The sequence below is a fragment of the Battus philenor genome, unplaced genomic scaffold (genome assembly GCF_028537555.1).
Source record: "Battus philenor isolate CCGP_79_NKW_IND1 unplaced genomic scaffold, ilBatPhil1.0.hap1 SCAF_28, whole genome shotgun sequence".
NCBI lineage: Eukaryota > Metazoa > Arthropoda > Insecta > Lepidoptera > Papilionidae > Battus > Battus philenor.
In genome coordinates, this window is record NW_027181691.1 from 2,082,898 (window position 1) to 2,154,986 (window position 72,089).

General features: G+C 34.7%; 1 protein-coding gene across 1 annotated transcript; it reads right to left on the reverse strand.

The window, feature by feature from the left end:
* Positions 1-6,436: 6,436 nt before the first annotated feature.
* Positions 6,437-53,639, reverse strand: LOC137925997 (homeotic protein empty spiracles-like). The gene is made up of 3 exons (XM_068769510.1): positions 53,090-53,639; positions 31,080-31,252; positions 6,437-7,506 (listed from the first exon to the last, which is right to left on the reverse strand). Exons 1-3 carry the CDS (start codon positions 53,538-53,540, stop codon positions 7,309-7,311), a joined length of 822 nt encoding a protein of 273 aa, XP_068625611.1. The 5' UTR covers positions 53,541-53,639; the 3' UTR covers positions 6,437-7,308.
* Positions 53,640-72,089: the final 18,450 nt, after the last annotated feature.

A 72,089-nucleotide genomic window follows, 5' to 3' on the forward strand; every position in this document is an offset into this window, starting at 1 on the left:
CTACTATCATAAGACACACTCTTAGAATCTTGTCTCCGTGTTTCGTGCCACACGATGATGTGATAGTAATGGTCTCTTTATCGATATTTTGAGTCCATTTCATAGGCTTTTACCTATAGATACCACCGTAAAAAAGTCCATGGAGGTAAGATCTGGTTACTGGGGTGGCCAGGGATCAAATAACGGAGAAGCGCCATGGTTTCTACCACGTAAGAGTATATTTAAAGATAAATAAATATTGTTATAAGAAAACTTCTCTAGAATCTTCTTTTTGAACATATAATATATGCTGACTGTAATATCTTGGAAGTTTATTTTCGAAACACACTACGAGAGATATATACGTTACTGATTTCACTCAAAATTTTATATTTAACTTTAATTAATTTACTTATCGACTGAGAATGTATCGATTGTCATATATACTGTTTGATATTTTTGGTTAGTATGTTATACCAGGTTCCTTATGATGGCGTTTCATCCCTTTACAACAACGCAAAAACATTTTTTTTTCTCTATGAATTTCCCCTAAAATGATGTCACTGAATTCCAGTATGCATATAAAACCATACGTGAATGTCGTACCAAATTCGCGGCATCACAACAACAGATAAGTCAAAGACAGCGAAACGGTACAGCCAACATAAAAATAATAATGAATTAATTCTGCACGCGTCTAAAGCCGCTCTGTATGCAGCCGCGGTGTGTGTGGTGGCTGCATTGGGTGACGTCACATTGCTACGTGTGGTCCGCGAATTGTAATCTATTAAAATACATTTATAGATTTAACTGAGCCATTAGCCTTACGAGTTTTATTATCGGCGTCGGCGTGACTGCGTTTTAAAGTCACTTTATCATAGGCCTGATAAGCGGAATAGATAAAAACTCATTCATAGCCCTCTGCAAAACAATTGCAAAATGTGCCATTGAAAGGAACAAAACGCAAACACAATAAATAAATAGAAAATAGATAAAAAAAAGGATAAAATAGAACCAAAGTGATACATAAAACTGTGATAGAGAATAATTATAGGATAAGTATGTGATATATGATAGATATTTAATGTAAAATAAAAATGTACAATAAAAAAAATGTAAAAAGAAAAATGTAATAACAAAAGAGGAAAAAATGAAAGATTAAACAGAGCGAAAGAGAAAGATAGAAGAACTGTAGCATGAAAGATAGATAATAGACCGAAAGAGACAATAAAGTACGAAAGAAGAGAAAGAAAATAAAAAACTATGTGAAAAAATAAATTGCAAATAAAGTCCCTGTCCCACCATAAATAGGGGTACGAGAGGCCCCCAATAGCGGGGGTCATAAAAAAAATACATAGGCCTCACTGAAAGATGATGACTGTTCAAAAGTCATCGATCCCCCTAGAGGGAGGGCCTATCCTCGCTGCGTCTTGTGGTCGCTTCTCGACAGCCTCCCTATTGGCAAACGGTTATAAAAGCGATGTGACAAACACTGCCACTTCAGAGATTGCTCGTCTCTTCTATGATGTACATCGGTGGCCTTAATTCTTGGTCGTGTATTTTAATTGCTGAATGTCGCGGTCTTCCTGGAAAACCTTGATCGCGGATTCGACAGATTTCTTTGACCTGCACCGAATCCGCACATCAGGTTGATGACCGCTCTCTTTGTCTTTTTCCCTCTACTTTTCTTTCGACAACCAGCTTATCTAGACTCTTTGGATTCCTTCAAGCTAGCTTCGAAGTTGTTACCATATTTAGTTAATCGTATCCGACCTATTATCTCTACTGGCTGTCAAAATTACCTACTGGACAAAGACTGCTTCCATAGATTTCACGGGAACCAGTCCGAGGCGGCCTGTATCCAGTGCTTCCTGACGACCAAGTCGCCTTGATGGGTTTCTATACCAGAACTTTAAGGCCACATTGCCTATTTTTTTATTAAAGTTTAATTTATCATTACCATAGATTTGTACACGACAAAAACTGGTAGAGTCGTATCTACTACTACTACTCCGCTGGCTCAGTGACCCAAAGTGGGTCTTGGCCTCCGAAGCGAGAGACTTCCACTTTCCTTTATCTTGCGCCATCGTCTGCCTCAACGCGATCGATCCAGCGATACCTGGGTCTACCCGATGGTCTTCGACCCTTCGGTTTTTTTAAGTATCTAGAGTCGTATCTACGATTTTTATTTTTTGTTATTAGCCGTGAACGTTCATCTTGTTTTCACTTTTTACACTATGTATATTACACAATAACTATATATAAAACAGTTGAAGGACTGGTATTGATAGGCTGTCCACGCAGCCTTTTTTTAAATAAATGGGGGAGGACTATGTCCAGCAGTGGAAGTGTTACGACTGAAATTATAAGCATAGTGAACCAAATTTGAATAAGTTAGGTTTAAGTTAGGTTACGATAACTTAGTTTTGAACTAACCCCTGGGTTAAAATATCTCCTGCCTGTCGTAAAATGTCACTAAAAGGACTTCAAGTATGCAGACGTTAAGACCGATGGAGTCTTAGTGAGTGGAATTTTATATAAAGTTGTCCTTCTTTCAACAAAGTATTTCGTGTCAATTCAGAAGATTGAAAAAATTGTTGATGTCATTTGCTCCTGGTAAACGGAAATGTAGCATATTTTATTTTGTCTATAATTGTACTCTTGTGAGGCGTAATAGGCCTCGCAAAAAAAATATTTACCACCAAACCACCACTGCTGGGTAAGATACAGATTCGATAGTAAAACAAACGACACGATTTAAATGAGTAAAAACATATATTTTCATATCACTCGTTCATTTTAAATAACTTCGCACTTGTAAGGGAAAATGTCACTGGGTACAGTCGCGGAAGAAATTGCTAGCTGAAATATACACACATACATGTTACATCTAACACACATATATTTACAAATGGCTACTATTAAATAGGTTGAATTTACAATTTATACTTAGATCCATAGACAAATTAAATTATTCATAATCTATATTTATATTTACAAAAGTTCGTTTTTATTTATGGCATACGGGATTAATGCGTAAGTATATTTTGTTATAATAAATATAATTTAACAGTTTAACATTACTGGCAACATATAGTCAAATCGAAAAAACAGATTTCTTTTCATACGAATTTAAAAAAGTAAATCGAAATTACCACATTACATATATTAATTTAAATATTAACGAATAAGGTACATCTAGTAAACAGGTTATATCTACAGAGATAGTGGTCACGTAGTGAATTGAAATATAGTGTCAACATATATATAATCAAAAGATAAATTCCATATACTGAATTACACAAAAAAAATTAAAAATCTGAAATACATTGAATTCTCTATTGTGAAAAACTAGATATTAAACAATTTTTAAATTAAGAAATTCCAATCAAATAACACCGGTCTAATTACATTTCCCACAACTGGGCATGAATTAGTCACAGATATAGTACATTTCATAATCAGAGATCGTATATAGACGCAGACGTACCTAAACTATCGTGTGTGCTAAGAAATTATGGAGAAAGCTTAAAAATTACCAATACATAAATGAACAATATTAATTAGAGAAAGGTTTAGCTTGTCGTGTCACTTGAACTAATTTATTTACAGCATTTGATTTGGCACATGAATGAAGCGCCAGATTTTTGGGTAGGTACATTTTTGTAAATGACAGAGCATAATGAAGATTATCTCTAAGTCACTATTATGTGCCAAATCATATGCCGGACACTTGTTACTCGCCCAACACGCTTATTCGGAATTTTATGTTACAAAAGTGCCTTCCATGCTGAGCGGACACATGAACTTTGGCTAAATATATTCCATATCCGATCTCCGCTCATGATGTCCATATAAAAATTATATTAATAATAAATACAGTTCAAAATATGATTTTGTAATATTCTAACATTTTCGCATCCATTATATTTATCCTAAAGGAACTGACTTAATACAACTACATTAATTTGAGCGACATCATTTATGTTAATTACATATAGCAGCGCTCCGACAAACATAGTTTAATATATAAAAGACATTATCGAAATTAGAAATTGACATATACCTTATACTTTAGGCTCAACTAGTGCGACCATTGTCTTCGAAATTGTTTATATTTAAAAAAAAAAAACAGTCAAAATCACAAATGATTTATAAAATTAGCGCTGGAGACGGCTATGCTCAAATCTTCGATGGGATCCGAAATGAAAAGATCCGCAGAAGAAGATAAAAGTACCTCGGAGAAGTCTTATGTAGTGGCAGTGGGCAGCCTAAAGGTTCTCAAGTGGCTACCACGAACCGCGTGTCTACACGACGTGTGATGCCCACTCGGTGGACAGGCAATATAGTCAATTACGTGAAGTCGCTGAATGTAGATTTAAACCGATCATAGTGGCGATATTTGGGAACGCATTTGGCATGTATCATATGCGTTCCAGATATTTATATAATTAAGAAATTCGTATATATATATATATATATATATATATATATATATATATATATATATATATATATATATATATATATATATAAATGCATGTTATCGTTGTCAAACCAACATACGCTATTTACTAAAAGCTATTTAATAAAAACATTCCAAAAAGAAAACACATTTAAATATATGTATGTCCATAAAAACAGCGTTTTTGTCAGAAAGTTTAATACACAATATAAATAATAGAAGCAATAACAAATTTTTGTACACCTAAAATTCGGTATCCGGTTTTAAAATAGGATCCCGTGTAATGTTTAGAAAGTTTCCAATGCTGGATTTATATTTGTATTACTGCACTGTAAATGACTTCATAACATAGGTAATTATACACCTTGGTAATTATATGTCCTCCGATATATACAAATGTATATTAAAAATATGTCATATTTTTTAAAACAAACTTTTTTACTCACTAGTACAGTTCACTACACAATGCTTGGAGTATCATATGTACTTTTATGCATTTAATTATTATATTAAAATTGATTTATAAAATTCTCATAAATTCCAATTCAAAAATGCTTTATTCGACATATGACGGGCCCACTGCCTTTGCTGATGAAAAATATTTCGGGACTGAGGAATATACTTTTTAAAATTAATTCAACATTGAAATTGTCTGGAACAACACATCATTGCCAAGATGTGCTTTTGATGTGCCAAGATATTCTTTAAAGATTTTAGTGCCTAGAAGTAAGTCATTCCAAACAAGCTTATCTACATTGGTCACCGATTTTAAATTTCGAAATAGAAGCTTTCTAAATATTATATGAAATCGAATTTTAAAATCGTATACATATACAAACTCCATGGTGTAAATAATAAAAATAAAAAAACGTAGTAAATTAAAGTTGGTTTGACAAAGATAACCTAAAAATAATGACATTTGACGGGATATTACACTTTCGTAATTTGAAAATGACATCGATAGTCTCTAACAATCAAGGGGATATTAAAATCGATATCTGAGCGAACGAATGACTCCAACAAACCGAATAATGTCACATAATCAGCGAGCTAATGCCAATCAAGGCGTATGTAATTAAAAAGAGAGGGCCCGACGCAGGGGGCGCCGGGGGAGCGGGAGGGGGAGTATCGTAAAACCGGCGACACGGCCGCTAATCGGAAACAGTTAATGAAGTAAATCTATAATCGTAATCAGCTCGCAGTTAATTGAGCTGAAAATGGAATCTAGGTTTCATTAGCCCGTGGATAGCGTCGCGAATGACTTCTGTACACGACTGTACTGGCTCGCCCGACTGATAGACGCTGTTTAAAAACATATATGGTCTCAATTTTTCTCGCATATAACTAGAGGCATTTAATATTCGTTTTAGACAACGTTTAGCTTTCAAATGGTTCAACCTAATTTTTATATAACACATAAATAAATAAAGTCGCTGGAAACGGACAGTGGAAGGCTTGGTCATTGTAGTGATGTTCAAAGGAGTCCTATTTCATATAGTGGGGGTCTATCGACTGATATAATGATGACATATAGATTTTTATCCATGTCTCTTTTTATAACGCACCTTAAGAGAAAGCGGCGAGGTTGGGGTGGAACTAAATGAATAGAGCGACCGATACTACCCCCGTCTCGCCGCGCGCATACCCAAGGCGCGGTACAGCGGTATGGGTAACACGACAGTTATTTACGTGCGATAATATATACAGGATGCTTCATAAATCAACATAAAGCCGATTTAATATTACCTTATATTATTAAAAAATTTAAGTAAATGATTCGATCTATTTTTCACAGGATATACACAAATACATAATATTGTTACTGTAATTAAAAAAAATTCTTGTACAATTTATACAAAAACGACATTAAAAAATACGAAATTTAAATTTTGGCTTGACGTTGATTTATGAAACACGTATATATATGTATTCTTACATTGTCATTGGACATGTAATCTATATAAAACATACAAAAACTCAAGAGTCGTTCCATGTCAAAAAAATGTTCTTTCAAGTGGAAAAAAAAAGTTAACGAAATAGCAAATAACGTTATTTATAATCGTTCAAAGATAACGCTATTAGCCGTTATTGTGTTATGACAGTGCTATATTATGATGCGCATACACTAACGAGGTTGGGCGATCGTAATCGACAGCGACGCCCGGACAAATAGCCGTCGAGAACAATCGTCAACAGTTCAAAAACAATTTGATTTCGTCGCTAGTTACGAGACCCGATTCCAGCTAGCGATACGGTTTTCGAACGCACCTCTTAATAACAGGCCCACAGACGACGTATCGCCTCCATCAAACTATTCATTCCCGCCTTTTTTTTTCCTATCCCCACTCGTTCGGAAACCACAGCCCGTGCCTATCGACGTCAGGAATCAAACCGTTTAATTATACCCACATCACCGCAGCGACGCATCAAAGGAGGCAGGTTTAATTAATTTAATCCACGAACTATTACAATGGGACCAATTTATGTTATCTAATAATTCGTGAAGCGCCAACGAGAGCTCGCCCCGGGGCCATTTTGAATATGTCCCGTTAATTCGACGACACGGCTGCCAGTTACAAATAAATGGCCGCTCTATGAATTGAGATAAATTGGGTCCGTTGAATGGTTTTTTATAAAGTCACCCGTCTACGACCAATTAGTGGCTCGTTCGTTTTATTACAATCTGTGCTAATAAATAATTAAGTACGCGTTAATTAGGAATGACTTAATTTCGAACGTGTAACACGATAATTAAAGAGTCGTTAGCCGTTAGAACATTCTAGAATGTTGTAGAAATAAATATTATAATCTGACTATTATAGTAATTAAATTACAAATTTATTTACAGCGCCGCGTCCGTCGCACTACGTCTCATTCTCACTTTCACTTAAATCGTCCATATCCATGTCGATGAGCTCCTCGTCTTCCTCGTAGGAGTTGTTGAACTGGTTGCCGTCGTCGGGCTTGCTGCCGGAGGTCCCGGACTTGGTGCCAGTCTTCGCCTCCTCCTCTTGCTGCATTCTTTTATGTTTCGTTCTTCTGTTCTGGAACCAGACCTTCACCTGGGAACAAACACATCTTTTATTTAAAATTGATTCTTATGTTTATAACTATATGGGTTAAGATCGTTGAATGACGCAGATCTATATCCAGCGGTGGGCTTCCTACTGCTAAAATTATGACTATGATAAACTAGTGTTCTAAATAGCTATCATAAATTAAGAGATTGGCAAGTATAAGTGACAGAGGATTAATCACATGTCGGTCAACGATGGCTGTTGGGGCCGTTTGATTTTGGAGTCCACAAATCGGCAAACCCGTCGTAGCACCTCCACCCACGAAATGGACAGATAACCTTATTAAAAAGGCGCGGAACAGGTCTTATTGGAAACCTATGAGGGTGGCCTATGTCCAGCTGTGGACGTACTATGGCTGACGTGATAATGGCTATAGTTTAATCTTCTTTAAACAGTAAGTTATAACTATACACGCGCCGTAATCAATAAAATTATCCCTAATTAGAAAGTCATGTGTACAGTGACCAGTTAAACACATACAGACATAATTTGGAAACAACGGTTGGTTATGCCGACGGAATATGATTGCATGAGAAACATTGGCTTGTTACACACCGGCAGTGGAGTAAAAAAAATCAATATTTATTATCTGTGCGTATTAAAAATTAAGACTTAAATTTTAATGGCGAGATATTTATGACGTAATAATATATGAATGTAAGCTTTACGTCTAATATTCCAGATTACATATGAGAACTTTTTACTTTTTTCTGTGTTTTGTGCACGAACTATTTTATTTTTTAATTTCAATATGTCGCGGGTTCAATTTCCGCCTTCTTATATAATTCACGTTTTGTACATTGCCGCTGCTCACAAGTTTCCAGAAGATAGGCAGCAGCGTCCTCCGAGTACTATAATACTACACTGCGATCGCCAACCCGCCTGTCAAGTTTGGCGATCATAGTATATCCCCCATAGACATCTATGGGGAAGGCCTAAACTTTGCTGTGGGCATATATGTGGTCTGAAACGACTAGAGGTACACACAAACAATAATTCGCCTAACTTTTTCCGTGTAATCATTAAGACATAAAGTTCAAAATAGAAGCAAGAAGTTTACAAACCAAGGAGTACTATATAACACCTGCCTCATGCTGTCAACTTTTGACACTACGTAAAAAAAAGAAAAATGGTTTGCAATAATTTTTGACTGCCCTTAATCTGTGGAAGCAACCACTACATAATAATAAAAAGAACATAATGCTACTCATGTATAAAAAATGTAGTTCGTTATAAATAAAGTATATATACTGAAGGAACATAACAATAGGAGCCCTTTGGAACCCTTTGCTAAACTATTCAAAAAGTTCCCCTTCGTGGATGCGAAAGAAAAATCATCGAAAATTTTTCTACGAGCACAAAGCATTTCCCGCCATAACGTCCGCCGCCATCTTGTGCAGCGATTTGTCACGGGTTTAATGGCTCGTGAAATGTATTCGCGTCCCCGCCAGTGTTGCAAGCTTTTGAAAAATTACACTAATGCAGAAATACGTAATGTATTTGGCAAGGGTGTGGCGAGTTGCATAATAACCTATTTACCAGTTTGTCGACTTTAATGGGCAAAGGAAGACGTTATTGTTGCATTGTATACATTTAATGGTATGTTCGCTTATGAATTATGTTCACGTACTGTTGATCGTCAATGTATATTGCGTTTATAATTGAGTACGAAAAGCGATTTAATAAAAACATATCTACTGTTTTGTACCGAGATTCCCAGATTTCTAAACTCCCTTCTTACTCTTTATAACGGACTAATTTATTTAAGATGATAAATCATCATCAATCATCACAGCTGGACCGTATACTGTATCTTCCAATGGTGGACAGACGAATCTTAACTGGATTCGTCTGTCTGATTCCTCAACGAAATTAGATCACGTAGAAAAACAAAGGTAACCGAAACAACACCGCATATTTGCAAGTTAAACGCCGTGGTCAGACCACAGCACCCAGAAAAACTGACCGCTAAATCCTTAAGGTTCTAGAGCACAGCGTAAGACACATGCCCACAAGAAGCACACACAACCTTTTTAAATTCGTGGGATGCAAGATCGCTCTCATTAGAATTATGGGGAAGCAAATGTCCAACAGTGGACGTAGTTCAACTAAAGTAGACGGACCAGCACAGATGTTTGCCCAAAGGTTAGATGAATCGGGAAGGTCATTGGTAGACGAGTGCGTACGGTAGATTGGTAGATTGGTAGAGTATGCAGGCCGCTATCAACCGGTCCTATTAGAAAACTAAACCACTTATGTCGAACAGTGTACCTCTCATAGCTGAATTAATATGAATGAATAAATAAAAAATTAAATTAGTTCTATAAAGATAGATATTTATTATTAAATCTTCTTCCGTTATCAATTATAAACGCGTTATACATTAACGATTAACAATAGGTGACTTATTTAAGATCGTAGATAAACGCTCGATGTATGTCGCTTTCAACAACTACTATTGGAAATCTATGTGGAAGGCATACGTCCTAGTAAATGTCCTAAGGCTGGAATGATACGCTGTATCAGCTGTTTCTTCCGTGTTTTTGTAGTCGAAATATAACCTTTGTAACTAGAAGCTGTTGAACCGTTAGCAGGATCAATAAATGACGTCAGCTAGTTAGCTAAGTATAACCCAAAAATATCTTGTAACTATATTATATATCTAATATATAAAATTCTCGTGTCACGGTGTTCGAACTTGAACTCCTCCGAAACGGCTTGACCGATTTTTACCAAATTTTACATGCGTATTCAGTATGTCTGAGAATCGGCTACTATCTATTTTCCATACCCCTAAGTGATAAGGGTGATCCACCCCTAAATTTTATTTTTAATTTTTTAGACAATTTTTTTGATTTATTATGATACAGCATACAAAAATACATACAAAACTAAATTTTCACCCCTCTACGATCAACCCTTATCTTACATTTGTTAATTAAAAACTTTAATTTTTTTTGCAAAACAACGTTTGCGGGATCAGCTAGTATTGTATATGTGTATATATTCTGACTGAGACTTTTGATCGTAGGTCGCAGATTCGATTCTCAGGATATATATAACATATATACAGTCTTATATATAATTCACTCTTTATGAGTTAATTATATAGGATTGGTACTGATCACTATCAAGTTTCTAAAGGATGGACAGCAGCGTCGTCTGCGTACCATGCGATCACATGCGATCGCCAACCCGTCTGCCAAGCGTGGCGATTATGGTACATCCTCTCATAGATATCTTTGGAGAAGAGATAGATGTGGGTGTCTATGGACTGAAACGACGTTTAACATACTTTTCTCAATTATTTGTCATGGTACAAATATTTTAAGAGTACACATCTTAAACAAGCAGATGCATCTGAACTTTTAATTACTATTTCTAAAGTATTTGATTCTGTTGTGTTCTTATTAATAAATAGAAATAATATCAATATTGAATCTATGATAGCTAGAGCAATAAAAAAATCTTTGAGATTATAGAACATTAGGTGCATTTGCGACGAATCATTACGAATGAAACATATCTCGTTACAAATAATTATTGGACGATATCACAGCGCATCTAACACTGATCTTGTATCAATTAAATAACAATCTAACGAAACCGATTCAATAATTTCAACATCGTAATACGTATGTAAATATAAAAACGTCAGGAACGATAAACGCGAGAAAGAGACGAACGACGTGTAGCGGCACCAGAATGAAATGTAAACAAACCGAGCCCTCGGGACGTCGGGGAACCGCCGCGCGCGGATAAAGATTAGTGAAGCGCCGTCACGGTACATTAGCACTTCATATATCGACATCGAATATCAATCTACCCGTTTCCTCCGTCACCCTTTAGTTGATGGGTAATGGTGCGTACACTACGTACTTACATTTCATGATCTCATACGTACGTGTTATTATTTTTTAAATACCTAATTATATTCATTATATGTATACGAGATAGAAGTGAGAAGTAGAAGTAGAAGTACCTAGGTCAGCTATGTGACTGGAAGAACTGCTGGTCTGAAATGGCAGTTGGTCGTGCACATCGCTTGTACAATAATTAACTCTACGTTGAATTCTTACACATTGTTGCCTTGTTCAACTTTTTATATTTTATACTAGCTGATCCCGCAAACGTTGTTTTGCAAAAAAAAATAAGTTTTTAATTAACAAATAAAAAATAAGGGTTGATCGTAGAGGGTTAAAAATTTAGGGTTGTATGTATTTCTGTATGCTGTATCATAATAAAATAAAAACTAAAAAAAATTGTCTAAAAATAAATTATAATAATTTTGGGGTGGACCACCCTTATCACTTAGGGGTATGGAAAATAGATAGTAGCCGATTCTCAGACCTACTAAATACGCATATAGAATTTGGTAAAAATCGGTCAAGCCGTTTCAGAGGAGTTCAAGTTCGAACACCGTGACACAAGAATTTTATGTATTAGATTTCTACTAATTTCGTTCGAAATTATTGAATACACACACAATACAATTTAAACCTCATTGGAACGTGACGGCTTGTTGTCTCGTAATTATTGCGGTGTGATCTGCAGAATGCGATGGAACTTTGATCCCTGTTTAGTAATGTTTTCCTTTGTTTTGTCATTGTTCGACTTTAAATCATTAAATGTTCTTAGTCAGATATTTATAAGGTAACAATTGTAACTAATTTTATATTTCTAAGTTTCTAAGTTAGTACTTTCTTATTACCTTTTGTTACTGTTTATCTCCAATAAAGTAAAATAAAGTACTAGTAAGATTTTCATACAAAGATAGTCTTTGTGCCTGATATGTTCCTCTCCATCTCCTTTTGACATTTACCATGACTTTCTCTTGGAGATTTTATTACATCTTACATCATTATCATAGCAATGATCTGCCCACGCCGCGTCTACCGGATGGGCGCCACTAGAAGGCATTTCGGTTCCAACAGCCACCGCGAGAATGATGTGAAATATGTGTCTACCCTACTGCAATAAATTTTCAACTATTACTTTATCTCTCTACAATTATTTTTTCATTCATATGTAGTTATTAAAATAAATTTTATAATAGCAACGGTCGTAATGTTAGAACTCAATTATCATATTTGAACCATTACCATTTATAATTAAAGTTGTAATCCGTTGTAATTTAACACATTGTAATGATATATCCATTTGACTGTTAGGTTTAACATTTATGGATATTTATTGCAATTGTTACTATTGGACTTACGCAAACCTGTGAATATTTGTAACAATGTAAATACAACTTAAACAGTATGCAGTTAAAGTGTTATTTTCTATAACAATTATAACATCTGCCTTTCCACCTGCACCTTATGTTTGGATGACTGTATTATATTATTGTTATGGCGTTAAGATTGAGTCACACCGAGGTATATATTTTACTATTTTAAAACATTTTTTTATTAAAGTAATGCATGCAAATTGTATACGAATAGATTTATTGAAATTTTATTTAAAAATATGATTTTTTTAGTCTCGTTAAATGGATAATAAGTTTTGATTATAATTTGCAAATATGTTAATAAATAAATAAACCGCTGCAAGCTTGTTTTTGTACACAGTTTTAAGACAGTATTGTTGTTATTGAAACTCGGAAGCGTTAACAGTTAAAGGTAGTCAAAATTCCGCTACCAGAATAACTGTAGTAGTTTTAACAACGGCCCGGTGTGGCACAAGCCTAACTGTCCGCTAACCGTTCATTAGGAGCCCATGTGCGAGCGAGCGGCTCGTAAATAACAATTTTAACGTCGTTTTAAATACAATATTTGAACAGCGAAACCTCACAATCATCTGCGTGCGAATGATTCGCGATATTGCTCACCGGCGGATGCGATTATCGGTCTTTTGTTTAGAGGCATAGGTGTGTTATTAGAGTGGCGCGCGCGCCGCTGTAAACTTGAGGTTTACAGTGCCTAAACACAGGTACGGGACCGTCGGTAATGCGCACTTCGGCGTGTCGTTAAGCCGGCACAATGTAGCTTGCAGCGCGGCCAACGGAACCGGCTCGCGCGGAAGGTGTCAATTGTTTTATTGTGTTGGATCACCGGGAGTTGCTAGTTGCTGGCCATATTCGAAAGTTGATGGGCGCTGTTAGCCGTTTTGGCTTTTACAGCTTCATCGAACTCAGGGCTCGCGGATCCTAAATCCGCGAGCTAATAAACTAAAAAAAAATCTACGTCAGATGCTTCACCTGACGTATTGTATTAGCTAATTGTTAGTTATTGTTGTTGCTAGTTGCGGCTGTCCCGGCGGCGACCACGACACATCACTACCAAGGATAAATTTTAAATACACTTTTTTATGTACTTTTTTAGCCTATTGCTTTACGCGTTTTCAGTTAAAGAAAGGTGTAAATAAATAAGGTGTATAAGACTAGTCAAAATAAATACTCAAATCTGTGATAAATGTAAATATAAAATACGAAACTAATAAATAAACATAGAGCAATACGAAGACGAAGAAAGTGAGGTTATGAATAAAAAGGATTAAGAAGAATTTGTGAATGATAAACGACTGGATGAATGAAAAAATAGATGAGATCGAGTAATATGTTAAAAACTAAATGCATATTCTTAAATATAGACTCTGTGTACTTAAGACAGGGAAAGTACGAGAGGACTACAAAGACGGAGGGCATAGAAATAAACTCGATTTTATAAAAGAAAGCGCTAAACACGCTTAGACTAAATCTATTTATAGTTACTAAACTAACTTCGACTCCCACTAGTTAGCGCTAAATTTGAACCTTGTTATACATATAGTAATTGAAAATAGTAAAAGTTCAAAAGGTGTGGAAACAGCTTATTTGCTGTCAATTAAAGTATGAAAAGTCAATTAAAGTCAAAAGTCATTAGTTTCAGAAATTGTAAAGAACGTAATGATTATATAGTAAGAAGAAGAGTTTTCGAAATTCAAATTACTGCGTACTAAATTTGTTTACAATCCGTCTCTGTACATATACTGCAAGAAGCTAGCCTTTTGCATTTTAATAGAAAAAACTGTTAATGTAACATACTTCAGACCAATTACTTTGTACAAGTTAATTGTAAATATGTGAATTAAAACTTCTGGTACCAAACCAACACCTACCGATTAAATAAAGTATAACAAATGGATGTTATGGATGATAAAAGTAATATCACATCACGCGTTAATGGTGATAACGCACAAAAATCTCGTGTACGCGAGCTTCACACCCTCGGGGATGGGGCGGGAACGAGTCGCGCTGTGGCCCAAATAACCCGCGCCGACAAATGGGCCTGAGGGACTTCCCCGTGATGAAGGCGGGACCACCGTCAGGGTTGTCATGCGTATAAGTATCAAGTTACACGGGTATTGAGTTAAGATAATCCTATCTACTCATTCTTATTTATTTCTTAACTAATAACTTCTTAGACGGTGGACGATCGATGAAATGGTTATGTTCGCGGGATGTCGGCGGGAGGCCTAGGCCTTGCAATACTTTAACAGATCGCAGTAATTTGAAATCTGTCATTGTTGTCAATGAATGTGTTGCAAGTAAGAATTGGAATTTCTTACTAGCAACACATTTATTTACATATCTGCTAATAAAGGAATTTATGATCAAAAACACATTTTAAAAACATGTATACCCAAAACATACTAAACATTAATATTAAAAATATACTCAGTCATTAAATAAATTGTTATTTTAACAAAATTATAAGCTATAACATAAAATTAACTACTCATGTAGTAAAACATAGATTATCTAAACGTCTGCGAGAGAAAACAAACGTTCTGTGAAATATAACCACCTGTCAAAATTTACATGTATAATGTTTTTAAAATGAGCAATACAGATAATAAAATGTCAACGATTTTGGAACCATATAAGATAGAGTATTTCATTTCAAACTTTTGTACAGATTAATATAATTACAGTGTAAAATTTGTTTCGATTAAAAACTGAAATGAAATTCCCACAGAACGCAAACGACCACTCAATTTTAAATCTCGAGAACAAAGCGGTTTAATATCCAACCGACTATAAAGCGACTAAACAAGCCATTAAACAATTATAACGATACACCAAATTTCATTGTACAACTAGCTACGTAACGCAAGAAAAACGCATCTGCTATAGCAGATAGCGTTCATTTTACAACGACACGCTAAATGCGTAGCGCGTATATTATTACAAAGGTCGCAGTTAACTGGATAGTTCAACATGGGGATGAAACCCCACGGTATCGCTACCCGCACTGAATAAATAGACGGCATTCAAAACACGCTCCGAAATGCGATTAAGTACTTATGTACCCCATTATTCTTCGCCCCAGCGGATTAGCGGGCGAGAGGGGAATGCGATTTTCAACGCGATAGAGTGAGGCGGCCGCTAAAAGGGGAGATGCGGCAATTAAGGGGTAGAGTGAATTGGGCCAAAATTTAAGCGGAAAGCTATTTATCCGTATATTACTTTATTGTCGATCCATTAGCGTGCGAGAGGGACGGCTGCGTGCGGGCGAGAAGCACGATATGCGACAAATTGGAGCTGTTGGACAATTGCGATTTTAACGAGTTGCTCGGCCACCGGTTTTTTATTACGCCCCATTAAGATTATATTGTTTGAACGAATATGTTACAGAATAACGGATGATTATGAATATGTCCCTTATATAGATATAGCGTTGTAGTATATAGCGTAAATAGCTGTAATAATTGTTTAAATGACAGGCGCATGAATCTTCTGTTTTTGTACGATTTTTTTTGCGATATTTAGAAATTTCCGTCGAATTTTACCAATCAATGTAGAGTTATCAATAAAAAAATAATAGGTGATTGTATATCTGGTTACCGAGATACATACTAAACTCGTGGAGAGGGTCTATTGAAAAATCTTCGCAAAATCTAATCTATGACTATATACTAATTGAAAAGTCAGCTCTTTAACAAGCTGCAGGGCAGTGATTTCAAGTGACAAGCAATCCTAAATCAGTTTAACTAATAATACGAATGATAATAGTTAAACATTTTAGAAATTCGTAGTTATTTTGTAAATTTATGACTTTTTTCTGCGGTTTCTATTGTCAAAAAAATTTTTAATGTGTTTCAAAAACTATTTTTAATTCGTATTTATAGCATTCTTTATTTACATATTTTATCATTATTATTATTTATATTTTTTCTTTTCTAGAAATTTTTTCAATCTTTAGGTTTCACCTTACAGTAATGTGAAATTAATATCATTTTTATTAAAGATGCATTGTTCCTTTTTAAGGTGAAGGTAGACGCTATTTCGTTATTATCAAAGCTAAGCTAATCGTTAATAGCTTTTGAAAAATAACGTTACAATGCTATTTCGTTGTGATAATCTGTTACAATAAATTTTAATATAATTATCCACGGTTCATTGACTACGTATTGAATTAAAAAATGCCAAGCAATTTTTACATGTCGGATACGTGAAATCTTTTGACAACTTAATGTTATTTATTATGTATTAATGTAAATTTTTAATCTTTTAAATATCATTCGTTTACTAAATACACCTTTAATTTTAAATCATGATGTTGTATCGATTTTTATCAATAATTATTAAGCGAATAATTTAAAACTAATGTTTATGCTAAATTATACGCAATTTGTTTATAAATAATATAAACATTGTAAAAATTTTAATAATTTATCATTTTGTTATTGCGCTTTTCAATTTTTCTTGTCAAATTTGACAATCGCATCATCATATAGAGGGGCAATTATCGTTCTCGGGGCTGACGACCGCGTTCTAGTTTCGGGCATATCTCCTAGCAAAGCATTGGCGTTCACCTTCACCGACCATAAATTATAGATATTATATTAGAGATAAAAGCAAATGAGTCGCAGAAGACGTTATCCTAAAACCTTCATCAAGGTAGCGAAGCCTGGGGAATCACAGCCCGGGCCTTTACCATACAACATTGTCGCCGGATTGGAGGCCGCAAAGTTGCTCCGCTTAAACAAACGTTCTATGGATTGATTAACCACAAGGGTTTCCACTAAAAGACCTGGGCCTGGACTAGATTATACTCGTTTAGCATTTCGATTCAAGTGGGCTCGGAAGGGTCGAACCTCGACTAGGTCGATTGCTATTATCTGGCTAATACCACGTGGCTTCAAGAAAGAGACACACATCTCATAAAAAAGATTGAACATCAGCATTTCACAGTTTATAATGAAGGTAATTGTAAATGTAATTGGTGAGCGAACAGTTACTCGATAATTGACATCAGGCAATAAATGTTTGTCGATAGATTTGTTCCCATTTTGTGAACTCGTTTATAAATTGCTTTTGTACAATATTTTCTATCGATATTAAAAAAAAAGTTATGAATCGATATTAATTTATGATACGATCTATTATAATAATTAATTACATCTAGTGAAACTTTCTACAGTTTTACATTGGATATATTTAAATATATTAAAACTAATCTAAGGATAAAATCGTAGTCGGAAGCTTATTGGCATATCATAACGCTATTAATATGAAAGGAGAAAGCAAAATTGTGAAATTAGTATCTAGTGTATTGTTTCTGTAAAAGTTGATGATGTTATACCTGGGGTTTTTACAGCTTCATCGGAACTGAGTTCACGGAGCGGAAGGGTCCGTGAAATTAAAAATAAAACAGAAGCTGGACAGACGCATTCCAGTTGTACGATGACGTTCGCACGTAGTAAACCGCTCTACCCGAGTAGAGCTGTGTAGTGTTGATGTTGTGTATGCGACCAGAGAGGACAGTGTGGACGACTCGGCAATCCAAGTGATGATACGGATCCTTCCGCAAATCGCCTAGGCTGTTCCCGCTTAGAGCGGAATGCCGCCCCCAGTATGGATCGTGTGGAATTAGTATTTTCCTCCTTAGATCGCTTCCCTAATGCTGGGTGTCGTGAACTCAAACATACAGTGATCTCACATCTAAAGATGTTCCTTCGTATTTCATTTTCCATGATGTGTAAGGTTCAGAAACATTCATGTCTTGGTGCAGATTCAGACCTGCACATTGCCGATGATAATGAGTTTTTGAAAGTCGACGGCATGGATTCGAGCTATGTGAAACTAGTGTAATAGTACACGAATATTTGTAATTGTGCTGTGGTGCAGTGGTTACCAAGCGGTAGATCGCGGGTTCGATTCTAGGAGTACAATCTTTTATAATTCACACTGTGCATTAATTATACAGGATTGTTTCTGCTCACAAATAAGTTTCAAGAGGATGGGCAGCAATGATACCACACTGCGATCGTCAACCTAACCGGCTTGCCAATTATTATAGAAGGTGTAAATCCCTGTCCAAAAAAATGACACAGAGGAACGAGAGACCCTCAAAAGCAGAGCCATAAAAAACCTATCTACCAAGTGTGGTGATTATGGTATATCTTCCTATAGATATCTTTGGGGTAGCCAAGATCTATATATAGATCTATAGGAAGAGATCTATAGCATATCCCTTGCAGTGGGCGTTAATGGGTTGAAACGACGACGACGACGGAAGCTGCTTCAAGCCGTTACAATATTTAAATGGGTTGGTTCAGTACTTTAATGTTGTCCACTACGGATATGATATGACTTCCGCCCCCATCCAAAATAAATTACGAAGCCGTCCCTATTTAGGTGATTGCCAATGATTTTTATTGGTAACGGTACATAGCTAACGGTGTTATAGCACATAGTTGCAGCCAATATACAGGATGATTTGTTATAGATGTAAAAGATTTTAACCACGACAAGAAGCTACATACTACTTTATTATCGGATTAGATTCGAACACTGTACTTCTATTTTTACAAACTTTATAATTCTTACATTTAATTTCTACAATTGATTTGGCTCAGGTTGATTGGAAATAGGTGCAGACTTTAAACCGTATAAATAGCTTATTTATTATCAATTAATATATGGTACACCCCTATAGTAGTTTATGGTTTTATGAATAATAAACTAAAAAAAAAGAAAAAACCATTCAAAATTCACAGACAGAAGTTACTGGCCTGTCGCATTCAGCATCAGGTTTTTTTTTACAGATTTTTTTATGTGTCTCATTGCAATAGAAGAGTGATCACTTTATACAGAATGATTGGAAATAGTTCTAAAAATTTAAAAGTTTTTTGCTGACAAATGACAATGATGATGATATAGTTAGAAACTCACCAATTTAAAGCTTTTAAATTTGTTATTAATCATCCTGTATATTAGTTAATTTGAAAGTACCTTCATTACATCGGATTTAGAATTAGTAACTATTTTATGGATACAGTTCTACAGTTGACTCTCGTGTGTAATGATTAATTTTCTCTCAAATCTTCTATTCTTTTTTTTTAAATAGAGCCGTTAACAAAACATTTGATTTTTAATTATATATTATAGATTGGTCTCGGTGTAAAGTTGTCTATTGATTCGAATATAATGGATGTTGCTGTATTCGCATGCGCAGGGGGCTGCCCCTGCCCCGGTGGGCGGGGCGTCGGCTATGTCAACACGATACCCCGCCGGGGGCTATTGGGGTAGCTCTTAATATTAACACCACGTCCCTATACCAGGGAGGCTATATCATTTGCCAAACCTGTCTACCTTACATCTTCGCTGTCAAATTCACTAATTGATATGTTTCCCCTATAAACGAACACATACACCAAAACTGAAGCTCTTGACTTTTGTGAACAAGAATTTCCTAATCAAAATCAAATCACATGAGTCAAGTGACAGGCAACATAACACATAAAGGTGGCCGTTGGATACTTCAAGTTCTGGAGAGGAGACATTGGAACAGCAAGAGGACTGTTAAACGTCCACCTTAAGGTTTCTAGATTACTGCAGAAAGATCACAGGAGAGACCATTAAAAGGAACAAATAGGTAAAAAAATGTGTATAAGACTAGTCAAGATTATCATTTAAATCTGAGATAAATATAAAGAAAATAAGAAAAAAATGAAATCATATACGTATGACAATGGCAGAATAAAGCAAAACTGTACAAAATATGAACCAGTAGTATTATCATGGAAAGGCGACAGAAGTGAGGTGATGAATGAAAGAATAAGAATTATAGAATTTGTGAAGAATAAATGTTAAATGAAGAAAAAAAAACATCTCAAGTTCGTCTATACTACCAACCTATTGAAGTAGACCCATGATTAAGAAAAGGACCAATATTTAGCCACTCCCCGCACATGCAGTGGTAGTCGTGCAATGAAATGCACCGCCCGCCAGCCCGCTGATAAATGCGTATGCGGCAAACACTGTGAATCACACAACCGCCACCACCAAATCTTCCGCGAATCTCCTCATTTCTGAGTTGACCTCGCAGCGAAGCTCCGAGCATAGCCCTCTCCCTCTTCCTCTCTTTGTTTAATAGTTTAAAATTGACTATATGGTAATTCAAAAACATTACATCTATTATGAGGCTCTATGGAATAATCTCTTAGCTTAGGGTGGTAGTGGATAGAGGCAGGCAACCGAAGACCGGTCCTCGTGGCGATCCTTGTGCGATGCCTATGTCTCATTGCGATGATGATGATTGATTTCTTAGCTGAATTGTTTAATAAAATAATAAATTATATTACGGAACCCTAAGCCTGGATTTCACATTCGTTCTTATCTTTTTTTTATTTTCCAATGCAGCATAGGATAGTGCATACCGGACAAGTTATTCCTGATAGCAGTAATTTTATATTATTAAGTAAATTACATGCATCTGCCGGCCCTTGTCCGTATCAAATGAGCTATTAATATAAAATGTTTACTGTTCATAATTCGATTATTGCGGCGGGATGTAATGTTGTTTTTATGTCTATTTACTTTTTTTTTCTTCGTCCTCATGACGAACGTTGTCTTTGACCGGTATAGATTAAAAAAAAATGTCTGATGCATAAATCCCGCCATTTGATTTTGACAGGCGCACAATGTGTGCTTTTTATTCCAACATAAAGTTGCAGTGTTAACCTTTCCAACACATACTTAACTAGATTAATTATTTAATTAAGTAAAACTTTGTAATTAGTTACACGTGCAGAGACTTTAAAGGGGTGAATGTATAGCTCGTTTATCAGCAAAAAGCTTTATAGCCTTTCCACCTACATGTACATCCTGTATAAAGTGATCACTCTAAAATATGTTACATCAATTTTTTCTATTAGATTACATGCAGGAACAGTTAATAAACAGTATTTAATTTTAATATGTAGTGATCCGAATCTTGTATACGATTTTTTTTAATTTGATATTTTTTTAAAAAGTACAATGGGCGGTCTTATCGCACGAGGTAATTTCTTTCAGACAACCATAGTATGTAAACAGAAGTTTAAGTAACGAGTATTTATTTTTATTTATTATTATTCTTACTATATTTTAATTACTTTTTTTATTATCTTTGATATAATCGATTTTTGTATCGAGTGTATAATTGACGGAAAATGAACTATTAAATTACCCAAATAAAACTTTTCACCTATAACCAAACACTGGATACGCATCGAATACAATATCGATTTTAAAATCCATATCGATTTATTAATCGATACTTGTAATTTATTAATGAAATTTCTAACCTATACCACACGTACACAATTTTTTAATCACCCCTCTTCTGAGAAATAATACAACTAATTGAATTATAGAATAAAAACAACAGATATTCGCATTACAAATCGATATATCCCGTATGCACCCCGCTAGCATAGAGATGTTCCGTAAAGTATGGATATGCGGTAAAAAAAATTACACGTGAAAAGAACTTTATCAATATGTAATACCGGGACTTATTCTTCAAGGCCCATTACACTGCATACGTTAAATGAAGCGAGAACGGTGTAACCTTTTCGTGTTTAGGGTTGTTATACACTATGTCTAATTGATTTTTTTTATTTATTTGCTTATTTAATTTTCAAAAATTTCTTACAATATGAACCACAGATTAACATATTACAAGCCAACACTGCTAGGCATATGTCTGCACAATGACCGGTCTTATTTTTCCAACGACTTCCTGCGACCTTAAATATGTCTTCGGCCCCCCCAGGCGGTGTGGAGGCGTACCATTATGGCCACTCCAGAACTTTTTAGCTCCAACCGTCTTTGGTTACACGAGCCATGTTCCCTCTGATACTTCATATGAGCAATTCTTTGAACTACGTCAGTGACTCTGGTTCTTCTATGGATCTTCCATTTTTTGATTCTATATCGCACCGAAACTCCGATCATACCCCACTATAAACGACTACATCTTGGATCCGTATCAACACACATTCGTCAAAGACCTTCGTCTTCAGATATTGCGGTGTTTGAATGGAAAATGTTTCGGATTTTACCTAACACTGCCCATCCAAGTTGGATTTGGCGAGTGATTTCTTTGCCAAAGTTGGACTTACTAAATTGGACGATTGAAATTACAAAAATTTCTTAAAAACTTGTAAAGGTTTACCAAGACATTAAGTTTTTCAGAATTAGTTGAGCACTGCAAGGTATAGGTCTCTCCCCAAATATATCTATGGGGGGTAATACCACAATCGCCACGCTTGGCAGGAGGGTTGGCGATGGCAGTGTGTTATTATGGTACGCAGATGACGCTGCTGCCCATATTCTGAGAACTTTGGTGACCAGTGTCAATCCTATATAATTAATGTATTATTATAAAGATTTTATTCCTAGAGAATTTAATCCGAGACCCACGAGCGCAAAACTGAGTCCACCGCTGGGCTACTACTACTCATGACTTGGAGTACCAGCGACTAATTAAATGGTAATAAAAACCGGAAACGAACGAGCGGATTGCCGACTTCCAGTATTGTAAAAGTGCGAAGATGCTCCAATCGATGTAGCGATATATACATATATATTTGAATATATACAGATATACACAATTAAGAAATTTATTTGAATTATTTTTTTCTATATGAAGGTTATGTTAATGGAATAATAGATATATGTTCTATCACCATTAATTATATGGACAACGACGAGAGTTATTAGCTTGTCACAGCCTAATAGAGGATAAATAAATATAACATACTTGCTGTCCCGACTGACTGTACTGCAATACATTAAGCTGTAGTATTCCAAATAAAAAAATAAATTATCGTAAACAATTGTACAGTGATCACTTTATTTGTTGATTGAATGTGAAGTATGCAAATAAATTTTCGTATAGATAATTACAGACAGATGCAGTTGTTAGGACAATATAAATTTGCAACATGTGAACTGTCAAACGCGCGAAGTTCACGGCGAACTGTCAAACGTTTCAATTGTTATAACTTTTTAAAATTTTATGTGCAATTTCTTTTTTTTGTTATTCTATTACAATCTTCTTCACAATATGTGGAAGCTTGTATACACCTTGTATTGCATTCTATAGCGTAATCAAAAGAAATAGGGATTTCTTTTATATATAAGGTCAGTGTTTTTTTGGTTTTCAACAAAAAGCTTTGGATCTTTAACCTCTTTACTATCACCAAGTATATAACGATGACTCTGAAATAAATGACATAATTTTATTTTTTCTATTGAAATGGGACTGGCAAATAACTTCTGGCAATATATTAAACAATAAATCATTTTAATATATAATAATCCGACTTTTGTAAGCTTTGAAGTGGAAAGTTTAAAGCATTTACATCTATTTCCAGACACCCTGTAAAAAGTGATCAGTCTGAAATATGTGAATGTATCTCATTTGTCAGCAAAAAAAAATTAGTTTCTTAAACTTTTACAAATCATACTGTATATAGTATTCAATAGTTATTCTATGCGATAGGTCAATAACTTCTGGAAGTACAAAGAGTGTATGAACAGATAGCAAACAATAATTAATTTTATTATATAGGTTATATAAAATTTGAAAACGATTTATATTACTGTATTATTATTACGTTGTTTATTATTTCTGAAACAATTAGTTTCGGTTTAACCTTACATTCATTGACAGCAAATAACCTATACATTCACCCATTTACACTTAACCAGACGAAAATCGAAATACAAATATTTAAACTTTCATACAACTCTAAGCAAGATGGCCGTCAATGTCAATTTTTCGCGCCAATAATCACTAAACGTCAAATGGCGTAAACATGTCGATTTTTTTTTAATTCAACTAGGAATGAGGCATTCTGTATATGAGGAAATATCATGATCATCGCTTATTAAAATGCAACTTTAGCGCGTGATGTTTTAAATAGTAAAGTTTATTTTAGTATTAATGTATGATTACCTCTTGGATACACGTATGTCTATTGGATGTTTCAGATATAACAAATAACTTAATATTAAAATAATATGAAAACTTTCTAAAAATACAAATCACTATATATTAAAATTAATTATTGTTTACTACTTGTTCCTGCAGACTTTGTACTGTCAAAAATCGAATAAAAAAAATAAATATGATCACTTATAAAGGGTGATTGGAAACAGGTATAAAAGCATTGAAGCTTTCACCTGACAAATGCGCTTTTACACCTAGAACTAATCACTCTGTATAATAAAATCAAACGTATTCCAATATCTCGCTGTTGTTTTTGACGTGCCAAATCAAGTGCCGGGTACTATAAGACAGAAACTAAAAAAAAAAAAAAACTTGGTGTATCGTCACCCTTACGGTAAACAGTGTATGGTTGGTAAAAAATGTGTCTTCCACGCACGATCGACTCACAATCGCTGCTCGAGGTCAATTAAGCGCCAATTCTAGTATTATACTGTTACATCAATGTTAGAATTTTATATTGTACCCTTATTTAGTAAAAAAGGATAGTTTGATAAAGAATTTTAAATTTACGTTTACGTCACAATTTTTAACCGTACTTTCAGTGAGTTGGAAGCGGCAAGGTACAAGAGGGCGTTTAGCTTAAATCTTTTTTAAGGTAGCGTAGCACTGTATTGGGAGGCAGTCGTGTGATTCCAGTTCACGGACCCTTCCACCTCATGAAGCTGTAAAAGCCTTAGGGCTAACAACTTCAACAGAAGCAAAGTAAAGGAGGCAGCCGTGTTATTAGATCGCTTCGGCAGGTGTTCCATAGAGAATAATTTAGACTTAAAATACCCCTTAAAGAGACCTCGGCTTGGTCTGTTACTTCCAATACCAGAGCGCTTAGAGGACTTGGACTTTGGATATAAAAAATTAAGAAATTATTTACACCCGCATTACAACGTCTCCGTCCCAAACATAGCTGGGGGAACAAGAAACGAAATAAAGAAAAAAAAACATGACCCAATAAGTGGACTATCGAAGAGTGAGTGATGTAATAGATCGGCTGCTTACCAATCCGATAACATAATATTAACGACCAGAGCCAACGGTCCCCTGGGAGTCATATAACTTCGGTACTTTAAATGAGATCTTGGGTTAGCTGCACTACTCTGCCTGTCACCTTGAACTCATGGAATCTTCAAATGCCATTTGGACAGCAGTGAGAGGCTAGTCCAAAAAGAAATCTCTGGATGTAGACTGAGCATGACCTACGCCTTAAGGTAGACATCTATCAGCTGATATGATGATAATACATTCTTATTTCGATATCACTAACCAACCTATGAAATAGGTTAAAATTTTACTAGTATTTCGTAATATTTAAGTAGTATTAAATTAAGTAAATTTGGATTATAATTTTAAAAAACTTAAAGGTCCCTTCCGAGTGATGGAAGGGGATTTCGAATAGCTTAATTAAAAAAATGCTCGTAAATCCCGTCAGCTTAATAAAGTGATATAAATGTATTTTTTCTTTTCTTTGTTGGATTATTTTTTACCTGTGGTCATGGTAACAGATCGTACCAACAAGTGGTTACGTTTGACCTTTCGAAACGACCTTTCACTATCTCTGTAATTATGTCCAGTGCAAACTTAGTGAAAAAGCTGTACTAAAGAATTACATACATTTACATTTTATCTTTTTACAACATGCCACTGTTTTATTTTCGGTTCGCAAATGGATTGCTAGTTGGTATAGATAAAAAATATTAGGGTTTTTAAACTAAGACTGGAAAAGTCGAGGAAAAATGTCTGATAGGTAGTAGTTCCAACTTATAAAGAAAACGATGATGACGTCAGCAATGACGATAACATATAAATAAAAAAATAATAAGTAAGCAAGAAATACGCTAGTATATACTGTATGTGAATATATGCATCTTCGACCATTTCGTCGCTGAAGAGCGTTAAAAATGTCTTACCTATAATTTTTAAATTCAAAAACTTGTACAATGATAATCACTTACATTCCTGATTACATTTGCTTCTTACATCACAGCATATTTATACTTCTTATCTATTATTTTTTCCATACTGTTTATGTATGCAATAAATATATATTATGTTATTAAAATGGCGACCAAAAACATTTTCAATCATCTAATCGGCTACTATGTCGGGAAACCTCTATTTTAACATATCAAAGTAGTTTATTGGAATCCACTACACCGTTAACAATTTTGTACAAATGTTTTGCAAAATTTTAATCTGTTTCAATTAAGCAGTATTTTACATTTATTTATATACTACCTAAACCTGCCATATTGTATTATTTAGTGATGATATTAGCTCAAAGGCTTTTACAGTTTCATCGGACATGATTTCAGGGAACAGAAGGGTCCTTGAATTATAGTAAAACTAAACCAAATCTTATTAGAGAAATAAATTTATCCCATGTCTGTATATGAAGCTGGCATATTATAAATTTCAATATATATAGTATATATGTCTTAGAATAGGTCAATTATTTACGTTACAAGTTATAAAGCTTTAACATAAAAATAATGAACCTATTTTACTTATATTCGATGAAGCAGACCGTTTACTATCTAATTTTCCGACATTAGATTTTCTATAAATGCACAAGCATTTTTTCTCACCCGCCGCACCTTATGTTTTAAAATACCGGATGCTTGCGAAGCAGTTTTAATTAAACGATATTAATGAGTCGATTTCAAATTGCTGAATACTTTTTTGCGACGAGTTGCTAAAGTTATGGTTAAGTAAGTAACTTTGCGAACCATGATCGGGATTTCTCTACGAGATGAGACAGAATTTCTCTACGAGATGAGATCTGAAGATGAAGTAATAGAACCATACTACTAGGGCAAGTGAGCAAGGCATATAGCCGAAAGATTCTAGCGTGGCGACCACGAGCCGGTAGACGCAGGGGGGAAGGGGGGTACGCGCCCACTAGGTGGACCGGCAACATAGTTAAGGTGATGGGAAATCGCTGAATGCTGGCAGACTAGGACCAGGCATCGTGGAGATCTTTGGGTGAGCCCTATGCCTTGCAGCAAAAGAAGAAGCCACATAACAGGTGGCCACTTCGACTTCAAAATTCTGAAGTTCTTGGTCTTCGGACCGGCTTATTAAGGTTTTGTAAGGTGTTAGATGCAAGGCACATTGTTACTAGTCCTATTAGAAATTAATAGAGGATGCCTATACAAAACGGGGTTCTACTTCTGATCTGATAATAATGCAAGCCATACTTATTTTACTACACATTCAATTATATATATTTGTATTAGTTTATATTATATTTTTCATCATTTATAGGCGAAGCATTTGACCTCTGTCGCGCAAATTAGTCGCTGGTCTCGCGTCGACGCGAGACGCACTGTGCACAGTGAGGGGCCGGTCTCACGCCAGTGCGAGATTCCTGCCGACCGAATTATATGAACTAGTACAACACCGGCATTGCGCAGAGAAACATGTTTACGTATCTGCACTGCGCTTGAACGTTGTAACTACTGGTCTGTAGTTATCTTTTACAAAAAAAAAATATTGCGCCTGTAGTATATAAAAAAGGGTCCACGTGCCAAAAACGCGAGACCTGCTGAAAGAGAGAATTCCTTTCGCAGTGCCGGTCTCGCGGCCGGTACGTGATATTTTTTATTCCTTATTTTATTTTATCTACTTTATATATGTAAATATTACTTAATTAATAGCATTTGAATACTTTTTAAACAAACAAAAAACAAAACAGAAAGTTAGCTTCTGACTGTCACCCGAGTTCAAGGCAGTGGCAGTGAAGCTGTTAAGCGATGACGAGGTCTACGATGGTACGTTTGATCCGAAAGACTCCTAAGTTATAATTGGCTCCAAACAATGAGGCTGGTCTGATGTTCCACACTTGGCTGTTCGCACTATAGAAGTATTAGCAAAACGCTTAGTGCAAGTGGAAGGAATTTCAACCATATATACAAAAGTCACAATTTTAATAAAGAGTCAACAGTTGTAACCCAGCGGTTGAGGAATGTGATTTGCGATCTTAGATCACAGGTTCGATTCCCGGAGTACACGGAGTACGATATATAATTCACACTTCGTGCAATAATTACGTAAGATTGCCTTTGCTCACAAAAAACTTTACAAATGATTGGTACGTATCATAATACAACACCGCCAGCCAAGCGTGGCGTTTGTGGTATGTTTTGCCATTGATATTTTTGCTGAAGGTATATGCCTTTCAGTGAGCTGAAACGGCAACTGTTTCTCCTAGTATGGAACTAAGGAAAACCTAATTTAGAGCATAGCGATATAAATACTATCGCATCGTATTAACAAATCAAGTATAAGATACGTATGGTGTTGATTAATTATTGTATAATCTATACCCGTTACAGTTCGTTACCGCGGCGAGCGGGCGTGGTTTTTGCCATAGCAAGGTGCGGTCGGCGCTACGCATTTAGTATGCAGCCTCATTTCTAAAACTGAATTTTTTGTTACATATTATTTCTCGCGCCATTAGCACTTGACAGCATTGAAGCATACAATAGAATTTTTAATTAGTGATTTTCAACGCCTTGTTCTTTAAAAAGACATCATCATTACCATGTCAGCTGATAGACTTTCTTAAGGTATAGGCCTGCTTCAAGGATCGCCATGAGGACCGGTCTGGCGCTGCTCGCATCTCTCGACTTTCCACGAACTTACTATGTCGTCGGTCCATCTAGTGCAGTGATTCCCAAAGTGGTCTATATCGCCCCTAGGGGTCTATGACAACCTGCAAAGGGTCTACGTCCGCAAAAAAAAATTTGGGGGCCCATGAAAATGGGGGTCCAAAGACTGGACATCATTAGCCGAGGAGATTTAAGATTAACCCTTGCAAAATTGACGCCAAATGTTAATAATTTATTATTAAAGCATCAGGTTCATCCTTCTCACTAAAAATATTGACTTATTGCTTATGTTATTTTATTTATAGTTTATTTTATGTTTATTTAATGTTACGTATATTTTACATAACAGATACAAAATTTTATTTTGAGTAGTTTTAATTTAAATTCAATTAATAAATGTATAAATTATCATGTGTTTTTACTTTAAGTTTTTAACACTAAACTTCACTACAGTTAGAAATTTTACAGGAAATCAATATCAGGTAAGTAGGGGGTCTACCCAACACGGAAAAACATGGCAAGGGGTCTACGACACAAATAGTTTGGGGAACTCTGATCTAGTGTTTTTGCCTATCAACGCCATATTTATCGGCTCATGGTCCAGATCTCTGGTTCAAATGAGCAATTCTTCAAGTTATATCGGTGACCTTGTTTCTTCTACATATCTCATATCGCGATATCGCAGCAAATATTCCATTGCTCTCTGGGTGATTTTGGGTCTCCTTATTAGGGACATTATGAACAACGTTGTCTCTAATTATTTTCGGTTGAAGTAGTTGGGCTTTTACAGCTTTATCGGAACTGAGTTCACGGAGCGGAAGGGTCCGTGATCTTAAAACTTAAAAATAATCATAGCTGGTCGGGCGAGTTCCAGGTGTACGATGACGTTCGCAAGTAGTAAACCACTCTACCCGAGTAGAGCTGTGTAGTGTTGATGTTGTATATGTGGCTTGGAACTGTAGCGTGGACAACAGACGAGCCAAGCAGGGATCCCGATTTCATCACGGTTCACCCACGCTGTTCGCGGTCAGGGAGCGGGCGGCCGCCCCATAAAAACGGGTGTTCCCGTAGTATTGGATTAATAAGTCATCACCGGTAATACAGACTGATTCTGGCGTTAAAATCATGGAAGAGACAATAGCCTCCCTGATAGGCGAAAAAGAAACTAGGATGAATTCCTCGCTTGTTGCAAGAAAATAGTCAAAAACGTTATACAAAAAAAATAAAAATCCAAATATACAATAAGAAATGTGATAAAATAAAACTCAAATGTGATGTATAATGTCTAATAGAAAATAGGTAAAAATGTAAAAAGAAAAGAGGAAAGAATGATAGATGAACAGAGCAAAAGGGTAAGAAAGTAGAAATGTAGCATGAAAGATAGATAATAGACCGAAAGAGAAAGAAGAGAAAGAAAATTAAAAATCATGTGAAAAATTAAATTGCAAATAAAGTCCCTGTCCAACCATAAAAGGGGTACGAGAGACCCCCAATAGCGGGGGTCATAAAAAAAATACAGACTGATAGATTACTCTAGTTTTCTAAAGTTGTAATGACATAATATAATATTTTCAATAGCCATTTTTAGAAAAATAAAAATAAACAGCCCTGTTAAAAAGTCATGACTCCTCAGTATATGTGACCTAGGTCTCAAGTGCGTCTAACTAAAAACTAAACCAACCTGTGTTTCGGTCAAGCTAAGCGCCTGCGCAAGCTGTTTCCTTTCAGCTCCTACCACGTAATGGTTCTTCTCAAACGCGTGCTCCAGCTTGAGAAGCTGCGACGGCGAGAAGGCTGTTCTGATCCTCTTCGGCTTGCGGAACGGCTGGAGAAGGAATCCTGGGATATCTGGACCTGGGGACAAGACGCGATCATTATATAATATATTACACAGATTACAAGCTTTACTAGTTATTTAATAATAAATACTACCACAGTGGCCTTGATGATAGTGTATATACTATATACTGCTATTACCAGGTAATTGATATACTTTGTTGTATTTCTTTTTAATTAAATAAATAAACCATCTCTACTTTACCGGCTAGTTTCTTATTCCAGATAAAAAATACAAATTCTGTATCTTTACAAAGTATCTGATAATTATTTTAATAACAAAGTAATTATTTCGCATCTTAATAAGCCGTAACGTACATTCTTTCATTATTAATTACTTCACCACATTTATTATCGTTAAATATAATTAATAATACGTTGAGATAAAATAATACCCGTGCTTCTAATTAAATTTAAAAAATATACATATACTTATGTATACTACTTTTAAAGTCTTAACAAGGCATGATTATTGTGCCGTATTTATTATCATGAAATATTAATAAAACATTGTAGAGATAAAAAATATACGTCACACGGAAGGACAAAATAATAAAACACATTAACCCTTGTTTATATTTCTTAATGAGATGTAAGGTAAAGTATATAATTATTAATTATTTTGCCGTATTTATTATTATTAAATATATTTAATAATACCATGATATAAAAAATATTTCATGCTTTTAACGCAAGAATATATAGAAGTAATTTATATTTATGATATGTATTCGTATTTATAATTATTCTACCGTATTGACCATTTGTCGTTGCAGCCCATAGACGCCCATTGTATAGGATGGGCCAAAAATTTTTGCAAAAGCATGTGTCAACGAATTTTCCAAAGTTTACGTAGTCGATTACAGGAGTGCCAACGGCGAGACGGAGCACATCTCGACGATGTAATTTTTAAAAAATTAATTTTAATAAATGATAATTACGGTAAATAAATCATAAACTAAATAGCATATGTACTTTTATTTCTACACATGTTTCAAAAGTGCAAAAATTTATGGCCCACCCTATATATGCAAGATATCTATGGGGTATATACAGTAATCGCTACGCTTGGCAGGCGTGTTGGCGATCGCAGTGTAGTATTGTACGCAAAGGACGCTGCTGTCTATCCTCTGGAAACTTCTTTGTGAGCTGTGATAATCCTATATAATTAATACACAAAGTGAGAATTACACAAGACTGTATCCCGGGAATCGAAACCGTGACCTATCTCAACTGACTACCATTGTTCTTTATTCACTGGAAAAGTGTATGCACAGTAACCACGAAGCATCAGCTTCACGCGCCGGTTTGATCAGACCTGAATCACGGTCGATATTACAACAGTCGAAGTAATATACAGAAAAACCAGCACAGATGGTTTGGCATACTGTTCGATGTACTTTATAAACAGAGTCACCGCCCTCACTATTGAGGGATACCACGCAGAGAGGATTTATAATTAAAATTAGTTAATATTAAATTGAGATACAAAATATACGGAAGAACTATAATTGTTTTTTCATTTATATTCTTCTTGTTTTCAACCGATGGACGACTACTGCAAGGTATAGGCTTCCCGCGAAGATCCTGCGGATCTGTCCTGCGCTGCCCGAATCCTCTAGCAGCTAGCCATTTTGGCTTTATGCAGCTTTAAAATTGACCTCATAGAAACAAAGATCCGTTAGCTAAAAACTTTACTCTAGCAGATCCCATTCTAGTTACAACGAAGACGTTTGCAAGAAGAGGGTTACTCGTGTAGGTGTATATTGTTGTGACTGAAATGTAGTGTAGTTTTATGAAGAGTGGACTACACTGTGGTCGGAAGCGACAGGTACTTCTGGCGAACCCGTATCCAACGACTTTCTGAGTTTTTATCTATATCGTCAGTCAACCCAGTGGGAGGCCCACCCACTCTTTTTCTACTGGCTGGTTGTCGCCACTTGAACCCTTCGAACTCAGCGGTTATCGCTGCATAAGCGAAGTCTCCCGCCCACTGCCACTAAAACGAATAATTCGAGCTACGTCAATAATATTGGTAATTATTATTGTTGATTTATTTATAAATAAATCGATTATGACAAGACGATTGTTAAAATAAAAACCGGTAACGTCAATAAGATTACCCATCACTATTTCTCCCGCCTTTTGGTTAATGTCATTATTTTCGAATGGACTTCGATAGCGTTTATCTGTATGAACCATCTAAAATGAATATAACTTGTTGTATAATGATTGCCCAAAGACAATAATTACATTCTCATATTTCGCGTGTATCCAAGACGTTATAATTGGATGCCTTCTTAATATCAATTAAGTACAGAGTGTACAACGTCCACGTGAGATGTTATCATATGTTTTTTTTATGTTGCCCGACGCTGAAACTAATTAACGTATTGGTTAGTGAAGTGGCAATTACATAAATAATTATAAACGTTTACTTCACTAGTGTATAATTGTTACGTATTCGATAAGAACAACACTAGCGATGTAATATTTACCGGTTAATTAATGGGTTATTACTTTTGACGATTATTATGTTTTTCGTAATAACACGGTTAAAAAAGCTTGAAACATCGGCGAAATGTTGCCATATTATCGGTTTTCTACATTTTGGAAAGTGTGCCGTTGTACAAAACCAAATAATTCCCCCGTGTCCTTTCTTCCATTGGACAACAAGATACGGATTCACGACATCCGTACACAGTTGAAATTCCTTTCTGCGCTAAGCGATTTGCTAATACTTTTAGGAACAGCCAGTTGTAACTTATGAGTCTTCAAGACAAGAGTGAACAGGTTTCTTCTAAGCATGTAGCATCGAAAACCTCGTCATTGCTTAACAGACAGAGAGAGTGAGAGCTTCGTTTATAAGTGTAAATAGTGAAACACACGATGCGTTTGACGTTAAACACACTGCTCGTTCCCATGATCAACCGGTGATGGTTTGCAGAGTCAGTGTTAGAAGTGACAAGAATCATCTTATAACGTATTTCACAATACATAGTACTAAACATATTTTTATTAACTATTAATATTTTTGTCGTGTACCGCTTTAGTGTAGTCATTTCAAATAGGCATTCATTTTTTTTCTGTTATTATTATTGTGTGTGTGTGTTGTAGTGTGAAATATATGTTTATCTATCAATAATGATACTTAAAACATTTTCAAGTTTTTGATATCGTTCTATTACAAATTTTAAATATAAAATGGTAACACTTATTAAATGATAATAATGAAAAGAGTATTTCAAAATTATTAGAAATACGTAAGGCTCGGGATTTGGAGACCTATTGACGAAATAAAGCAACCGACACAGCTCCGCGGATCGACAAGTTCAAGTGGCAGTGAACATATAACAGTGGAAAGGCTCCTTAAATGATTTTTGAGGCGTTTAAATATTCGGTTTTATTCAATTACTAACGTTTAAATATAAGCTATTAAAATCATGGCCAGGGCTGTGTATTGTTATTTAAATGAGTGTTATTTTGCCGTCATAGTAAGAAAGACTGAAAAAAAACTGTAAGCTATACGTATTTATAAAATAGCTTCTTGGAATATAAAAAATTTTTTTGTTACGACGGCAAAGTTACTAGTTATAGCCGCAGGAGGGGGGGGGGTGGAGTTAGGCCTAGGGGACGCTACACGAGTTATCGCCGCCCCAGGCTGTGTACTCCTAAAAATAAATTTTGTTTTTTGTTGCGAAAGGTTCTCCCGAGTGGCTTCCACGAGCCCGTAGATGCTGCGTGGGTAAACACCCCCCCTAGGTGGACCGATGATTTAGTTAAGGTCGCTGGTAGTCGACGAATGCTGAACGCAAGACCGGGCATCCTGACAATCTTTGGTGAATAGGCTTGAAGTGCGCTTTCATCAGTTGACATGACGATAATGTGTCTATTTAAATTAAATAAAGTAAGGATAAAGCGATATTTGTAAAATACATATAAATGGCAACACAAAATGGCGCGAAATTAAACACGCCATTTTGAATTAACCGGCCGCTGCAAGCAACGTTGATGCGAAACGCGTTCATCGTGTGCAGTCTTCCGCTCGGAGATTAATTAAAAAGAAAAAAAATGTAAAATGGCCGCTTAAATACGAACATTGTAAGTAAACGCCGTTAACGACAATATAATAATACGTCTGCATAAATGCGTATTTTGCGTGCGGCGTCCATGTTGCAAATGGTAGCTCATGTGATACTAAACATTCGCGCCTCTGATATAAAGCTATGATAATTTTACATAATTATAATGGCGTCTCATCTTTTTATCGCGAAGTATATATATGTAGCTTTCACGCTCCGTATTACTGGCCACTACGACCACAATACTTTTGTTTTAAAACATTCTTGGAAGTTCGAATTGAAATTCGAATTTACTATTTCTATGACTCCATCGCTCAATATTCGTTTCATCACCCTTTGGGGATTGGCAACTACCGACCGTGCACGTATTATCTCCTCACAAATCAGCTCAAATACCAAAACCATGGTATCTTTACAGACGACTTCCAAATTCAAATCAGCGTTCCAATTTTAATTTTAACGCCAAAGAATTATTTTAAACTTTTATATTGTTGCAGTACTGGCCAGTAATACGGAGCGTTACCGCTACATGTACATTTAAAAATATACATAAATATGATCCTCTTTGGAGGCGTAGATTCGAGTAGATTTAAAAAATCACGATGTCAATAACACTGACATAACTTCGGTAATAATAATATACTCCTAATAGTTTACAATTTCAGAGAGTAAATTCAACTAAATGCGTAACAACATCTTGAGATATCTGAAAGCCGGTGATAAGTAAAGGTCGAGATAATTTCGTATCATCATCATGGCAGCTGATAGGACTCCTTTAGAGACCGTCACAACTGCTGGTTTGACTCCATGTACCTTGACTATATTGTCGGTCAATCTAGTGTATAACTGCTGGCTTGTGGTCATCACTGGAGTACCTTTCGGCAGCAACGGCCCTCGTTGCGATGTACCACATACACTGAGACTTCAAATTAATCTTTCGAATGGATTTTTCTAACTGAAGCATACGAGTGAGTTTCAACCTAATTTTATTTTATACCTTGACATTATAAATTTCAACTGCACACGCGACTACAAGAATGTGGTATATTTATATTTATTGACTAATGTAATGAAAATATAGTACATACAGACGTACATTACTGGATATATACCTTCCAATACTTCGTTATTAATATCATCAGAAGATACTGTACGCCACTTAGTAATGAATTTCTTTATCACTATCTTTTGTCGGTCTAACAATTCAATTGTAAGCTTATTGTGTTATTTAATATCCAAACGTTGCAATATCGTATATAAAAACTAATCCATGTATATATAACATCCGCAGGATATCTGCTAGCTAGACATAGGCCTCCTATAGTTTTTTAACCCTAAATTTTGATATCAATCTTTTAAACCGAATGTTCACATTACTATTAGTTTTTTTTTATAGGTTAGCTATACGAATTTTACTGTTGTATAATATTCTTTCCAAAGAAATTAAAAAAAAACAAGCAAACACAGTAATATTAAAAAAATACTTTCGTAAATCAGGCTATAAAGGGTTAATAGGACTGGTTGGAAGCCGCCTGCATGCGTGTTCCGATGACGTCATATTGACAGTAATTAAAAAAAATTAAAAAAGTTTCTAATCGACAATACATTTATAAGAGTCATTAGTAAGTACGAAGCATTAATTCTAGAACACGCGTCGAGTTATCTCCGCTGACCCCGTGATCGTGTCAGCGAGCATGCAACCATATATTTAATATAACTTTGTAGTACATCGGCTTTGATAGCATCTATTCCATTACTTCCCGATTAATCGAATGAAACGGCGATTTGTTACTTATATCGATATTTAAGTGGCACAGATAAACATTGACATTTGACAGCCCGCCAATTACGTTGTTCTTTTTTAATTTTTAATGGCGTCTTTTTGTATGAACCTTTATTATGACATTTTGAAAATACGTTTATAATGACATAGTAATAAATTTAGGAATGTAAAAGATAATTAGTTAATAATTTTTAGGTTATAAATATTTAATTAAAATTGGTATAACTTTTGTAAGCAACTATAAAACGCTTTTACAACAAACTTCTGTATAATAAAAAAACCTTATTACAATGAAAAATATTTTAGTGAAAACACACTAATAATAGTAATTACTATATTATAAAACTTGCCCGAAGAACCCAGTTTGATAAAAAGTAGAATCAAATTGAGGTAACCTGTGATAGCATCAAATTAAAGCTAAGATACCAAGCTAGCCCTGAACCTGAGCCCACTAAACACAAGACAAGAGATATTTTTACGATCTCTTTCACAAATTTCTCAACAATCTAGTAGTCAGATGTGATTCTTAAACTTTATTATTCATTAAAAATAACATACTATGTATACTCTGTGATCCAAGTAAGGTGAAATTGTCATTTAAAACTTCCGGGCATTGGACTGGTATTTTTTTTCTAGATCGATAGTACTGCCTTTAACATTTGCCAAGCGTCTGTTTATCACAGGTTGAAATATCATTTGGCTCAGCCAAAACATTTTGAAGGATGTTTTGTATCTCAAAAGCGCCAAATCACATAGATTTAAAAAAAAATTCTTGTGACTTTTTGATCACAGGGTTGTATGTTTTTTTTATATATAACAATAAATCACTTTGTTTGTTTCAGATATTTCTATTAGAATATGATAAGTCAATAACGTTTGACAGGAGTCTGTAAGGCGGGTATGAATATAAAAAGCAATTGGTTAACTTTGGGTTGTTATAACTCTACATGCCGGCCCGTTCATCAATCCACTTAACTGCAACCTTTAACTTATAATTATAAAATCCTTATTACAATTACACGCACGAAAGCAAACATTTCGTTTAAACACACGAAGAGTTTAAAGTACCCTGTAATTACGGTGCGCCAATTAATCATTGCCCATACTCCGAGCACACACACACACGCGTAAATCACATCCAAGATGGCGGACGTAGTTTGTTAATCTCGACGTTCCCGCCGCAACAAAGTGGTCTCGAATTACATCCAATTATGACCTATTCAATCCTTTTTTTTATTTTCAAAAAGCTCATCCGGCAACAATCGAGGTAATTAAGAAAAAGAGCGCGTAACTAAAGTTGTGACGTACGGTGCTACCAACATTACAAACGAGACTAGTGATGTGCTATTATCGGTAAAATGTATTAGACGGGAACGTAACCGTTAAAACGATTTCTAAATTTTGATTTTTCTTTTATATACCGTAATAAGAAACTAACAAATTCTGTTGATAAGTAATTACCCATATTATTATATGGAAATTTGTAGAATGCTGGCAGAGTAAAATGATGACATATCGCGTATTTTATTTTTATTTCGATTTGATAATAAAACTTTATTATTACCTGGTCTCTTATAACAGGCTTCATCGGCAAGTTGTTAGTCGAACAAGCTATACTATTTAAGAATAATTGTATCAATATGATATAATTCTTCTATACAGTCTCCATTACTCTTCTCCTAGCATTCTTCACATTTTCTTTTATTCTCTTATCATTTATTTACATGCTATTCATACCTTGCCTTTCTTCCTTTACCACAACCTTTTGGTACATCATAGTACAGTTTCAATTTAGTATTATATTTTTCCTGTTTTTATAACATTTTGAGCTTTTACAATTTTGTTGTATTTCCCATCTCTTACACTTCTGTTATATTATTTCTACTTTTTGTTTATTCTAAGACATGACGACGCTCTTTCTCTCCCATTAGGGAGACGATAATGTCACTCTCCACCCTTCTTCCTAACTTTAGTTCACAATCTGCTCTTGCACATGCAAATACGGGACAGCGAGCATGCACCACGGTCTGAAGGGTTGCTCGGAATTTTTCGACAAGTTCGAAGCAGTGATAAAGTGATTCGTAGAGAAAGGAAAAAATACAAAATCTAGCGGATTGGCTTAAATTGGCAGCGGGTGTGCCGCATGGAAATAGATTGAAAATGAAACGCTGTTTCTCACTTCAGACCTCATTGGCAACCTCACGGTTGCTCAATAACTACGTGGGGATTCCCGCGATTTCTCTATGAGTTCGAATCAATAATGAAGAATATACGATAATAACCACTGCTGGGACTTCAGCTTATACACCCCCACTACAAGACATAAGCTTCTCCAAAAGATGTCTATGGTGGATATACCATAACACCACCCCTGGCGGACGGGCTGGACGTCGTAGTGTGATATTGTAGTACGCAGAGGACGCTAATGCTCATCTCCTGAAAACTTGCACGGACTCGAACCTGCGACACCTGACTCCTCAACGGCTGCTCATTCTCTCTCTATATCGGATTCACGACATCCGTACACTATTTAAATTCCTTCCACCCGCACTAAGCGTTAGTACTTTTATAGTGCGAACAGCCAAAAAGTAGAACTACCAACCGGCCTCATTCCAGCTATAACTTATGAATATTTAATGGAATCAGGCGTTACCTCGCGGAAGTCCATCCTAAGTAAGAAAAGTACCAATATTTAGCCACTTCCGCACATGCAGTGGTAGTCGTGCAATAAAATGCACCGCCTGCCAACCCTCTGATAAATGCGTATGCGGCAAACAATGCGAATTACACAACTACCACCGTTAAATCACTCAACACGTGTTTCACCCCTCCACGGGGCATCTTCAGGAGTTATGTTACACCGATTAGTGCCAAACTATGCACTATGTCATTTTCATTTATCAGCGGGCTGGCAGGCGTTGCATTTCATTGCACGACTAACACTGCATGTGCGGAAGTGGCTAAATATTAGTTCTTTTCTTACATAACTTGGGAATTTTAAAGACCACAATGGTTACCTTCTATGCAAGCACATATCCTCTACCGTTTAATTAAAGTCAAGTATGATTTTAAATTGGCCGGGTTATTGTACACTGTATCTCATTGAATTGTTTTTGAACAATACTCATACAGCAGTTATGTTAGTTTCAATGGATACTAAATCGTGAAGTGATAACGACGACGTGAATAATGAAGATGACAGCGTATGCTTTATACCGTCTTAATGACTGCTTGTAAAGTTTAACGGGTTTTAGACCCGCTAATTAAGTCCGTATTGGGTTCCATTACGATATCACACTTCGTCTTTGTAGCCTTATTAATTATTACGTCTAGATAAACAATTGATTTAGACATTACATATTCATTTTCAATATTTTATTTAATTGTTTTTCCTTTTATGTATCCAATTCATGTTTAATTAAGCCGTACCATAGTTGACAGTGTTAATACAATTCTGAAAATTTTCTTAATGCATACGAATGAACCTAGTCATATTATTCGATTCATTAGCTCATAGTAAATTAGAAAGACGCCTTCATACTTTCTACTGGTGAATGTGAACACGACTTTCTAATTTAAATATTCTTTAAACGATAACTATATAGATTGCTGTACTAGCTTATTTTAATATTCTGTCTTTAAAACTTGCGGCAGTTGAAATTGCATCTAGATCACGTACATTAATACAGTGTCCACAGCTGGACTCAGACATAGATAACCAATAGGACCTATTGGAAATATTTCCGAACCTGACTGTAGTCAATATAGTCTACAGTACCTGACGATCCTACTTAAGTGACGTTTTGTCAATCGTGCGACAGAGATAACGCTTTACGAAGCCGAAATTAGCCGATTGTCTCTTTCTAAACGTCGATGTGCAATATTTATCGCCGGATACCGTTACATCAATGTTTTTACTTTTAGATAGTGCTTAGCGAAATATATTAGAAAGAATAAATATTTTAACCAAGTAGACCCAGCCAAGGTTCGAGTCTTTCGCGTGCCGTCGCCGGAATACTAAATGGATATAATCGACGAGAGACAACTAAAGCCAAGGTTTCTTGGTGGGGAGCCCTTGAATCTAATAACTCCATGGAGCATCCGCCTAAGCAATCTAAGGACTTGGCGACCTCTAAATCCCGAGAAATTCTAGTATATAGCGGACCGAGATTTTAGATAAAACGCTCTCTCTGTACTTTGCCTCCTCAAAAACCCGAAATCAACAAAAAAACTACTTAGGCAGTATTGTTATATATAGAGCCATGTTAAAAAGATATTAAATATTTATTATATATTATATACACATTGTGTGTTAAAAAATCATACAAAAATATCACGTGGAAAATTGTGTAAATTAAAAAAAACCGTTAATCCGCCAATCGTAACGCGAGCACATCACTAGAGCTACCGAAATATCAAAACAACAATGGCGTCGTTTAATCGGCGGCTTTTCCCGCCGCGTCACAATTCTCCTTTGTCATTGCTCTCACACGTTAGCCATTGTGCTACGCCTATTTTTATTAACAGCATACTTTAATTAAATTTGAACAGAGTTTTATTGTTGCCAGTTCATAAAAATAACAATGTCTGATCGAGGGTTGAGAGCGTCACCCGGTATTAGGGGACAACTGGGAGGTTGTTTGTCGAATATTTTCTTTGTAATTCCAACAGGCGTTGTACATTGCGTTTCGTTTTTTTTTTCACTTTCTTGTTGACACAGACAATTGAATTTATTTCGGTGGGGTTTTTAGTAGCGGAATCGATTACCACGGAGCACATAATTGACAAATCTCTTGTAACCATAGATTATATAACAAGGTATAATTTTTTTTTAATTATTTTATAATTGATTCTCTACTTAAAGTTATCCATAGCTATTTTTATAACAATTACATAAATATATACATTTTTAGTACAACAACACCTTTACATTATATATATATGACGAACTTTTATTTATATATATTCAACATATAATATGGTAGAAATTGTTAACATTAGATAACGAAACGTGAGGTTATTATCATGAATCACATTTCAGCAATATTACGTCCACCGCTGGACATAAATCTATACAATTTGAATATTACCAACAGTACAAAGACGTATATTGTATATTTCAATTAAAATGACAAATTATTTAATAAATGGCAGCCTCTTGTATAAGCCTCTGCGAGTTAATTGCGTGATGCAAATGTTATGCAAGTACAACGAATATATACATTCAATGCATGTACATATGTATATGGTACTTGTAGGTACGTACATACATATGTACGTAGTGAGTAGTATGTGTAGGTACATATGTACAAGCAGTGGTAGCCAAGCAGTAGACGAAGTAGGTTCGATTTCCAGGGTACAATCTTATATAATTCACACTCTGTGCAGTAATCATATAGGATTGCCACTGCTCACAAACAAATTTCAACATGGGCAGAAGCATCTTCTGCGTACCATAATACAATTCGATCGACAACCCTCCTGCCACGCATGCCGATTATGGTATATCCCCATACATGTCTTTGGAGAAGGCCTTTATTTATCAGTATATATATTATCGTGGACTCTAAATCATTATCATTTTAAGTAAGAAAAGGACCAATATTTAGCCACTTCCGCACATGCAGTGGTAGTCGTGCAACAAATGCACCGCCCGCCAGCCCGCTGATAAATGCGTATGCGGCAAACAATGCGAATCACACAACCGCCACCGTCAAATCACTTAACACGTGTTTCGTCCCTCCACGGGGCATCATCAGAAGTTATGTTACACCGATTAGTGTCAAACACTGAGCACTAATGGCTTAATATTGGTCCTTTTCTTACTTAGGATGGACTTCCGCAAGGTAACGCCTGATTCCATTAAACATTATCATTTTAGCTAGTACTGGACTTACATATACCCTACATACTTCTATATATAAATCTAGAGCCTTTAAAAGTCTTCTATCACCACTCTAGAACCTTATGCCCTCAGATATAATATATTCTACGAGCTACCGTAGCCTGTCAACTTCCACTACAACCTGCCAATCAGCTGAGCTTAATCGGTAACCTTTATTCGTGAATCTCCTCATTACAAATAGTAAAACATTCCATTGTTTAACATAGGCCTACATGATGTGCGTTTTTATTATATGTCAGATGTGCCCAAACTGCGACTCTGAACGATTATTTTTGACACAGATTGATTGTCTAATTATTTCAATATTTAAAATTATATAATCTATGTCAGCTGCTGGAATATCGAAACAAATTACTAGTGTGAATAATTATTATTATTATTCCAGCATAAAATTACCGAAATCAAAACACAGATCATAATTAACTAACCGGCATCTTAAGTGTTATTAGAAGTGCTGTCATATACGTGTGCCATTATATCTAACTTTTATTGTACTTTTGTCATATAATTTCAATAAATATAGTTTGTAAAAAAATATTCGCTTGCGTGTTAAATTAAGGCTCGCGAAAAATTTCAAATTTCGAACAATGGCTCCAACTGTCAAGGAGCTTGGCCACCCCTATATACATAAATATATGTATGTTATATACATGTTTGGTATTTAATATGATTCAAAATCTCTAACCATTACACTAAGTATTTTTGTGAAAGAAACAAAAAATTCATTTCGAGTTTGTAGCGGACTCTTCAAATTACGCCGCGTTTGAACTTACATAGCTAATTTTAACTTGAAAAATGTAACATACGGGAGATAATTCAAGTATCTTCTAAATTCTGGACTCTTCTGGTGTTCTTCTCAAGACGTACTATAAAACAAACCATCTAATAGTTGTTTCAAATAAATCGCGTTTTTCGATTAGACCGCCATTTGCATTTCATTTTTTTATCTCTTATATGTGATATATTTTTATTTGTTATTCACGAACAATAGAAGTACCTTTCTGTCAAAGATAACAGAACACATTGTTAATGTTATATATCTATTTTTATAATAATTTTACGTAAAGTACACTGATAAATTCGTTGAAATATTTACACACATTCAATACCACACAACGTTAAAGGTTATCCGCGAAGATGTCGGGTAAAATGACTCGTACAAATCAATGTTGCCACATACGTAGAACTAAGTACAAGAGATATATTAATACGTAATTATTTTGCAATTGCTGCGAGTTGGTTGCAAGCTGCAAATGTTATCTCAATGTAAAATATACGCTACATGTGATATCGTGGACTAATCATTTCAGCCGTACGACGCCCACAGCTGGACATATTTTTATATTTTTTGGCCCCCCCTATTGGGAGCCTCTCGTACCCCTATTTTGTTTGGGACAGGGACTTTATTTACAAATATTTTTTTCAGGGTTTTATCTTTATTCTACACTCACTTTCATTCTTCTCAATTTATTTTATTATTTCCTTCTATCCTTCACAATATCTTGCAATTTTTTTTGTTCTTTCATTTCTTAGCTGGACATATAGCTCCTTTATAGATTTAAAATACGGTTGGAAGCTTACATTTAACGTCGAGCCCAAAAACATCGTTGATCTTCTGGATATATATCCTTCACTGCGCTCCCAAGACTCTGATCTCTATGTAACTTTTTTAGATCACCAGGGGGAAAATCTTAAAGATGGACTCAAATACCCTGGCCTCAAGGAGAAGGACAGGGTTATATGTGATGTCTCTCACCAAAAGCCCCTTCGTAGTCGTCTTCGATAACTCGCAGTTGCTCCTCATTACTATGCCAAGACACATCCTGGGAGGAAGCTATGCTTCCGCCAGCATCCTCGCTGTACCGTAGTAATACGAGATCACTTAGCGTGGCTGCATTTCTCGGATTCGCATTGAGTGAATGAAGGCCCCCACCCTCAACGCCTGTGAACCCGATGCCGAGCAGGATCGGCCCTCTCCGGATCCTGCTCTGCGGCCTCCTTCTCCGCCATAACCTCACAGACGGCGACAAGCTAGCCAAGTTGCTCATATGCTTTACTATGTCAGTTCAGCCGCTATTGTTACTGGCAGACAAAGAACTTTCGCGGGCGCTATGTGACCTGCCCTGTCGGTTACATTCGATCACCTTCGGATCTCATTCCTGAACCCCGAGCACAACCATCTCCATAGCTCTTTCACTTAATGGGAACTATCCAATGAAACTCGGAGTGAGATATGACGTGTCTGTATCATCTCATCACTGGCAACAATGTGGACTAAGCGTTACACAAATATCTTCAACCTCCATGAGCTAAACAACATCAAGCAACTCAAATGATTCATTCGAATATTAAATTACATCGCCCAAGTTATGGAAAACATAGACAACTTTATGGAGAGATTTGTTATTTAGAGTAAAAGAGTAAAAGAGGCTCAAAACTCAGAGGTTTATCTCTATTCGAGGAACGGATTGTCGTCGAAACTTTTGAATATATATAGGAGACCTATGTCCAAACTATGTAAAAAAACATGATCAGTGAAATATTAAGGTGACCGGAAAGTAATGTCGTTTCTGTCGAAAAATTTAATGAAAAATGGATTGATTTATACCGTTCCTTACCGTTCCTTGATTTGTACACTAGATGGCTGAAGGTTGTTGATAACTAAGGTGAAGATATTGGTGATTAGAAATAAATACTTCTTAGAAATATAGTCGTGTGAATTAAACTTAATAAAGCGCCATTACTTTCCGATCCCCATAATATATTAATTTTCAAAGACAAAGTAATTAAAAAATAAAAATTAAATAATATCGAACAACGCCTGTATATAATTGCAGTTATACGTTCCGTTATCGCAATAATTAAGTTATCAGCTAGTTAATTACGAGTAATGGAGCTCTCGCTACAATGTAGCGGGTCGCGAAGGCTATCAGCCCAGCGCTGAGACAACGCCAGCGAGTAATTATGAAATGAGACCCCACACGGGTCAGAGGTCCCATAGATACCACTTACAAATGAATCTTTTACTTTAATTTCATATAAACTGATTTTTAACCCTTAAATGCATAATGATGTAAAACTGCAACATACCACTTAAACGTAAAATGAGAGAGTAAATGCATAGTGTTGTATATATGCAACATAAGGTTTTTTAAAAAAAGTAAGTTTAAAAAATACTATATACATTTTATTTTTTTTCCCAGCATTTTATTGTACTTATCTGCAAGATAAATATTTTTTTTAAAGTATAAATAAAAGTCATGCATTTAAGGGTTAAATAACACATGGCTGTATCTCAGTGTTACCTTTGCCTCGATTCTTTAAGATTTTAATACATTGACGTTTATTTTGGCGGGATATTACTTTACATTTTCAAGTATAGCATAAAGATAACTTCCACGGTTGGGAACCTATCCACGCCACGTCTACCTAAAGATATCTAAGGGGGGATATACCATAATCGCCACGCTCTGCAGTGTGGTATTATGGTATGTAAAGGACGCTGTTGCCCATACTATGGAGGTCTGTTTTGAGCATTGGCAAAAAAATTACAATTTCCAATATATAAATAATATTATTTTTAGCTATATATATTAATATATTATTATTATCTAAAAAAGAAATTTAATATGTAAATAATATATACATTTTTTTTAAAACACACTCTATAATTTTTTTTAATTCATACCAACGTGGGAATAGGGCCTATTTTGTTTTAACAATCAATTCATTTTAAAATATAGAGATATATATTTAAATAAATATCGTGTCTCGTAAAACTTTCGTTTAAAAATTAAAATAAATGTTATTAAGTATGGGTGAAATCAAATTATAGTAATTATATAGTGTATACGAAATGCGTAATTGACTAAATTCAAACCAGCAACCTATCGTCACAATCCCTAACCACACTAACCGTCGGGGGAGATATAAATAATGACAGTTTCGCAGCGACGTTATCCATCGACTGTTAAGCTTTGATATTAATTCGTTTCGTAATTATATTAGAATGATAACAAGCGATGAAGCGGTTCTAAATTATATTTTACGATCATGAGGTCGTTATAATACTTAGCATTAACATAAATGTGATTTACATAATCAACGAGGTATTAGCTAATTTCTAAAATGGCGGCCGTCGAGAATAAGGCGAGTATAAATTTATTATTTAATTAATTTTATTTATGTAACACGCAGCCATTTCGTGATTAGTTCACTAGTTCGATCTATTATAGGCGCATACAACACCCGGCGATAAATATTGCACATCGACATTTGGAAAAGACAATCGGCTAATTTCGGCTTCGTAGAACACTATATCTGTCCCGCACTACCTATGTGACGTTTTGTCAGTCGTTGTATTTCGTGCGACAGAGATAAAGCTCTACGAAGCCGAAATTAGCCGACGGTCTCTTTCTAAAGGTCGATGTGCAATATTTATCGCCGGGTACTATACTCTGAATATACAGCGAGTGGTAGTCAAGCGTTGTTGGCGGCATTTACACATTATTTAAAAATAATTAACTTACTTTAATATAAAGCATTTTGAAATAAAATTCATTGGATAATTAGCATTACGTAATTAATTGTTAATAATAAGATATTTATAACTATATATCTTGTCGTAGAGGATTGGGACATGCGATCATGGGTCGCGGGGTCGTTTCTCGGAATACAATCTCATATGATTCACAATTTGTACATTATTTATATAGGATTTGCACTGCTCACAAAAAAGTTTTCAAACCATAGATCGCTAAGGTTGGCGATTATGTTATATCGCCCATTAGATATCTCTGGGTGAGTACTATGCCTTGCAGTAGGCCTCTATGGACTGAAACCACTACTCTGAATTACACATGGCGATTGAATAAATATGTAAAACCTATCAAATTTTTGCCGGAAAATGAACTATAATTTCACTCTGTATATAACGCGATTTTCTCTCTCCGATATTTTATTTACAATGGTTACCCAAGACACGCTGTCTAATTTAGAAACATCTTGAAACTTGTATGTGTATCATTCCTTAATTTTAATTAATATTTCTTTTAGAATATTCATTTTAGAGCGACAGTATAGTATTAAATTTTATGATACCTATAAAGATATATTGTGATGGAATTAATACATATAAAATCTACAGGATGATTGATTATAGGCGTAAAAGTTAAAGGTATGAATATATAAATCATTTGCTGTGTAATGTGCAACGATAATAAAAAATGTACATCTCGTTTTAAAAGTAATTATTATTAAGTTAAATAATAATTATTAAATTGATTATAGTTAACTATATGTTCCGCTGACTTTATAATGCCAGAAGTTATTAGTATAGATATTTTTTTTGTATTACAATAATAAATTTTAATTAAGGTAAATATAACACACATTCAACGAAAACCAGATGACCACGTGGTAAAAACTGCCTTAAGCCTTCCAGAATTCCCAAGAGGGATAAGGCGTCCAAAAGCTACGTGGTGGTGGTCTAATATCGGAAAGGAACTGGAAACCCTTCAACTTGATGTAGAGACAACCCAGGATAGAGTGGCCTGGCGCAAATTGATAAGGAGACCCGACCCCACATAAAGGGTAAAGGGAAGGAAGAAGAAGAATTAAGGTAAATATAAACTAACTAAACAATATATAACTATAATTATATGTCGCATTTAAGCAGAGAAAATAAATTAATGTAACATATTTCGAAATGATTACTTTATACACGTCATAGGTCTAAAAGTCTAGAAGCTTCTCATTTTCAATCATCCTGTAGATGAGACGGTGTAATATTAAAAACTGCATCATAATACTAACGTGGTCGTGTCGTAGTAGTGTGTCATCGAATAAAAAAAAAAGAGTATAAAACCTCTTTGTTAATTCGTAAGGCATCCGAACGTTCCTGATAAGGCTTATCTAAACACACTTGTTCTCGGATAAGCTACCAGCGTCCCGACACTTTGCTCTCCGCTGTTTTCGTATTCAACCGGTTTTGGACACTGTCTGCGATAAGTTTTATAATTTATTGACTTATTTAAACAGTTGCAATTTGTTTATGTAAATAATATATTATCTATAATTTTTTTACGAGATTTTCTTTATTAAAACTTTCTAATTTTTGATTATAGATTTTGTATTGTCTGTACGTGGTGTTGGGCATCAGGCATCATCATTATATCAACCAATAGACTCCCATTGCAAGGTATAAGTCTCCCATAGATCACCACGATGACTTGGTCTTCCACTGCCCACAACCAAAGATATCTCGCGACCTCAGCTATATCATAAATCCACTAATGGAAACTTGCCCACGCCGCGTCTACCAGCTGATGGTAGCAACTCAAGAACCTTTCTGAAAGGCACTTTGATCATCCGAGATTGATAGCCCGGTAAAACTACCTCAAATGAACACGTCAAAAATCAGTTTTTTGCTCGCAAAGACCAAAAAAATTTTAGGCGTGTTATCATGCTACTACCAGAAAGATAGCTAAAGGTCTCATAAAAATGACCAATATATAATATAATTAAATATTTATTCATTACACGAAGATAGTCTTTCATTTTCATCACAAAAAAAACGAAATTACTTTCCGTATAACTCAATATATACCTTTCGTGATGGATGATGATATATACATATATACTTTATCATAGTCTAAATGAATAAATATTGATTTATTGAATAATAAGCCTTTTCCGTCAGTTTTCTTTTGATATGCGCTCTCTGTGATCATATGTCATGGGTTCGATTTCTGAAACACAGTCTCATATAATTCACACTTTGTCTATTAATTATATAGGATTGCCACTGTTGACAAAAATAGTTCCAGATGATGGTCAGCGGCGTCTTCTACATACCACAATACCACACTTCGATCGCCAACTCGCCTGCCAAGTGTGGCGATTATAATATATACACTTTAAAACACTTTTGTGGGAGATCTATGGCTTGCAGTGTATGTTTAAAGATTAAAATCATAAGTATTGGTTTTCCTAGGGATCTTGGACCACCATATACTATATCACCAATTTGTACGACGAAATCAGCGGCCGGCAGTTTTGTTTTAACACGTTCACTGCGGGCCCAATTTTGAAGAACTTTCAGCTGGTGCGGCTGAGGTCGAATCAGCCTCAAGCTGAACTTCCTAGTAGTGCGGTTGAGGCCTTTTCTGCCTCATGTTCATCAATATTTTTTTACAATATTGAGTCAATGCTTCGCAGACATAAAGAAAGCTATATTTGTCTTTGTCATACCTCATACGGTTGAGTGTAAACAGCCGCCGCACTAGAGAGAAAACACGAGTTTTACGCGCCGCACCAGTGCAAAGTCTACCATGAGGCTGAATCGGCCTCAAGCCGCAGTGAACGTGTTAAACAGTGTAGTGTTACCATAAGGTAAGACGATAGACCCACTGCAAGATATAGGCCTTACCTTAAAGATATGACGAATTAATAAATAAATACAATTGCGTATTTATAGCTAGTATTTGATTCCATTATAATTGGATATGGCTGGTCGCTGACGACATTTAATATAATGCATTTTGAAATAAAATCCATTGTAAAATTAGGATTACGTAATTAATTGTTAATAATAACATATTTATAACTATATATCTAGTCGTAGAGGATTGGGATATATGATCATGGGTCGCGGGGTCGTTTCTCGGAATACAATCTCATATGATTAACAATTTGTACATTAATTATATAGCATTTGCAGATTTTATTAGCAGAATAAAAAAGTTTTCAAGCCATAGATCGCTAAGTAAGAAAAGGACCAATATTTAGCCACTTCTGCACATGCAGTGGTAGTCGTGCAATGAAATGCACCGTCCGCCAGCCGATTAGTGCCAAACACAGAGAGACTGTGTTTGGCACTAATCGGTGTAACATAGCTCCTGAAGATGCCCCGTGGAGGGGTGAAACACGTGTTGAGTGATTTGGTGGTGGCGGTTGTGTGATTCGCATTGTTTGCCGCATACGCATTTATCAGCGGGCTGGCGGGCGGTGCACTTTGTTGCACGACTACCACTGCATGTGCGGAAGTGGCTAAATATTGGTCCTTTTCTTACTTAGGATGGACTTCCGCGAAGTAACGCCTGATTCCATTAAATACTTATAGATCGCTAAGGTTGGCGATTATGGTATATCCCCCATTAGATATCTCTGGGTGAGTACTGTCCTGCATCAGGCCTCTATGGACTGAAACCAATACTCTGAATAACATATGGCACACAAATTTTATTTTTCTATACTAATTTTTTATGCATATTCCACAGGCGTCCGTGATTTCATTTTACAATTTTATTTCGCTCGTCTTTCTTTATATCATAGTGTTTATTAAGTCTCCTCTTTCTAAGTACGGATGTGTTGAAGACATGTTATCGCGTTTTGATATCTCTGAGGTTTTGGCGCAAGTTCTAATATACGAAACAAAGGTTTATATCACTAAGTTGCAGCATTCCTTAGGCTGTCCAGATAGATCATCCATGGAGTTACAGTATATAAGATCCTCCGAGAGGATTAACCCAAACAAATATATCACATATTTTATTGTTATATTCAGACGCTGATTTCAAAATTATATATATATAGGTTGACTGATAGAGAATGTCTATAGCCATTAAATTCTCCTTTACAAAGATTTTAAAAAGGTTGTATATATAAATAAATATATCTTATATATTAATTAAATACGCTTTTAGATTTCTTTATCGTCATCATCATTTGAGATGCTGAAAGCGTTCACTACTAGAAATGTCCTGCGTTCAGAGACTTCCGACGGTCTTTACTAACTTGTCTGTCCACCACGTGGACATCCAGGACCCTAGGGCTCCAGCGGATATCTGTTCTACCTACTGCTACTTTACTAATCCCTTACATTACATTCAAAATCCTCTGGAGAACTTTAACCACTAAATCCAAAGAGATTTCGGCCTTAATTATTATTACAGTATGAATCTTCATTATTGCTATGTTAGCATTTACACATTCCGAAGGCGAAGTAGGAATATACGTGAATAAGCTAAAAGATCCTTCAAGAACCCTGGCCTGGGTAGTCACGACAGACCAGAAGCTCTTTGTACCATATCTTAAGTCGATTTTACTTCTGGCCAGTGCATATTCGTATTATATAACATTGTTACTGCTCATAAATGGGCACTGAGGAACAAATTTCTAAATATTTCCACCCTACAAGACACCGCGACTAGTACAACATCAAGTTAATACATCCAGTAAAATAAAAAAAAATTTACTACACTATTTATTTTATTTGCATCACAAATAAAATTTTATATTATCCGAATCAATAACATATGTTTAACAATAATACAAAATAAATATAAATGTATAAAAAAATTATAATAAAAGTATAAAATACGGCTCCACTATCATTGCAAAAACTATTTTAATAAAAACTTGAGAAAAAATTGTTCTATTTTTAAAACGTTTGCCTAAACAAATTTGTATTCCAATTTTAAAATAGCATAAACGAATATTCAAATTTCAATAAAAATAATTCCCTATACTTTTTAAAAAAAATAGATTATAATTTTTTAAATTTCTTATTTACACAAAATATGTTAAGATAAATATTTTTTTACGAGGGCAATATCATAAGTAAAATCATATATAAAATAAGACTTAAAAGATTATTACGGAACTTTTAAAAGACCCGCCGGCATTCGCGCGGTGTCAATTCTCCTTTTTATTGTGAAAACAATTGTGTTTAAACAATGGACTTTAAGATTTTTTAAAATAATCCATTTGATTTATTTAATTACAAAATGTTTGAACATAATAAATGTAGATGCTAATTGGAATTTGTACAATAGGATTTTTTTTATTAAATGTCAAACATATTTAAATTTGGAACGCGTAGTTTTGATCGATTTAAAAAAATATTCATCATTAAAGTTAATACAAATGTCTTTTATATTTGGAATTTATGTTATTAATGTGAACCGATTCTTATCTGCTCGTATATGTTTAAATATTAACAATTATTTTTGCTTTAGATTAAATAAATTTTAGTTATACGTTAGACATTATTGTATATAAAAAATTGTTATATATAGACTGACCTCCAGGAAACCTGTGCGGGAATATCCTTCCGTGCCTATTGATGAGCCAGGGGTACAGCTGGTAGGATTCCCTGGGTACTGGCGCGGCGGGATGCGGTGGTGGATGGGGCGGGAGAGGAGCCCCGAAGCCTTGTTGCTGATGAGCTAAAGCCGCAGCTAATGCTGCTCCTTGGAAATGAGCCAGAAACTGGTGGTGGTGGGTCTGTGCGTCCAGGTAGGGTAGCCTCTTGAGTTCAGGGCCTGGGAAGACGGGCGGCAATGCACTGGGGCGCAGGAGTGGACGCGGCGAGGGACTCCGCGGTGACGCTATGGGTGATGGAGACCCTGGACTCGCTAGCGGCGGCGACGCCTGCTTCGGTCTCTCTGAGCCACCAACTATACTGTCTATACTAAATCCGATCTTCGGCTTCGATGGCACCGCCACCACAGGGGTCGGTGCGAGAGGCATCATGCTTTCGCACGACGTAACCGTCACAATATTACACAAAATCAAAAGCACATGTACACACACAATCCATTTTCGTGACGCGAGCGCGCGATACGTACGCCAAAGCGGCGCGCGGCCGAATGACCCGGCTGGGCGGCTTGGGCTCGCGTTCGGCGGGAAAAAAACTAACGAGAATGGACGCTTGCGATCCTATTGGCTGGCGAGATTTGGTGGGCGGCACTCCAGCGTTCCTTATTTGAATAACCGTGCAGTCATTGGCAAGGCGACGTGTTAAGGAGGAATTTGAATTTGGATCGCTTAGAAATGGGCGGGCCGTGTTCGCAGCTCGTGATTGTTACCCGGCCGAACAGCGTGCGGGGTTAACTTCGTCCTTGTCGATCGGGGTGGACGTGCTTTCAAATTCGGGCGGTTGTGATTCAATTAAGGCGCTATTGGGTAGGCTAACGCGCGTCGATATTGTCCGTTTTTTTTTCTTTCCGCTCACACGGGCACAGACCGTCGGTTTCTGCCTCCGCGAGTAATACTTTTTAATTGACTCGGATGCTTTATTAGCTTAATGCCGAGATAAAGGCGTTAGACGAATAGAAAATAAATCGATTCTAAATCGAATTGCGAACAATGGATATACGGGCCGTATTGGTAATTGTTTTTGTCGTTAAAACAATTATGGCTTACGACGGCCGTACGTTTTCAAAGTTGCGGAATTTAATTTTAAAATAAAACGCGATAAGATTCGAATTTCACGGAAATTTTCCGCCATTATAAACTAAACTGTGTGTTGATAAATAGTTTGATTTTTTTAATTAAATCCTGTACGCTTACGGTTACGTTGCGCGATTGATTTCAACAACGGAGTCAACAAAAACCTTATCACATTTTAAACAACGTGATTTTAGAATTCACGTGTTACAAATTATCGAAACTTATTTTCGCCATTTTATTTTATTGGCGGTATCGCAATTCGCATGATTGGATATTATTAAAATCTTTGATTTTGACAAACATAATAGAAATACCTGTCAAGACTATGAAAATTTCTCTATTAAACACTTATAATTCAATGTTACCAATATTATATATAAGCATTAGCTATATTTATATATACGTTTATTTATGAGATATTTCAACAATGCAGGCTCATTCTATTAACAATTATATATCTCTATTAACTAACATTTATAAAGGCTGATTGGCTTTAGGTGTAAAATCTTAAAGGTATGAACACTCATTTGCTGTCAATCAAAAATAAATGGTTTAAGAAATAATAACATTAAGATAATAATATAAGATAAAGCGTTTTCGTAATTCGAATTTACTACAGATTAAAATTATTTATTGTTTACTATCTGTTCCTGTAGACTACTGACAGTCGCATTACAATAGAAGAAAAAATGAATGAATGAAAACTTTACGTACGGTAATTATAAATAGGTTTAAAATCCTCTGAAGCTTTTTGCTGACATTGAATGAGTGAATGAAAATGAGTAATGTATTCAAACTTTTTTAAAAATTTTAGCACCATTTTTTAAGATACAAAAATTTAAGAAAAAAAAACAAATTGAAGAAATAAAGTAATGTAACATACTTTAGAATGATTGCGGTGTAAAATCTTAAAAACTTTTTGCTTACAAATAAACTATGTATATTACTAATCAACCTTATAAATAAATTACATAATAAAAATATTATATCGATAATCAATTCATTTGTATTTAAAATAGCACAATACAAAAGCTAAATAGCTCTTTTGTTATATTTATTTTGATGACGCTATTAGCGTGTTGTTAGACAAAACAACTGGCTGTAAATAACAATGGAAACTACGCATCAAATTTTAAAACACATTTAATTTAAAAATGTCATCTATTATTTTTTTTTATTGAAAAATTGTTTCGTCTTTTTAGTTTCACAATCGAGTGTGACGAATGACTATACATTTCATACAATAAGTACTTTATTATACTTCACCGTGGTCTCTCACTGTGAACAAGCAAGCTCGCATTCAAATTGCCGTTGAGAAGAATATGTTCGGGATTTCTCTTGAAACATGGAAGACGGACGAAAGTAACAGATATTGACCAGCTAATTGGTAAGTGGCATTTACCAGGGCATTCAGAAATGTTTTTACTCTAGCTCTAACGCTTTCTGAAGTGATAGTAGTGATTTTAGTTAGGCATTAGGAAGCCATTTTGTCGGAATACTAAGCGGGTATCATCGACAAATGATAACAAAAGTTGAGATCCCCTCGTGGGGTCGCTTGGGTATAGTAGTGACATATAGTGATATGTACTGCAGCGATTTAAAAGCATCTGGCTTCTCAATCTGGTAAAATAGTTGTATGTGTCGCGCGTCGATTCCTCGGAAGCCTTCGATCTTACGTTAGCTACCACCTATATACCAGCCATATCTGACTATGCCAATTGGGCTGCACACAATACATTAAAGTACATTAAAAACAATACAACGTAGACAACAAGAAGTTCACAAAACAAAAAATCTAGATAGAATTATTTAAAAAAAATAAATCTTAGACATAAATTTCTTTACCGCTGCATTAAAGATATTCCTGTACATTATCCACTGAGAAATCTAAAATTAATTGTAAAATTATATTGTACGTACGTATACTTATTGCCGTGTTATTCTGTAGATCTTGTAGTTTTAGATAAATTTTATTTCTCCCGTATTTATCTCATGATCAATATAATGATTTATAAGTTACATGAATTTAATTAATTATTGAATGTACATGTAAATGATAAATAAGTTATTTATGATATATACGATTCAAAATGAAACAAAATATTTTTGGTGAAAAAAAAAACTTGCGGCAATTCGATTTTGCGAATGGCGTCGATAAAGAACATGAAACAATTCGCTTAACTAGGATAATGAGATAACGCGCCACATAACCAGTGTTCAGTTATTCAAATGAAGGCACGACTCTGCCGACCCACTTTGGTTAAAGCGCGATAGTACACGGAAACCGCCCGGGGTCACGGCGAGAAGTTCCCGGTAAATGGTCGCTGGTGGGTATAGTATCAACTCTAGGATTCAATTCCAAATTTAAAATATCTTTATTCAAGTAGACATTTACATAACCTTTTTTCTTTTTTTTTTATTGAACGCTGGTGTGTTGAGAAGAGCCGGCCAGAAACTCAACATTTGCTATTTTAAATGAAATTTAACAATTTTTTTCGTTTACATTACAATATCAACCATGTAAATGAGTTAAAAAACAAAGTTTCACGCATTTCGAACAACCAAAAACTCCTGAATGCTATACTAAGATTTATATAATAATATACTTATGATTTTAGATTTAAAACTAAGAACCGGAAGGTATATCTTGTGGAACTTTATTATAAATAAGTACACACGGATTCGTGAAGGATTTGTTAACTTTGTGAATACGAAATCTATATTTATTTCTTTTATTTATCTCGTGTCTGTCACTATTTTTAGATATGAGGTTTTAAATTATAGCGTATAAATAATATATCAATTAAAATGTATTGCGAAGCATCCGTTTGTTATTTATTCTAATTTGTATCGTTATTTTTAATTTTTTTTTACAATATTTTTTTTTCGGTTTTACTAAACGCACGCAGACAGTTGGGAGAGGGTTGCCGCTATTTGATACGGATCTTTTTTCTCCCAGCTGTGAGGCACGACAGCGTTTTATAATTTCTTACAATTTTTCTTACACAATTTTCTCTTACGGGTAAATACTGCTAAAATTTATACACATTAACAATAAAATTTGTAAGTTTTACTCAATTATATATTAGTTGGTACGCGAAGCACCCGTTAGAATTCAAATTTCTTTAGATATATTCATTCCCGGGAGCACTAAACGATTGTTCTCTTAAAAAATTACTACTTCATATGGAAATTACACTATATTAAAACTTAATTAACTAGAAATAACTGAGATTGACAGCGAGTGACATCCCGAGGTCCACTAGTGGGAGCCCATGAGCCTGGTCACTCCATGGAGCATTCATGAAGCGATGTAAGATCCCGGCGGCTTCCTATTCCAATAAAAGAACCCCCGAGCTTCGCTAAGAGGTCGAAGAAACATAGGTTCAAAGTAAAATGTTGATCGTCAAAATAGTTAAGGTCACGGAAAATCGCTGTAAGCTTATGTCTTGCAGGCATTCATAGGCTGAAAAGAAGAATAAAAACGCTTGATGCTAAATGCAGTCTACTTCCAACCAATATCCGGATATCTACGAGGAAAGCATATTTATTGAAAAAAAAAATAGTTGTTAGGAAAGCATAATAAAATGGACATATTATTAACGAAATTACAGTTAATTTTAAATTTAATTTATTCTAACGCTATATTCATATCTAATTTACTAATTATTCTATTTTGATGTTCAATTATAATATTTTTAAATTGTTATTAATGAATCTATATAAATATTTAAAAGCTATTAAATAAATACGAAATAAATATGGTACAGATATATACGATATACCTAAATTACCTCCAACAAAATATAAAAACTATAATAGTATATATAACCTGTAAGCCTGTGTCACAAATTTTTTTATTAAATATGAAAGAAATGTTAACAATGTATTTATAAAGATTACTGCATAGCTGTAAAAATATTAAATACCGTTAATGCTATTTTTAAAAATATAACGGACGCTAATATAACTTAGCCGGGATTATAACGTTTTAAGAAAAAAAAAAGAAGTAATAGTTCATTTGACAAAACACAGGCGATTTACCGGCGAGTGAGTCGGTATTCTTTTTTTAAAAATAATTTCATTATACATAATCTGTGCTGAGAATTCTTAGACTTTAAAATTGAATTTTGTCGCCGCCGAGTCAATGTTCTTTTCTTTTCTTTACGCAGTCATATTGTTGTTTAACTTTTGTGTGTTTTTTGCGGTTTGTTATTGTATTCATAAACCACAATGGGTTATAATCGATTAATGAATATATCTGTTAAAAGAACCTTTAAAGTCTTTGCGTTTGGATTTTTTTTTCACTTGCGGCTTTTATTTTTTGACGTGGTCCAATGACATTAAATTTACAACTTTTTTTATTTAAGAAATTTATACGTTTTTATTTATACATATATTTAATTAAAAAATGACATAGTAAAAAATGCGTTTTCAAATTTATGCTACATATAGTTAGTACATATTACTTTCCGATCAACAGGAATAAAATAATCTATGATATTACACAGTCATCGCTTTATACAGGATGATTGGAAATAGGCGGAAAAGCTTTTTACATATGACTGAATTATAGACAAATTCACAATTAATCTCTTTAAAACTTTTACTTCTATAACGAATCACCCTGTATGTGATAAAATTATTTTATTCAATGTAAACATTGTAAAATACTTCTATATACAGTTTATTTCAAAACACTGTTATATATTGTATAAGTGGACGCGGTTATACAATATATAACTTTATAAAAATATACCGCTAAAATATACTATAGTAAAAAGACGATTGTATGATTTTACTTTTAATTTAGAATCGAATTAATAGGATTTCTCAATATTTTTATGTTCATGCATAACTATATATATATAAAGAAGTTCATCGTTTAAGACCATAACGTCTATACATTGCAAGGTATAGGCCTACCCAGAAGGTATCTATGGGGGAATATACCATAATCACCACGCTAGGCTGGCAGGTTGTTGATCACAATGTGGTATTATAGTATGCAAGGGACGCTACTGACCATCCTCTGGTATTTTGTTAAGATTAGTGGCAATCCTATATAATTAATACACAAGAGGTAAATTATATAAGATTGTGCCGCGAGAATCCAGTAGTAGTGTGGTATTATAGTACGCAAATGACGATATTACCCATACTATGGATACTAGTTTTTGTCCCATGTCATTAATTTACGAAGTGTTTATTATATAAGACCGTATTTCGGGAATCGATCACGTGACCCACAATAGCAAGTATCAATTATACACGACTATAAATTTAAATTTAAAGATGCAATATAATACATGTATTACGAATAGTGTGTAATATTTAACAATTAATAACGTAATGCTACTTTTGTTATAAATTTTATTTAAAACTGCTATTATTATGATTTTTATTTAAATATATCATAATGATATTCTTCGATTAATTTGATCTGAACAGGCTTTGATCTGAAAAAGCCCTCTACTCGGACAGTGTGTTTTTTAGTGATATCTTTAGGGAATATACTAAATCCAGTAGTTAGACTGTTAGATAGTAGAATTTCTAAAATAACACAAGGGTTCAGTAAAAAAATACAAAATAAAGCTATTGTTATAATTTGATTTGAAATATACATTAAACAGATATAAATTGTTACACTACACTGCATGCAGTGTGACAACAACCTAATACATTTCAACCAATCAATAATTTCCTACTCGTTCATTTTATATTTATTACTATAATTTGTTAACAGAAATGTACAAAGTTATTGAATTGTGTTCCTTACATAATATATAGTTTATTAATTCAGTTGATTTAATTAAACGCGCGACTGTTTTGAGAAAAAAAAAAAAAACAAAACAATCTGTCAGTGCCCACTGACAATGACAGCCCGCCATTTTGAAACGATATTTATTATTCGCCAGCGAATTGACGCGATAAACACCTGAACTGTAAATTAATCAAGAAATCAACTGGAGCAATTCATAATATTATATTAATGCAGGCTTGTTATAATATCTTATTAATTTTCTTTGACAAAACGTTATCTGTTATACAGGGTGATTGCTTATAGGTGTAAAAGCAAATACAGTACGTGGCGATAAATATCACTATCTCTGTCCCTCACTACCTATGTGACGTTTTCTCAGTCGTTATATTTCGTACGACAGAGATCACACTCTACGAAGCCGAAATTAGCCGATTGTCTCTTTCCAAAAGTCGATGTGCAATATTTATCGCCGTGTATTGTAGCTGTCGTTTCAGCTGATTCACGCTTTCTGCAATGCATAGGCGTGTCTCATAGATATGTAGATATACCAAAATCGCCACGCCTAGCAAGAGGTTTGGTGATCGCAGTGTGGTATTTTGGTACGCAGAAGACACATTACCCATCCTGGTATAAGTAGGTGTAAAAGACATGAATGTCTAACTTATCTGCAACAGAAAACTTGAATTTTTTTTAAACATATATCAAATCTCTTAGCATAATATTATTACTTTGAAATATGTGACTTTAATTTATTTTTTGACAGATAATAAACAAAGGTTATGTGTACATTTTAATATGTATTAAATCGAATTTTGAAAAAATTTTTTCTTACTGTGTTACCATTACGTTATAAATTATTTCTGAACTAGCTGTGTCCGCGACTTCATTCGTGTGGAATTTAACAAAAAAAATATTAAGTTTATTAAGAATTTGTTAAAAATAAAAGTAGCCTAACTTACTCCTTTTCATATCAGCTCCCCGCCAATACGAGTCCCGTCAAATCGGTCCCGCCATACAGGCAGATACATTTAAAAATATAAATACGAATGTAATAAAAAGCGGTAATTTTATTAGTACAAAAAGATAATCCAATTTTATTTATTTGTATAGATCAGTCACCATTTTCTTTCGTCACGCTATAACTAGAGATAAACTTTACCGATTTCTTTCTACTTTCATGTATAATCTTCCCAATACTTTCTAGAAGGTTCTTCCAGAAAAAAAAACATTAGAAGTTTGCGAAGAAACTTGACGGATATGAGAAAGTATTTGACTATTCACGAAGTATTTGACAATTCACCTGCTGCAGTCATTTAACAGCTGCATGGGTCAGCTTTTATTTTGTTAACCTACTTATTTAAGATATTCAATAAATAAAATTATCGCTCTAAAAATGTTTATAATACGTAAATATGTCAATGATTTATTTATAATGAATAAAAATGACACAGATCATCGTTGTTCAGCCAAGCTATATAGCGCAGCTGCTATATAGCATCTACAAATGCTAACTATAAAAACGAGTAACGAGTTATATTCTAATTTTTTAGCATAATGCTACCGTTAACTTCAGGAGAACTATTTATGCTTATTTTTGATTTGTAAAAACACTGCTTTTTAAGTTATAAATATTGTGCTATTGAAATAGCTTCTTTATTTAAGCATTATTCTTCAAGTTTCATTATATCACAGGTATAGGTAATAAATAAATAAATAGAACATATATATTAGTACCTCGTTTTAGTTGAACATTTTAACGATACAGGATGTTTAGTTATACGTGTAAAAATCTTAAAGAAGTGAATATATAGCTCATTTGCTGTCAATGTATCGTACGATCTAACCAAAAATCGATATTTTAGAAATTATAAATAACTTAATGATAATATATGAGATATAAATAATATTTTTTACATAATTCCGATAAGTACGTATTGAAATTATTTGTTGTTTACCTACCTGTCCCTGTAGAACATGGTTGCACAGACTTATTAAGACTAGGGGCCACTCGGGCAAATCATGAACTGATGGCGGGCCGGCTGCCAGAAGTATAGGTAATTAAATTTTTTTTGGTTTTATTCTGGAATAGAATTCAATATTTTTCGAATGTAAGAGAGTATTATTTTTGCTGTCGGCGGGCCACCAGTATTCGACCGGCGGCCCGCGGTCTGTGCATCCATGTACTAGACTTTATACTGCCAGATGTTATTATCCTATCGCATTCCACGATAAAAAATAAATTGTTCTGCTATATTTCAGAATAATTGCTTTACACAGAGTGATTGTAATAACTTAGGTTCAAAAGCTTTTTGTTGATAAATGACTTATATCCGTATATAAATTTAGGAAAAAAAATCTAAAAATTTTTACATAGTTTTTTGTAGATACTTACGAATTTTTTCTCTAAGGCTTAACTTTAAAATAGTACAATACAGGCAATCTTATATACATATATATGTGTATATATTAATTAGGATTTAAATAAATTCATCACATTTATGACTTTATATCCGACTATTCCATTTTTCATCATTTTTCATTAATTAATTCATTTCATTTCATTCGTTTTATTCATTCCATCGAATTATCTGGAATAAATGGCCGTTTGCAATAACACCCCCCCCCCCTTTGTCTTTAATTTTTCGCTTCATCACCGTCATCATATCAACCGATAGATGATCACTGCAAGACAAAGGTCACCACAATGCTGAGCTGGCATCAATGACATCCCCCAAACTTCACCACGTTACCACCTAGTGCTATTGCGTATTCCATCTGACTTCTTTTTATGTCCTGTTCACATAAAATAAAGTGTAAATAAATATATAAATAAATAAACGATAATCATTCGTAAATAGCCACAGAGTAGTGTATATTATAAATATGAATGAGAAACACATTCCGTTCTCCTCGTGACTTGTTACATTAAAATCATTTATCTTGCAATGACTTATAACTTAGACTGTATCCTTTTAAGGAGTGGGCAGGACATTGAAGTTACAACAATGCAACAGACGGTTAGTTTTTATAAAGAGAAATTATTTTTATTTAATAAAATATTATTTATAACATTATGTTAACAGAACAAACGATCAGGTTTATTACAATACCCGGCGATAAATACAGTAATACCCCGCTTTACGCGAGGGATACGTTCCAAAAAAAATCGCGTTAACTGAAATTCGCGTATAAAGAGGTTTATGATTAAACAGTCAAAAATTATTACAAAAAAATACAAATCATTTTAATCAATCACTTTAATTCTAGGAACACTTTATGCAATACATTCTCTTTGTTTTTACGGAAAAATACATCTATTGTCTTTTGGGTAAGGTTTGTTTACGTTCTTGTAAAATACGTTCATAACACCCAACACTGTTTTTAATTGTTTGACAGATGGTCAAGACACCATAGAGAAGTTGATGACTACATTATATTTATACGCACTCTTTCGCGTAATTCGAGGCATTTGAGCGCGAAATTTGCAATTCGCGTTATAGTGAAACCGCGTATAACGGGGTCGCGTAAAGCGGGGTATTACTGTATTGCATATCAATCATTGGAAAGAGACAATCGACTAATTTAGGCTTTGTAGAGCGCTATCTCTGTACCACGAAATACAAACAGTGCTTGGGACAGAGATAATGCTCTGCGAAGCCGAAATTAGCCGATTGTCTCTTTCTAAGAATCGATGTGCAATATTTATAGCCGGGTAATATAAGTCCTTATAATTATTTACTGGAATCAGGAGTTACCTTGCGGAAGTCCATCCTAAGTAAAAAAAGGACAAATATTTAGCCACTTCCGCACATGCAGTGGTAGTCGTGCAACAAAGTGCACCGCCCGCCAGCCCGCTGATAAATGCGTATGCGGCAAACAATGCGAATCACACAACCGCCACCGTCAAATTACTCAACCCGTGTTTCACCCCTCCACAGGAGTTGTTACACCGATTAGTGTAACATAACTCCTGAAGATCACTCTGTGTTTGGCACTAATCGGTGTTGCACGACTACCACTGCATGTGCGGAAGTGGCTAAATATTTGTCCTTTTCTTATAATTGCCCATATACGCCCACTGTAGGGCATAGGCTCCCTCCAAAGATATCTATGGGGGATATATGATAATCGCCACTCTTGGCTAGCGGGTTGGTGATCGTAATGTGGTATTACAAATAGTTCACGTTGCATGCAATTACTCGCTGTCTCGTGTATTGTGGGTTTAGATTGGTTTGTAAATGGTAATGGGTAAGAATATTGCTTGCGACAGCATCGCTTCACTTTTTGAAGAAGAGACCCAACACTCTAAAATAAGTGATGTAATTAAGCGTAACAAAACCGAGTATGAATACATAGTTACATAGTAACTTAAAATATTGAAAAGAAATTGGCATACAGAAAATCATAGTTATAACGGTATTGTATAAAATAAAATAAATAATAAAACATAATATATACAAGTAAATAAAAATAGTCAATTTTAAATGTATATGATTAAAATTTTAAGAAATGTGGCGAAGGACGACAGACGATGTGCTAATGTAATGTAAATGAATGCTATATGATAGTAAATATGAAGAATGAGAGAAGGAGGAAAGAGAGATATTGTGAAGCAAGAGAGAAAGAGGGAGAAGAAGATAAGTGAATAAATCAATGTAAAATATACTCCTGTCCCAAAAATGCAATCCTATATAATTAATGCACAAAGTGTGAATTATATAAGATTGTATCCCGGGAATCGAATACGCGATCGCAAATCTCAGTCCTCTACCACAAGACTACCAGTGCTAATTTATTAATCAAAATTATTATTCTGAATTTAAAGACATTTCTTTAATTTATTGAAATGAACATATAATAAGTATGCTGAACTTCATGTATGTATAAAAAACATAGTGTCATCACACTGGCATGCAAATGACATGACGAAATATACAATTTAAAAACACAACACGAAGCTCCGGGGATGCGGAATTTGCCGCGCGTATTTACCTGCTAATGTGTCAGAGCTTTTGGCCAATGAACGACGCCAGTTAGCTCGTGTCATGGCTTCTATATCGGTTTATTTAAACAATATTTAACAACAATGTATTGTATGAACAATGAATATAAATGTCTGCAAATAAAAATTATATTATCTTTTGTAAAAAAAAAACTCTTTGAACCTTTTATTTATATAATAAAATGTATTTACATAGTAATATGATCGGGAGTATGTGTTCTTTGTCATATACGTTCAAACCTAGTTTTTGAACAGACCTGTTGGTTTTTGAACGGCTCTGAAATTTTTATAAAGTGCCTGTCTTAAAGTGGTCGCGTCGTCAGGAGACTAGCACGTGTCTCGTGTATGACATCGTCGACGTTTGAATGTACCAAAAATTAACCAATTTTGATATTTAGAAAAAGAGTCCAAATAATGAACTGATGCCAGTTTAAAGAACTGGACAATCACATACCATGGCGGACACCCTTCTGTTCCAATCATTCTTCTAATGCTTGCGATCTTTTAAGAATAAACTTAACATCAATACTGGCTACGTAGACTTCCATTCGAAATTTTTTGTTAATTTTAATATTTACTAACACTTTGGCATTCAAAATATATAGAGCATGGATGCACAGACCGCGGCCCGCCGGTCGAATACTGGTGGCCCGCCGACAGCAAAAATAATACTCTCGTACATTCGAAAAATATTGAATTCCAAATTATCAATTCTTTATTGTCTTTAATTACCTATACTTCTGGCGGCCGGTTCGCCATCAGTTCATGATTTGCCAGAGTGGCCCCTAGTCTTAATAAGTCTGTGCAACCATGATATAAAGAGTAATTAGTTATAGGTGTAAAATCTTTTAAGGAGTGAATTTATAGTCAATTTACTTTCATATTAATGTATAGTAAATCCTTACCAAAAATTTGTTGTTTAATAAGTAATAAAATACGTAATAATAATATAGTTAACAAAATACGTTTTAAAATTTATTACATATTATCTGTATCTGAAGACTTTATATTGCCGGAAGTTATTGGCCTATTGTATTCCAATAAAAAAAAAATAATTTCATATTTCAGAGTGATCATTTTACACAGAATGATTAGCTTTCGTTGTAAGAGATTTTTCTGACAAATGAATTCTGTATTGTCCCTTCTTGAAGGTTTTGCATCTAAAAGTAATCATCCTGTACATTTAAATCAATAAAGGGTGTATTATATTCCAATTGCAGCCAGCTATCAATGTTTGCTTTTCTCGAACACCTTGGCGAATTAGTTAAAATTGCCAAAAAGATCTCCTTGATTGGCAAATGAACTTGCTATTGGCCACATAGCGCGCAGAAGAAATGAACACAAACCGGCAAGCGCAGTATCAAACGTCTACCCAAAAATTTTAATCGCAGACCTTATTAAATACAGTACCAATTGTACAAACTTTAATAAAATATTTTATCAAAATGTACATTTTTTAAACCATATTATTATAATGTACTTACACATTATAATAATATGGTTTAAAAAATGTATGGAAGCAAGATACACACAGCGCCATCTATTGTCAATAATTACACATAAAGTTATTTTATAATAATTGATTCGTTAGTGTCATAAATTTGCTAAGAGATGTCGCTACTGATCGAATTTTATGATTCACTGAGCGTCTTTAATATATATTACTATTATATGTAGTTTTTCAGAGTTTAATGCAAATAAATACTTTTTTATTAGAAATTACTTAGAGTGTATAGTGTAATGAAAGATTTATAGACATGACAGTGGTCAAAAATACTTAGGAAAAATCGTGTGCGTGTTTTTTCGACTGAAATTGTCGTAAAAAAGCGTTCGCTTATTGAATCCGCGAATATGAGCCCGCAATCGACATTTCATACTACATCTACGTGTACAGTCAACCGCAACTTAAGGCCCGAAACATAAATTACCGAGTTAAAAGTGTAACGGGAAGTTAATGGGACGTGCTGTGCTGTTTCGGTGGCTACAATCGGTAAATAGGGAGGCGAAATATCGATTTGTTAATTTATTACACTATTAAAAAATCATGCGATTATTATTTATAAGAAAAACATAAATAATAAATGTTTATAATAACTCTGTATTTTGTCAAATTAATCTACAAAGACAACATTGGAAATTATTTTCAACAATATATTAAAGGAACCGGAAAGTAATGTCGTTTCTGTCGATATATTTTACAGAAAAACCGATTGATTTCCCCGCTCCGTTGAAAATTTGTATAGTAGATGACAAATGGTTGTTGATAAAGAAGGTGAATATTTTGTTGATTAGAAATAAAAACTTGATAAAAATGTAGTAATGTGAATTTTAGACATAAAAACGATATTACCTTCCGGTCCTCCTAATACAAAAGACAATATATTGCTTTTATACTTAGGTGATGCTCGCTGTACATGGGGCCAGGTCGGATTGGCCATCGCTTGCATGTACGGGGCTACCTTTCTCTTTACTCCCCTCCCAACACCCCACATCTGACCCTTAAAATACCCTATAAATAATCCTACACGTTTTATAACAAGATGATAGTTGATCTATTATAATACATATTAGTTTATTTCTCTCTATTCTACCTGCTTCAATGAATTTTATTTTTCGTATGATTTAGACATCATAATTGTGTTTTCTTTTTTATTAATAACAATTGTTTATAAATAATTATTTCCGAAAACAACAGGATCTACGTAGTGGATTTCGTGAGCTACTCTTTCGCTCTCTCTCTCTCTCTGAAAAGTTTATTTCAAAGCAGTGACAAATGTGCAAAGGATACCGAAAAGGAGAAATCTTTAGAAACAAATGAATATGTACTTATTTTCTTAAGTAAAGTAATTTTCAGACAAATAATATTAAGCGCTAATAAATCGATATTTAAAATCATCGTCTTTTTAGCCGTAAGACGTCCACAGCTGGATAAATATCTTCCTAGGAGATTTAGAGTAGGATCGAATGCAGATCTTAAAAAGGTCGTCTGGCCTGAACCACTCTAGAACATTGAAGCCTTATCTATAATATATTGTATATATATGTAACAAAACATCGACAACTTGCAGGCGCATCACTAAAGGAATCAATCATAAAACTGTCGTTGTAGAACAATGGGCGCGTGTGGGCGACGCGGGCGGTCGTCGGCACATTAGCGACGCGATTTGGCGGGAATACACACCACTACGACATCTATCGATAATGTTTAAACACATCCCTATTCGATTTAAAACAAAATATAATAAAAATATGCTTTTCCCGCCAAAACCAAACATCAAATATTTTAGGTTATGTTATACATTTTAGGTTAATAATACATAATATATAACTTATTTATATTACATTGAATTATGATAATATCTAAATTACATACATTCATTAATTTTGTGCAAAATGAACGACATTAAAATACTAACCTAAAATTACTCTTTAGAATTTTAAATATATCGAAGTGAACATTTACTAGCAGTTTTAAATAAGGCTGAACGCTGATCTTGAGAAGAGTCGGCTTGAAACTCAACAGTTGCTCTTTTAAACAAAATTTTACAATTTTTGATGTGTATATTATAATGTCAACCATGTATCACCCTTCACACCCACCACATTATCATGTAAATGAGTCAGAACTGAACATTTTTTTTTCGTATTTTCATTTAACATAATAAAAGTTCATATTTAGAGATAAAATGGAAATATTGCAAATAGAATACATAAACACTGTGTAAACACAATCTAGCCGTAAAACATTTGATGACAAACAAAACCAAAAAAAGGAGATTAGGATGTAATCAAAAATAAAGGATATAGACACACTATTACATTAGGAGCCAGTTTCAAGTGGCGACCATTAGCCGGTAAACACGGCGTGGTGTTCCACCCACTAGGTGGGCGATATGGTCAAAGTCGCGGAAAGTCCCTGAATGCGGACAGTGTGTTCAGGCTTTGCAGGAAACGTATATCCGTTTACCTGATAATGGTAAAACTAGGAACACATACAAGAGAGCCATACAGTTAATGTATATTTGATGCAGGTTTCGCTTTAAACACACTGCCTTTTCCTCTGGTCAGCATGTAATGGTCTGCAGGGTTATAAATGAAAATATGTGTTTTGTCCACTAAGCTATGCTTCACATACATCAATTGTACTTGCAAATATATTTTAATTAATTATTAATCATTTTGTCATGTTCTGGTTTTCGTTATTGTTTTGTATTTGCAACAGTGTGTATTATTGTGTCGAGAAATAAATGATTTCATAAACTTTCTAAAATCTTCACTATCATAACAACACAACGCCCACTGTAGGGCGTAGGCTTTCATCAAAGTTTTTATTTTTATTTATATATTGACCCCCGTTTTTGAGGACCTGTCGTTATTTTCCATGGTAAAGCAGGTACTGTTGATACAACTAATATTTTTTTAACTGAATATTATTATTGTCATGTACCACTATCATACTTCTTTATATGTTCTATTCATTTCTCTTTTTTTTCCTTCACAATATCTTTCATTCCTTTCGTATATCGCCTCACTTAATATTATTTTGTTTCTTTATTATCTATATCACAGTTTATTTTTAGTTAATTTTTAAAATTATCGTGGTTTTTCCTCTCAAAGGTGATAATGGCTGGTGTTGCTCTACCCGTAACCACAGACTCCTTAACTATGTCATCGGTCTACCTAGTAGCTGATCTACCTCGCCGCGTATACCTGCCCGTGATCGCCAGCCGAGAACCCTTCGATCCCAACGGCTGTCGGTTCCACGAGAACATTAAAAATACTCAGAACATTTAAAATTAATAAATAAATAATCAGGCTATAAGAATGTATTTTTTTAATTTTCTACTACGAACAGTCTGCATGTAAAAAGTTTTAATACGTTTTAATAAAATAAAAATAAAAAGTAGTTTCCACATTTAAAAATATAACAAAACGCTTTCAAGGTGTTACTAAAGAATTTAAAGATATAATCGTCGCCTTATTAATATCACGGGTACTCAACTTCAAACTTAGTTATTTGAATTTAATTCATATTACAAAGGAATAGAGTAACATTTTCAATGTTTAAAAAGCTTGCATGTTAACTGTGTGCCCTAAAAACAGTAATTACTAATACAACACGTAAATAACTTCATAGGAACGATTTGCCCGAGATATACAAATAATAAAACACTTGAAATGTATAAATAACTCAATTTATTACTCATAATTTTTAATAACTTCTATAAAGAGTTTAATATAAGAATAAAATGAAACGAAATACAGTTTTAGATAACGTATTATTTATCACGAATAAATAAATACGAACAAAGGAACGAAGCACGATGGGTAGACGACAAGTTAAAGTCACAGTGAGCAGGTTGTAAAGTGGAGACCAAGAACCAGCGAGCACAGTGTACAACGTCTACTCCTAAGATGATGCGTGCAAGTTCTAGGCTTCATGAAGAAGACAAGACATTTAATGCACCGGTTTATGGAACGATATTTATTTGTTAAACATGAGCGAAGCTTGAATGAATACGCACACATCTATATCGGACTTCGTGTTATTACCTCACTGATCAACCGGCCCTAGGAAGAATCCCACAAGTGGTATACATCCTCATAATGTCACGAAACTTAAACCTAAGAGGGTTTCTGATCATCTATATCGGACATCTATATCGGACATCTATATCGGAATCAGAAGCAAACATAAGTGGTTTTTTTTCTGGACATTTTCACAATGTCCTTAATAATAGATAATCAAAGCATTTGGTCCGTCAATCTTAAAGCCATGAACGTATTATGGCTAAATTTTAAGAATATAAATCCAATAAACTTTTCATGTCCTCATTCTTGATTACATAGCTAGAAGAGTGGAAGTAGTCCAGAGGTTCCCAAGCTGTGACTAAGGGCTGATAGACGCGGAGTGAGCAGGTCTGCCAGCACGTGGACTGTCCAATTAGTCAAGGTCGCGGTAGGTCGCTGGATGTGAGGATGGAGATGGAGCAAGACTGGCCATCGTTGCAATCTTCGGGAGAGACTCATGCCTTACAATGAGCTTCCATCAGCTCAAAAGAAGATAGGAGGTATAATTATTATTGAACATCTGACCATATTCACTTTAACATTTAGTGGACTGCAGCATAACACATGGGGCTTGCTCTCAAAGAAAACCTCAACCGTGTGGGGTATTAAAATACACTATCATCTAATATCTCTAAATTATTTTGGAATATATTTAAATAGTATATATCTTGGGGGAGAAAGGTTCTCGACAGGAATCCAGGAGGCGTGGGTAGATCCACTCTACGTGGACTTACTGCATGGTCAAGGTTGGGAGAAGTCACTGGATGCGAGTAACGCAAGACTGACCACCGTTGCAATCTTCGGGAAAGGCTTATGCCTTACAATGAGCTTCCATCAGCTGATTAGAAGAAGATAAGAGGTATAATTTTTATTGTGCCTTCGACCGTATTCTTCGGAGGCTCCTTAACTTTACTATTTAGCGAACTGCACCATAACACTTTTGTTTGCTTGTTGTTTATTTAAAAAGTATATACCTTGGAGGAGAAAGGTTCTCGACAGGTATCCAGGAGGCGTGGGTAGGTCCACACTACGTGGGCTGACTGCATGGTCAAGGTTGAGGGAAGTCGCTGGATGCAAGCAGGGCTAGACTGGTTATGATGGCGTTTCTTGTAGGAGGCGTCTATCAGCTGATATCATGATGATAGCAGCTACATTACCTACTAATTAGTACATGAGGAATTAATCTAAACTTGAGGAATCTACAAATGCCATTTGGGCAGTAGTTAGTGTCTGGTAAAAAAAATGAATTAATATTATTACAATGCATTAAAAAAATTATAAAATGAATATCGATTAAAACGAATATGTATTGATTTAAAAAATATATATCGATTTATTCGAAAAAAAACCGGTATAATTTTATCGATATCGATTAAAATTAGTGCATCACGTTACCCGCCATTTTGTTAAACATGGCATTTACGATTGAACGTGCGCTCTTTAATGCTCCGAGATTAATTTAATATTTTGTAATTGCCTCCGAGCTTCGTCGGAAGTCGGGCTTAATTAGAAA

What these genes read in the sequence shown, in the direction of transcription:
- LOC137925997 (XM_068769510.1), bottom strand. Translation starts at nt 53,540, where the DNA reads ATGATGCCTCTCGCACCGACCCCTGTGGTGGCGGTGCCATCGAAGCCG. An exon ending in CCCGCACAGGTTTCCTGGAG is followed by an intron (nt 31,253 to 53,089) that starts GTCAGTCTATAT and finishes TCTTGTCCCCAG; the next exon opens with GTCCAGATATCCCAGGATTC. An exon ending in TTAGCTTGACCGAAACACAG is followed by an intron (nt 7,507 to 31,079) that starts GTTGGTTTAGTT and finishes GTTTGTTCCCAG; the next exon opens with GTGAAGGTCTGGTTCCAGAA.